Source organism: Juglans regia, chromosome 12 (assembly GCF_001411555.2).
Source record: "Juglans regia cultivar Chandler chromosome 12, Walnut 2.0, whole genome shotgun sequence".
Classification (NCBI taxonomy): domain Eukaryota; kingdom Viridiplantae; phylum Streptophyta; class Magnoliopsida; order Fagales; family Juglandaceae; genus Juglans; species Juglans regia.
Window position 1 is genome coordinate 21,416,663 of NC_049912.1, and position 71,537 is coordinate 21,488,199.

At 35.3% G+C, this 71,537-nt stretch overlaps 5 protein-coding genes and 1 non-coding gene across 8 annotated transcripts in view; 5 read left to right on the top strand and 1 right to left on the bottom strand.

Annotated features, from left to right (window-relative positions):
* Positions 1-10,231: 10,231 nt before the first annotated feature.
* On the top strand, positions 10,232-27,678 carry LOC109005933 (squamosa promoter-binding-like protein 7). The gene is made up of 10 exons (XM_018985031.2): positions 10,232-10,973; positions 11,442-11,614; positions 11,752-11,978; positions 12,080-12,154; positions 12,261-12,368; positions 14,159-14,276; positions 14,439-14,574; positions 24,829-24,991; positions 25,821-26,393; positions 27,000-27,678. Exons 1-10 carry the CDS (start codon positions 10,462-10,464, stop codon positions 27,294-27,296), a joined length of 2,382 nt encoding a protein of 793 aa, XP_018840576.1. The 5' UTR covers positions 10,232-10,461; the 3' UTR covers positions 27,297-27,678.
* An 8,915-nt stretch (positions 27,679-36,593) lies between these two features.
* LOC118344109 lies at positions 36,594-36,700 on the bottom strand. The gene has a single exon (XR_004797874.1). It is a non-coding gene; the product is annotated as a small nucleolar RNA R71 (small nucleolar RNA).
* A 6,050-nt stretch (positions 36,701-42,750) lies between these two features.
* Positions 42,751-50,387, top strand: LOC109005932 (LEC14B homolog). Its single transcript, XM_018985030.2, has 9 exons — positions 42,751-42,983; positions 43,182-43,301; positions 44,414-44,498; positions 44,652-44,824; positions 45,690-45,767; positions 46,291-46,466; positions 47,927-48,082; positions 49,319-49,379; positions 49,798-50,387. Exons 6-9 carry the CDS (start codon positions 46,342-46,344, stop codon positions 49,990-49,992), a joined length of 537 nt encoding a protein of 178 aa, XP_018840575.1. The 5' UTR covers positions 42,751-42,983; positions 43,182-43,301; positions 44,414-44,498; positions 44,652-44,824; positions 45,690-45,767; positions 46,291-46,341; the 3' UTR covers positions 49,993-50,387.
* Positions 42,752-46,326, top strand: LOC118344040 (LEC14B homolog). The gene is made up of 9 exons (XM_035683783.1): positions 42,752-42,822; positions 42,908-42,983; positions 43,182-43,301; positions 44,120-44,250; positions 44,414-44,498; positions 44,560-44,566; positions 44,652-44,824; positions 45,690-45,767; positions 46,291-46,326. The coding sequence occupies exons 1-9, from the start codon at positions 42,752-42,754 to the stop codon at positions 46,324-46,326; spliced, it is 777 nt and encodes a 258-aa protein (XP_035539676.1).
* Positions 50,388-52,455: 2,068 nt separating the features above from the next.
* LOC109005931 lies at positions 52,456-53,256 on the top strand. Its single transcript, XM_018985029.2, has 2 exons — positions 52,456-52,739; positions 52,857-53,256. The coding sequence occupies exons 1-2, from the start codon at positions 52,592-52,594 to the stop codon at positions 52,997-52,999; spliced, it is 291 nt and encodes a 96-aa protein (XP_018840574.1). The 5' UTR covers positions 52,456-52,591; the 3' UTR covers positions 53,000-53,256.
* A 13,295-nt stretch (positions 53,257-66,551) lies between these two features.
* LOC109005929 (uncharacterized protein C1683.06c-like) overlaps positions 66,552-71,537 on the top strand; it is a 7,147-nt gene continuing 2,161 nt past the window's right edge. The window contains exons 1-11 of one of the 3 annotated variants that reach the window (XM_018985024.2): positions 66,559-66,811; positions 66,940-67,153; positions 67,583-67,762; positions 67,922-68,032; positions 68,374-68,709; positions 68,909-69,085; positions 69,366-69,650; positions 69,876-69,998; positions 70,210-70,407; positions 70,514-70,767; positions 70,872-71,076. In XM_018985024.2, the coding sequence (XP_018840569.1) occupies positions 66,968-67,153; positions 67,583-67,762; positions 67,922-68,032; positions 68,374-68,709; positions 68,909-69,085; positions 69,366-69,650; positions 69,876-69,998; positions 70,210-70,407; positions 70,514-70,767; positions 70,872-71,076 (2,055 nt within the window). In that variant the 5' untranslated portion in view covers positions 66,559-66,811; positions 66,940-66,967. Of the gene's footprint in view, positions 66,812-66,939; positions 67,154-67,582; positions 67,763-67,921; positions 68,033-68,373; positions 68,710-68,908; positions 69,086-69,325; positions 69,651-69,875; positions 69,999-70,209; positions 70,408-70,513; positions 70,768-70,871; positions 71,077-71,537 lie in introns of those variants that run through there. The other 2 variants (XM_018985026.2, XM_018985025.2) reach the window with 2 other exon arrangements.

The following is a 71,537-nucleotide window of genomic DNA, read 5'->3' on the forward strand; positions in this document are numbered from 1 at the left end:
AAGATGAATTTAATACTTTTTATAAGAAATTAAAAAAAGTTATGAGTCCTACGTATAAATATATTTTAAGATGAAAAATATTGTAGGTCCCATGCATAAGAAGGTTTTGAGTTGAGATGAGTTTAGTAATTTAAGATTTAGGTATTTAGATGTTAGACTCACCTTAAAATTAGACTGAACTCAGCTAAACTGAGCTGAGAACTAGACGCAGCCTTAACTTGTGCTTGTTGATGAAATTATCTTCGACTCTTCGATTAAGGTCTAATGTAAAGTGTAAATTAGGCCACGTTTATTTTCGCAGATAAGATGAAATAAAATGAGATGAATTGAGATAAAAGTTAAATAAAATATTGTTATAATATATTTTGTAATATTATTTTTGTTTTGAGATTGGAAAATTTTGAATTGTTTATTTTATTTTGTATGAAATTTTAAAAAAGTTGTAATGATTAAATGAGATAAGTTGAAAAGTTTCATGAAAGTGAACGAGGCATTAAGTTCTTTATATCATTACTCATCGTTTAATAATCAATATTGCTATATACAATCTTAAAATGTGTAGTCTCTACTTATTTTCTTTGACAAAAAGTGAATACCACTATTAAAAAAATAATTTTTTCAATTGGGTCTCATATTTACTATTTTTTCAAATAGAATACGTGAGTATTACACATCTTAGGACTGTAAATATCATTTTTTTTAATAAAAAAAATGGTTTATACAGTTTTTAAATATATAAGCACTCGGCACTCCTTTTGAAAAAAAATTAGTAAGTGTCATACCCAGTACCCACATGAGAAAATTCACTTTTTTATAATGGAACTTACTTTTTTTAATTAAATGATTGTATGCAAAATTTACACACTCCAATACTATATTTAACATTACTATTTAATAAAAAGATATAATTTATTTATTTTATGAGTAACGCTACATACAGTCGTATAGTAGGCAAGCGACGTACAATCGTTTTGAAAATGAATAGGGTTCATTACTAAAAAATTAGTTTTTTTTTTTTTTATGGAGTAATGTTACATACAATCGTAAAGTGCACATGCATAGCACAAACGCTTTGAAAAAGAACGGGGTTCACTATTAAAAATTAATTTTTTTCATGTAAATTTCGTATTTACTCACTTTTTCTAAAGAGGTTGTGCGGCGCTTGTGCACTCCATGACTGCAAATATATTTCTCTTTTTCATGTGGATTTCGTATTTACTCACTTTTTTTCAAAAAGATTACGCGACGTTTACGCACTCCACGACTGTAAGTATTTTTTTTCTTATTTTATTTACAATATTACTTCTTATCCTAGGGTGAGGTTTTGATAATGAGTTTTTTTTTTTTTAAGGAAAAATGTCATTGTTCATTTATAAGATAAATATATATCCATAACCGAATACATTTTAAGATATCCTCATATCAAATATGACGTCATAAACTAAAATAATACATTTGGAGCTCCATCAGTACACTATTTTCTTTTGTGATTGGTCTGATTTTTACTATTATTGATACTTTATACAGATAAAAGTCTAAGAGACAACACTCTCAGCCTTAACAGAGACTCAACCTCTACAAACAAATGTCCGATAAACGAACTATTTTTTTTATTTTAATTAATAGAAAGGAAACCAAAAATGAATGAGTAAAATAGATGCGAAAGATGACAAACTGTAGTTTGGACCAATTTCGGTAAAATTTAGATAGTGAGTTGAGATGAGATGAAAATTGAATAAAATTTGTTATAATATTATTTTTTAATATATTGTTGTTTTGAGATTTAAAAAAATTTAATTGTTTATTATATTTTATGTAAAAATTTTAAAAAAATTTTAATAATTAAAGGTCCGTTTGGATGCAGATTCATCTCATCTCACCTTACATCGTCTCATATAATTCAATTAATAATTTTATTATTATTCATAAATCATCTCAATTTATCTCATTTCTTCTCTTCTCATCTTCTCTCCTCTTATCTCACCATTTAAACAATCTTTAAATAAAATGATATAAAATAAGATAAATCTCGTATCGGGCCTACATCTTATTGTCTCCAACCATATTTGTTGGCATGACACATCCTAAATGGTTTAAAGCGTGTCCTACCACGAATGTGACTTAATAGGACAAAATCTAGATAGGACAAAATCTAGATAGGACAAAATCTAGGATTGACAAAACTTTATTTACAAGACATATTTTGGCTCGTAGCTATTAACAAATCGATGATATTTGCAATGTTCCTCTAGATAGATATTAACGTGAGTGCAATGTCTCCCTCCACACTCAAGATGGCAACAATAATTCTGATAACAAATTAAAATACAAGTCAAAAATGAAAAAGTCTTTCAGCTTATTTTTTTATCCTTATAAACAATTTAGATCTTTTGAACTTGTTACCATACTCTATGTCTTATAAAGTTTTCATCAGGAGTGTATTTTTTTTCATATTAAAAAAAAAATAATACGAGAAACATAAAAAATAGAAAAGCATTAATTATTACAAGTGTTCTTAAAAAGTCTAAAAAATGTTGTGTTTACTCATGACATAATGTATGGTTAAATACAAATCAGTACATGAGTTTTCGTTTTTTAACATATTAGTATAAATTTTGAACTTCACAATATTGATACTTAAAAATAAAAAAATTTAACAATTAAATACTTTTGTAAATCTCTCGCAAGAAAACTAATAAGAGGATGCCACATGCAGTTCCTTCTTTAATTTTCTAATAAAAGACTGATGGAAATATTGAGTTTGTGTTTAGAAGATGAAATAATCTTAATCAATTTCAAATCAATCATTGATAGAACTCATTATTTTTTCAATTTAAAACTCATATCAACATATTTCATACATTTAAACACATATTTCAACCTATTTACATTTAAATACATCTCAATGGGATCTACAAAATAAGATTATTTATAAATCAACTTAGATCATTTGACATCATCTCAATATCTAAATGTAGCCTTAATTGTAAATTATTTGACAGCTGGCATGAGGGCGTTATCTTTTGTGGTGAGGCTATAATACAAGAATCATGGTGATGCTTGGTCATCATATTTTGTATATTCTGCAATTTGTGAGACTCCCCCTCAAGATGGACATATATGTTTAATGTGTCTATCTTGAACAGCATAAAGTGAGAGGTAGTAGTCGGTAAGGCTTTCATGAAGATATCTGCTAGTTGGAACTTCGTATTAACGTGCATTGGTGTGATGACTCCATTATAACATTTTTTCTGACTAAATAACAGTCCAACTCTATATGTATAGTTTTCTCATGAAAAATATGATTTTTGGTGAGATGAAGAGCTGCTTGACTGTCACAATATAGGAGGGCAGGTTGAGGATGATTAGTATTGAAGTCCTTTAGTAGATATATTAACAGGTAATCTCACAACTAGTTTAAGCTAAAGCTCAGTATTCTGCTTCAACAGATAAACAAGAAACAGTAGCTTGTTTCTTCAATTTCCAGCTAACTAAGGAGTTTTCAATGAATATACAGAACCCAGTAATTGATCTCTTGGTCTTTGGACAAGCTGTCCAATCCGAATCACTAAAAGCCTTGAGGTGTAAGGGAGATTTAAGAAGAATATGCCTTGCCCAATGGAGCCCTTTAGGTACTTTAGAATTCTATGAGCTACATATAGATGAGTCTGTGTTGGTTTGTCCATAAATTGGCTTAGGATATTCACAGCATATGTAATATATGGCCTAGTGATTGATAGGTAGATAAGATGTCCAATTAATCTTTCATAGCTTGTGACATCGGTTAAGAGATATAAATGTGAGTGTGCAAGCTTGTGATTAATTTTTATTAGAGTTGTGACTGATTTACAGCCAAGGCGTCCAGCATACTCAAGAATTTCAAGGGTGTATTTATTTTGACATAAGTGAATACCAGCAGCTGATTTAGCTATTTGCAGTCCCAAGAAATACATCAAAGGCCCCAATTGTGATTGAAGTACTTCTTGACAATATCAATGGCTATTAAGCTGGAGTTTCCTATGAAAATATCGTCTACATAGACCAATAAGGCTATAAAACCATGCTCATCTTTCCTTGTGAATAAGGAGTAATCATATTTTGATTGATTGAAGCCAATAACAATGAGGGCAGAATAAAATTTTGAGTGTCATTGTCAAGAGGCTTGCTTAAGGCCATATAGACACTTGTGTAATCAACATACCAACTTGTTGTCTCCATGAGATGACTCCCCCTTAACCTGGAATCCCGGAGGTAACTATATATATGTATATATATGTATATATCTTATTATCTAGATCATCATGGAGGAAGGCATTATGCACATCTAGTCGACATAAATGCCAACCATAGATTGCTACCAAGGCTAGGAACACTCGAACGGTAGTGAGCTTAGCCACGGGACTGAAAGTTTCTTGATAATCAAAACTTTCCCTTTGTGTGTAGCCTTTTGCTATCAATCTAGCTTTATTTCTCTCTATTATTCCATCCGACTTAAGTTTCACCTTATAAATATACTTATATCCAACAACCTTTTTTCCTAGAGGTAGAGTAGTGATGGTCCATGTCCCATTAGCCTCTAAAGCATCTAATTCAGCTTGCATTTCATCTCTCAAATGCTGAGAAGTCATAGCTTCATTGTAGGTTGTGGGTTCATTGATAAGGGAAAGGGGAAAGTCCATAGGCTTTATGGGAAGAAGATAATTATGCATAAGACAAGTGCTCATGTACAGAAACGTCAGTAAAGTGATGAGAAGAGGGGTGAGTGGAAATGGTAGTGGTTAATTGACAGTGATAATCTTGTAAGTAAGTTGGTAATTTTCTAACATGAGTGGACCTTCTAAGAGGATTGAGAGAGGCGTCAAGATGCTGAGGAGAATTAGGAATAATTTGCTGAGTGGGGTCCTTATGTGGAGAGGAAGGACGAGGTGAAGAATCAAGGGAGTGATCATGACGTGAATAAGGAGTGAAAGATTAAGTTTCAATAGTGTGAGATGAACTGATGTTAGATTGAAATGTAGATTGAATCTGATAGAGCTGGAGGCAGAACCAAATTAGGGAAGGAAGTGGGAGCGGGAGGAGTATTTCTGCTGGAAGTTTGAAAATGAAAGAAAGATTCATGGAAGGTGACATTCCTGGAGGAGAAACTAGTCTGTGTAGCCAGATCATAAACTTTATAGCCTTTGACACCATCTGGATACCCAAGAAAAATGCATTTCTTAGCTCTAGAATCGAGTTTTGTTCTGATATGCTTGAGGGTAGAGACAAAACATAAATATCCAAAGGCCCTTAAATGATGGTAGGGAGGTTTGGAGGCAAATAAAACCTCATAAGGAGACTTATTTTGGAGAATAGAGTAAGAATTCTATTAATCAAGTAAGAGACAGTTAAGACGGCATCTCTCCAAAACTTAATTGGAAGAAATGCTTGGAAAGGAGGGCTCGTGCAACATAAAGGAGATAGTGATGCTTTCTCTCCTCAACTCCATTTTATTGTAGAGTGTAAACACAAGGCTTTTTATGTAAAATGCCATGAGAGCTGTAAATTTCGGACATGTTAAATTATGGTCCATTATCCAATCGACCTTGTTTTATTTTGGCATTAAACTGTGTTTCAATCATGTGGATGAAAGATTGCAAAAAACCTCTAACTTCATATTTAAATTTCATAAGGTAAACCTAGGTTACCTAACTATGGTCATCAATAAGAGTCAGAAAATAGTGATGGTCTTAAATGGATGCTTGAGAGTAAGGGCTCCAAATGTCACAATGAATTAAGTTAAAAAGGGAAGAAGTAGAGGTAACACTCAAATGAAACGGTTTCCTTTTTTGCTTAGCCAAGTGGTAGATGGTATATTACATAAGTTCTTTGCATTTTACATCATAAACTTGAGATTGAATTACATTCATCCTCTAATAAGAATGATGTCCTAATCTAAAATGTCAAATATCAAAATGTTGTTCTGCATTGCCGTTGAAGACTTGACTGTTGGAAGAGGAAGTTGAGAGGTTGACATTCTTGTAGCAAAGAGAGCTTGAAAGGAGGAAATAGAGACCATTGTAAACTTTAGCAAGTCCAATCGTCATCCATGAAGAGAGGGCCTATATGAAACAGAGGTTGTTTAAAAAGATGAGGCATAGAGAATAGCTATGAGTAAGCTTGCTGGCATAAATGAGATTGAAAGTGAAAGTGGGTATACAAAGAACATCAGTGAGGATTAAGAGCTCAGAAATCTTCACAGTGCCTACACTAGTGACCTTGACTTGAGTCTTATTGGATAACTAAACATATGCTTGAGTAGTGCGAGTTATAGAGGTGAAAAAGGAAATGGAGCATACCATATGGTTAGTGGCTCCAATATCAATTATCCACGGTGTGGAATGTATATCAGGTAGTGAGTGATGTAAGAGAGATGCAAGATGTTGCTTGTGATTAGCAAAAAAAATATAGGAATCCAAAAAACTAGAGAGACATGAGCTTATACCTACCATGTTGCAAGAATGAAAGTTGCTAGTCACTATATCTGTGGGTGTAGGTAGTAAGGAGTTGTATGGTTGAGGATGAAATGTTTCATTGATGTTGAGTTGTGATGTATGAGCATTGCCTAGAGCAATGAGTTGCTGAACTTGAGTTTGAGTGAAAGGTAGCTGGTTTACTGAAGATTGGTGGGAATCCTATTTGCCTATAACACTTTTATTTGGTGTGTCCAACCTTCCCACAACGATGGCAGGTAATATCATATTTTTCTTTTTTATTGGTTAGACCATGAATGGCAGCCAATGCTAAAAATTCAGGGGCTGGCAATATCAGTGTGTGTGCCTGCCTCTGTCTCTCCTCTTGCAAGACCAATGCGAAAGTCTTGTCCAATGAGGGCATGAGATTCATAAGAATAATTTGTCATCTAATGCTATCAAACGTGTCATTCAACCCTATCAAAAACTTAAAAACATAGTCTATTTGTTGAGTTTCACAAATATTATTTTGAGCACTACAGGAGCAAAGTCCACGAGAGCAATGAGGTAGAGGTTTGTAATTGTTTAATTCTTCCCAAACAACATTGAGTTTAGTGAAATAATCACTTACAAATTGTGTCCCTTGCATAATCGAACCAAGTTGTTGCTGGGGTTGATATATCTTGACATTGTCTGGCTGAGCAAAACGAGCCTTGAGCTTCTCCATAGTTCCCTTGCAGAGGTGACATACAAAACATTTGAGGCAATCTCCTTTAATATGGAGTTAAGTATCCAAGAAAGGATGAGGTTGTTGCATCTTAACCATGGTATGTAAAGATTACTGGACAAATCTGGTATAGGAATCGTTCCATCAAGAAACCCCAATTTGTTCTTGATAGATATAGCAGGAGCAAATGACTTGTTCCATGAGAGGTAATTTGGACCTGTGAGGGGCGGTGTGACTACCATAGTGTTAGCATTGTCATTGTGGTGTAAAAAGAAATGGCTATTAGGATCTTCAGAAGGAGAGGATACATGGGGAGATGGGTTAGATGTAGGAACTTGGGTTGAAAACTTGAAGTTTCAATCTCAATCTCATCAGCCATGAGGAAGGATGTAACAGGGAAAGAAAACGATTATGAAAGAAAAGATAAAGGTTGCAGGTCACAGGACCTGATCTGATAGCATGTTAGGAATTGAGAAAGGATGACAGTGAAAAAGGAAAAATTGAGAGAATATGAGTGATTGAAAATGATTTCTTTCAGATTGAATCCGTTGTACAAAGAAGAGGTCCCGAAAATGTATACATCCCTAAAGTCAATCAGTAGGGCCCTAAAGCAATGTTTTGAATACCGTACCGAATGTCATATCGATTAAGACACTGTAACGAAATATTTCTATACTGGTACCGTTTTATGTATTGTTTCGAGATAGTCGATATATGAATAAATTATATTCCAAAATAATAACTTATATATGAATAAATTATATATATATAAATTATAAATAGCCTAATCTGAATTGTGAGTCAAAAATAAACTCGTAGTTTTAAAAAATAAAAATAAAAATAAATTATAGGCCGAAATATCAGCCAATATAAGCCGAAATATAGGCCGGTACGACAAATACCGGCCGGTACGATACGATATTAAAAACAATGCCCTAAAGAATAACCAATTCATATATTCTAAATACAAGAGACCGTGTGCTATGTGCATTGAGAAAACGAAAAAAACAAAATCCTAACTAATTCTATTGTTGTGCTATGTTGTGGTGGCTGCTGTGCTCTGCTATGAGGAACATTCTAAATGATCTCAGACAGTTGGCATGAAGGTGTTATATTCTGTGGTGAGGCTACAATATAAGAGTCATGATGACGCTTGGTCATCATATTTGATATATTATGTAATTCTCGAGATCTATTATTTTTTTAATTTTTTATAAAAAAATTAAATTTATCTCAATATTTTTTATGTATTTTAACTTAAAAAGTTAAACCTATCTCAATTAACAAATTTAAATACTCTTAATAAAATTTATAAAATATTAATATTCACAATTTAATTCTACTCATTTCAACGTTTAAATGACTAAGCTAACATTTGGTCAAGCAGTGTGCGGAGCCGTGCACGCTACAGCAATACCGAGCAAAAGGCCAAAATGATGTTATCCTTCTCAAACCAAAACGAGCATTCGGAAAATAAATATAGCTTTGGCACCTTTGGAAATAAAACGACAGCTTGGAGGGACAAAAAGGCTCTAAATTCTGGCCTCTGATTCCTTGTCATGTTAGTTTTAAAAACTAAAAACAAAAAATAATAGAGAGAGTGCTCTCTCCTTCGCCAAAAAACGAATACATCTTTTTATATGAATTGGTATAAAAAATATTGATATTTTAATTTTTTTTTAATATCTTGATATCATAATAGAGAATGTATTTACATATCAGTCTATAAATATATATGATTTGATTTTTTAGAGTTTCCGTCCGAGATTTTAAAATCTACAGTATAAGAGAGACAGATATATAAAATGAGTCATATGCTATTTATAACCTAAGCAATTGTGTGAAGCCTAATTTATATGTCTACCCTAAATTCTAAAATTTGGACAAGAAGCCTAAAAAATCTAAATCTTTTGATAATATCTTCCTTCCACCTACGTTCCTAATACCAATATCATGCCCTCTCATATATCATTGTTTAGGGTTTATTTGAATATTAAGAATATATCATAATATTTGTGAATAATAATTAAATAATTTATAAATAATAATAAAATAATATATAAAAATATATGAAAACAATTGTGTTGAAACGAAGTATAAAGCTTTGTTTGATTATTATATTTATTATTATTTATAAATTATTTATAATTTTTTTTTATTATCATTCACAAATTTATCCCAAACATATCAACCTCTAAAAGATAGCCAATCATCTTTGATAGTTTCTTTCACAAGGAAGATGTAACAAGCCAGACCTTGTTGATTCAAAAAAAAAAAAAAGGGGGAGCCAGACCTTGTGGCTGGTAGATTTTAATATGCAAATTCACCTCGAATGGAATACCACATTTGAGAGAGAAGGAATAATCCAAACTCCCCTGCAAATAGGAATTCGAGAATAGACAACCAAAAAACAGCTGATGCGTGCGTTCGACACGTGTAACCTCAAATTTACTAGTAATAATACATATATATATTATTATTATTTTTATTTACCAACAAGGCCTCGTTGAAAAGTAAGATATGAAAAAAATTTTAAGAATAATAATAAAATAATTTATAAATAGTAGTGAGATAATTTAATTTAAATATTTTTTAAATTTTGAAAAAAAGAAAAAAATTAAATAAAAAAATTATAAAATTAAAATATAAAATTATAATGATTAATTTAAAAAAATTATAATAATTAATTTAAAAATTTTATATTTAAATTATAATTGAGAAGAGATGATTATGAGACACTGGGAAGATCTTGACTTGCTTTCAATAATAATAATTGAGTTAAGAGCAGGACTTGGGAGCGGTGAAAATCCTGTATTATTGGAGACATCAGACATGGATGCCAACACCATCTGTACCGTTGACAAGGATATACCACTACCTCCACACGATTCTCGCACGCGACCGCCTCGCAAATCGCAATGGCCAGACGGTACCAAACGAGTCGAGACGAGGTGGCCCTGGCATTAGCCTTTGTCGCGCGTGGCCCTACTCTTGACTCTGTACTACAGTAGTAGTACTACACCTTGTCTGTCCGGTTATATAATTCCAAAAAAAAAAAAATCATGTATTTCATGTCGCCATAATCCTCTCTCTCGTTCCCGTTGGCAAGTTATCACCGTCTGGACTGGGACTAAAGCACTTCCCCAACACTCCCCCACCATGTTCAACCAAGCTGGCTGACTCTCGGAGCTGTCGTCTCTTCGCAGCCAAGTCACCCACTCTCGCTTCCAACTCCATCCGCCGCTAGCTCTTGGAATTTGACTGTTAGTGTCGTTCACTGGATTTATGGAAAGCCCTTCGCGACCTCAGCAATCTCCAAACCCTAGGGTTTCCGAGGAAATGGAGGACCCGTCCTCCGATCTCTGGGACTTCAGTGAACTCCTGGATTTCACTGTAGACGAGCACTTCTCCGTCTCCCTTGACCCCGATGATATTCATCCACACCCCATCCCGCAGGAGGATCCCGCTGCTCCCACTTCTAACCGCCGAAAGCGTGATCCCAGGCTCATCTGTTCCAATTTCTTGGCGGGTCGGATCCCCTGCGCCTGCCCCGAGTTGGATGAAAAGATGGAGATGGAGATGGAGGTTGACGTCCATGGGAAGAAGCGGGCCCGGAGTGTTCGGACGTCTACCCGCAGGCCTCGGGCCGCCGCGCGTTGCCAGGTTCCCGGGTGCGAGACTGATATCAGCGAGCTTAAAGGGTATCACCGCAGGCATAGGGTTTGTCTGCGGTGCGCGCATGCGACCACGGTTGTGCTTGATGGAGTGGCTAAGAGATATTGCCAGCAGTGTGGCAAGTAAGCTCCATCCACATGGTTTCTGAGGTTTCAGATTGTATTTCATACTTTATTGTTCTTCTTCTTTTTAAGATTTTAGTTTTACTTTCGGTCACCGCCGAGTTAGATGCTAGAGTTTTGCTTAAGACGATTTCAACGATGTTTTGAAAGGGTACACTAATAAAGTTGTCATTTATCTTAGATACATAATTATAGTCTGGGTTTATGTATGGAAGAGGCTATATAGACAATTTGTGCGGTTGTGTTATTGTGCATGAGATCAGAGCAGCTTGAATCCTAAGTCAATTGTTCAGTTGCTTACGTTCTTTTTTTAAAAAAAATAAGTATTTAGTTGCTTACATTCAAGTTGCCGCTGCTAAAATAGTGTTTAGTTGACAAAAATCATATATGATTCAGGGTGAAAGTTGCCGATTGATCAGCATTATTTTACTAATTATACCTTATGCTCATGTGCAAAATGGTTGGCAGGTTTCACATCTTATCAGATTTTGACGAAGGTAAACGTAGTTGTCGAAGAAAATTAGAACGCCACAATGTTAGACGGCGAAGGAAGCCAAGTGATTCTAGAGTTGCAGCGTATAGTGAGCCTAAAGGGGCCATGCAGACTGAGAATGTCCCTTGTGATGGTGAAGCAGAAAAAGGTACCAATTTGAATCAATTCGACTAGTTTCCATCTATGTGATGGACAGAGCACATATATTTAAGTGACTCTGGAGAAAAGTTGCACATTCTACCAGGATAAAACATTTACTAGTATCATATATTGTCTTTGGTCTAGATGGTTTATGCTCGAGCAGCCCAATGGCTGAAATGGAAGCAGTCTTGGAGTCTGAAGATGTACGAGTTACCACTCTCTGCTCAGATCTTAATTCCCAGAACATGTATTGTGATACTGTTGCATCTTTTGTGGCTTCTGGTGAAACCCAGATGCATGGAGAAAATGATAATACCAAATGTTCTCTATCTCCATTGTACTGTGACAATAAGACTGATTACTCATCTGTGGTGGGTCTCCACTGACTGCTATGTTAGCCACATTGCCTTTTTTCCCCTTAGTTCACAGGAGGAGCTATCCTGGAGATGTACTGATCCATATATGATTGTAGTGTCCGACAGGTCGGATCTCGTTTAAGCTTTATGATTGGAACCCAGCAGAATTCCCTAGAAGACTGCGGCACCAAGTATTTAAAGCATTATTATTGCAGTTTGATATTTTGAAAGGGATCAGATCACTTTTCAGTCATAGATACAAATAATTGGTTAATATGTATGTACATTTATCTGCAGATATTCCAGTGGTTATCCAGTATGCCGGTTGAGTTGGAGGGGTATATTCGCCCTGGATGTACAATATTAACTGTGTTCATTGCGATGCCAATGTTTATGTGGACGAAGGTAAAGGTTTAACTGGATGCTTTCTTTATGAATACTTAGACTGTTATGGTGAGCTAGTGCCATTAATTTGGCATAGTTCTCTTGCTTGGGCAATCAACTATGGCGATAAGGGAGATAGTTCAAGTCGAGGGAGGACCAAAGGGAAGACAGAACCAATTGTAAATTGTTAGTAGGACCAGTGTGTTGGGGAATTTACAGTGACTTGGTATATGGGCAAAATCTGGTTTGGTGGGATAGGCATTGGTGCACTGGTGGTGGTTTGGGGCAGGCGCATTTTTGGGCTTGGGCTAGGGCTTTGTTACGTTAATTTTCCTAGATGGGTTTGTTGTTGGGCTAGGGCTGGGTTTATTGTTCCTTGTATCTTTTTTGCACCCCAACTAGGTGTTTTCTCTTGTATACATCTAGTGTACTTGGCTGCGCCTATTGGTATTAATAAATTTTTACTTGTCAAAAAAAAAATTTGGCACAGTTCTGTCATAGATCTGCATATATATTATACTCACCATTTCATGTTCATGTTGTCCCTGGAGAATACAAGTATACTTGGTCTCATGCATTTGTCGTAGATCATCTTGTTAGGTACTCCTAAGAATCAAGAAGACACATCTATGATATCCTTATATTTAGTTGGATTTTCTTCATATGTTTTAACACAACTAGAGAAGAATATTTACATATATATGTCATTGTGGCTCATAAAATTCTTTCTGTCCTCTCAATATCTTGCCTTTAACACGCCAATCTTTTGGCTGCTCAACTGGTGCGAAATTTTTTAGAATTTATTCACATTTTAATGTCCACTTCAAAACAAGGAAAATATTTAACTTATAAAACAAAGTCTTTTGGCTGGTCAAATTTTGATATGCTTATCAGCCAATCTAAGTAAATCATTAACTTATGTACTATTGGATTCGGGCTCCTCATTACCATCCCGATTCAAAATAAAAGCCAAGGTCTATTTTAAATTACCTTTAGTTTAAAAAGAAAACCGGGGTTCAAACTTTGGGCTGTTCCTCCCATGTTAAATAATAAATTTTACTAAAAGTTTAAGTTGATGGGAAGAGATGAATGTACCCGTCTTTTTTTATTAGTAAATAAGAATTTTATTAAAATAGCCATAGACAAGTACACGGGACATATACAAGAGCAACACCCATGCATAAGAATGTACCCATGTAACTAATACTTCAACACTAGATTCTTATTAAAAAAGAAAATCAACGCTGGATATATTTCTTGTTATCATTTCACTTGTGAGTTTTCTTTTGATAAGCATTTCACATGTGAAAATTGAGTATGCTTGTATAGGATTTTGTTTAGTTCAGTTTTTGAGGTAATTTTTTAAGATGGTTTTTTAATGTTTGTGAAAACGGTGGAACCTGTTGAAAATATAATTGAAAAGAAATCAATTTGGATTTTGTGAAAGTGATTTGGGTTTTGGTTTTGATTTTGATTTTTTATCAACTGATGCTTATGATTAGGGGATTACTTTTTGGAGATGAAAATTTATTTTGGGTTTTAAAATGTGTTTGGATTGAAAGTTGAACTATCCAAACATAGCTAAAGTATCATGCTAAATGGATGAAGAAATTATAGAATCCCATAAGTGTATGGTATAGGATTTTGTGTGATCAAACAAAGGTGCTGTTCCTATCTATAAAGTATAATAAGTTGTCAAGCTGTCACAAATTGTTTCTACTTGTCTGTTCAATTTGTTCTATTTACATTAATTTATAAAATTAGTGAAGTCTGCAAGACTAGACTAAATGTTTCTTGAATGCATCAAACAGTTATCTGAAGATCCTCTATCATATCTCCATGACTTTGTCATCTCCCCTGGAAGGATGTTATCTGGAAGAGGCACCATACTTGTTTTTATCAATGACATGATTTTCCGGGTTATGAAAGGTAAGTTTGTGACCATACGTGTTGCTACATAATACTTATGAAATTTGAAAACTGATTTCTTTTTCAGCATAAATAGTTCATCAAGTGAAGTTCATAATCAGCCCAATTAATGCATTCAACCCAAGCCCTTTTGACATGAGTTGAACAATTGAATGGGCATAGGGGGAACTTCTGTGATGAAAGTCAAGGTGGAAGTGCGAGCCCCGAGACTTCACTATGTTCATCCTATATGTTTTGAGGCTGGAAAACCCCTGGAGTTTGTTGCTTGTGGAAGTAATTTGCTACAATCTAAACTTCGGTATGCCATTGACAACATTGAGCTTTATATATGATCATAAATATAGCTTTCCCCTCGGGTTTCATTGTTGTGTTTATTTTATTTGCTCTGTTGTTTTTAATGAACAAAAAGGTAGGAGGGAGCAACCAGAGGTGGCTTCCTACTTGGGTGTGACCATGCGTCCATGATAGAAACCTTACCTGCTGGGAACTGGACAAGAGGGGCCTAGACTGCAGAAAGTCGTAGACGCTCCCTCAAGTGGGGGTTGGGTTTGAGCCATAGCTTAGATTTTAGCCCTGCTAGGGAATTCAATGAATCATTTGGTGGCTAATACCAATAGTTTAAGATGAATCCATATTTGGATTCGAACCCTAGACCTAGTATATACCAAACCACTTAGGAGTAACCTGAGGACCATTGAGCCACCACTCTTAGTGGTTATTGCTATGTTAATACGTAATTAAAATGGAAAAATCTTTCTTTTGGGTGCTGGGGTGTAGGATGTTTTGATCCACCCTCTCTATACCATAATGAGTGGCTCAGCTACCAAATGCACAAACTTAAAGGAAAAGAAAACATCTTAGTCTTCTTAAAGTAATCAACACACAAATTGGAAGCACATGCTTTCTTCTATAATAAAGGGTATTGTGTGAAGATATTGCTTTGGTTTTTGGAACAAACATATGGTATGGGACATGAATCATTTTTTTATTGGTAAAATAAAATTTTATTGAACCGAATGGATAGGCTTAGCCCAAGTACACAGAAAAGTGTGCAAGAGGAAACACCTAATTAAGCATTAGGTGCTAGAAATAGAAATAAGAAAATCATGAAAACTAGCTCCATTGAAATCTATAACAAATGCCCATAAAAATAAAGTGTTGTAAAAGAACCTTCTAAGTTCTTCCAAAGAGCATTCCCTATTTTAAAAACTCCGACCATTTCGCTCCCACCAAATGCACCACATCAGACATAAGGGAACCATCTTCCATTCAACTGCGAATTGGGAATTACCCTGAAGACCGCTCCTGCTGGAAAGGAGATCCACCACTCTCCTAGGCATTACCCATGCAAGTCCAATCCTGATGAAGTGTCATCCCACATGGCCCTAGCTACCTCACAATGAAGCAATAAATGGTCCATAGATTCATCACTTCTCATACACATACAACACCAATCAACAACAATAATCATTCCTTCAGTTATCTATGGGGAGGCTTTTCCCAAGAGAAGCAGTCCAACCAAAGAAAGCAACCTTTAGGGGCACCTTACTACTCCATATACCTTTCCAAGGGAAAGGGATATGATGCAAGTGAACCACTCACTGTGGGACAACGGGAGCATCATTCTCATTATAATATATTTATGGAAGTGGCGTGGAGGGTATAATTCATTGATTCTAAGCAATCATGTGTGATCACCTAGATTAAGCAGGTCATCTTCAATCTTTAAACGGTTATCCCGTGGTTTCTTTAACAGCTCGAGGGGGTTGCGCCAAGGAGATCCACTATGACCCATCTTTTTTGTTATTGTCATGGAGGCATAAAGCAGAATGATGTCGGCTTCAGTGGAGGGTGGCTTTTTCTTAGGTTATTCAATGGGGGATACTAACCACGGTGCTACCATTATATCGCATTTTTTTTTTTTTGCAAATGATATGTTGTTATTTTGTGAGGCAAATCCAAGTCATCTTCAATCTTTAAAGGCTATTATGCTGTGTTTTGAAACGGTATCCGGGTTAAAAATAAATCTCTCAAAAACGGAGATGGTTGCTGTGGGTAATGTGCGTAATGTCAGGGGGCTGACTAATATATTGGGATGTGCGGTCTCTTCGTTGCCTATGAAGTACCTTGGCTTACCGTTGGGAGCATCATTCAAAGCTAAGACTATTTGGAATGGGGTGTTAGAGAAAATAGAGCGTAGGTTGACTGGATGGAAACAGGTGTATTTGTCTAAAGGAGGTTGGATTGCATTGATAAAGAGTACCCCTTCCAACCTTCCCACCTATTTCTTGTCTTTATTTCCTCTTCCTGCTAGTGTTGCCTTGTGGATTGAGAAGCTTCAATGAGATTTTTTTGTGGGGTGGACTTGGAGATGAGTTTAAGTTCCATTTAGTTGGGTGGGACGAGGTGTGCTCTCCCTTCAGGGGTGGTGGATTGGGGGTTCGTAATGTGAGGGCCTTCAATAAGGCTCTTCTCGGGAAGTGGCTTTGGAGATATAATTATGAGAGGGAAGCCTTATGGAAGATGGTGATTGATAGTAAGTACGGGAGTACCTGGGGTTGGTGCTCTAATGAAGTTAGGGGGGCGTACAAGGTGGGGTTATGGAAGCATATTCAGAAAGGTTGGTGGTCTTTCTCTTGCAACACGAGGCTGTGTATGGGGGATGACCATAGAATTAGTTTTTGGCATGACGTTTGGGTTGGAGATATGGCTCTTAAGGATGTCTACTCTGCTATTTTTAGAATTGCAAGGGAACAAGATGCTGTGGTGGCTGAATTGAGGGATATTAATAATGAGGCGCAGCAATGGAATGTTAGTTTTATTCGGGAGGCCCATGATTGGAAAGTAGGATTCGTGATGGAGTTCTTTAACTTGCTGTACAACATTAGTCTTGCTGTTACAGCGGAGGATAAACTGGAGTGGCGGCCTTCTAGGAAAGGCAATTTTTCTGTACGCTCATTTTATGAGACTCTTACTGCCCAAGGTAGGAATCACTTTCCTTGGACGAACATTTGGCGGAGTAAAGCACCTACAAAGGCTGTTTTTTTTGCTTGGACAGCAACTTTAGGGAATGTACTGACTGTTGATAATATAAGAAAACGTGGGCTTATCATCATCGACTGGTGCTATATGTGTAGAAATAGTGGTGAAACAGTGGATCATCTACTTCTACAATGTGAGGTTGTAACCATATGGAATTATTTTTTCAGCAAAGTGGAATTAGCATGGGTTATGCCGAGAAGGGTGGTTGAACTTCTAGCTAGCTGGAAAGCGATCATGGGGACACCACATATTGTAGCTGTGTGGAGGATGGCTCCCATTTGTATTTTTTGGTGTATCTGGAGAGAAAGAAATGATAGAAATTTTGAGGATCGTGAGCGCTCCTTGGAAGAGATTAAGAGTTTCTTCTGGAATACTTTATTTATGTAGGCCATCGCTTTAGATTTAAATGGTCTCAATTTTCATGGTTTTCTTGTGCATTAATCATGATTTAACAGAAATACTTTATTTAAATGTATCATTAATCTCAGTTGCAGTGTATGAACTCCTAAAATTTTCTCTCCGTACACTTTTTTCTTTTCTTGGTTTTCTTGTGTCTTGCTTCTGGTGTTGGGTCGTCTATGGTGGTAGTTCCTTGTGGTGTTTAGCATGTAGTTCAGTGGAGTTAAGTTATAGATTGGAGATTCTCGATATAGTGCATTGTAGGGTGAAGATGGGTATGAGCACAGAGGTCTTCATTGAACAGAAGATATTTGTGTTCAGTAGGGAGAATGATAGGTGGTGGAGAATCACCGAGAGTAGTTGGCGTGTGGTGAAATACATTTCATTAGAGCATGAGGCTTTGGGGTGGTTGGGTTTGATGGTGAGGGAGTGTGCTGCATCTTTGGGCTTTTCAGAGTTTATTAGAACTCGTAGAACTGGAAATGCAGTTTTAATGATACAGAGTGGGTGTAACCGCAATGGAAGATATTTCTCCATTTCGGATTTTGGGCATGAAAAGAGGAGATGAATGTTAGTGGTTCCAGAGGGCAGGAAGGGTGAGGGGTGGAGGAAATTTGGAGATAAGTTGAGGGAGTTCATGGCTCATCCCTCTGTTTCGGGGGTGAGTAACAGAGTGAGGGCACTCCCATGGCATTCGCAGGCAGCCAAGGTTGATGCTCCTTCATTGATGGTGGATGCCTCAAGGTCGTACAGTGAGGTCCTTCAAGTGCAGAAAGTACGGCAGCAAGAGGTGAGTGGAGCGGTGCCTATAGTGCCAGAGGTTGTGCAGAGATCGTGCAGAGGCAGTGAAACAGAAGAAGAATTTCTGTTAAGGGGTCTGTGTAATATGGAGATTAAAGTGGGGCTGTTGTTGGAAGAGTTGCTCGAGCTTAAACGGTGTGTAAAGGGAAAGGGAGTGAAGGATGCGGGTAATGGGTCGGGAAGGGAAGATGGGCTAGGTGTAAAGGAAGGAAAGCTGGGTTGGGATGGGAAGCTTGATGGGCTGGCGAAGGGGGAAAGGGCCAAGGGGCCGGGTCAGGTTGCGGGTCCAAAGCTGGTTTGGAAGGCGACTCGGGTACCACCCGATATTTCGGGTCAGTGCCTTGCGCAGCTTCCCGGGACGCCGATACGTGCCGGAATGGCTACGGTACCGGCACAGAAACTCCCGACCGCCCTCGAGGAGCATCAGGGTGAGCCGGTTCAGGCACCTCGCTGGGAGGTTATCGAGGAAGGCATGGTTTCGACTAAGCCAGGGCCGATACCCACTATTCCTACGTCGTCGTGTTGTAGGTTGTCAGTGGAGGAGCCACATAAGCTATCGTGTGAGGTGGACGAAGGGACAGTAGCGGTTTTTGTGCAGTCTCACTTGCCGGAGCATGGGCTCTCCCTTATGAGGGCTCCGAGAGTTCAAGAGGAGCCTACGAGTGGGTTTTGTCTGTCGATGGTTCACGGGTTGGGGTTGGAGGAGGCTCAGAAACAGTTGTGTGTAGGGGAGGGAGGTTCTGCAGTTTCGTTGGAACAGGGGTTGGTTGTTTCTGAGGGGTACACAGTGAAACCAAGTGTTGATGTTTCTGTGGGGTATGCAGGGGAACCTAGGGTTGAATCAGAAGTTGTAGGTGGCTCGGAATTGGCTTTATTCGCTTCAGTCAGTAATGCTGAAGAGGGGGTCACTCTAACACCCTTGTGCACACGCCCACTCAGTAATTATGGGAGTTCTTCGTCAAAGTGGGTTTTCAAAAAAGTAGAGGAAATTCAGGAGGTCATTGGGATTTCGTTTGGAGGGTACGAAGAACAATTTAAGGCCCTCCTTGTAGCACTTGAGGCTAGTCATTCAAAGTCAGCCTCCAAGCGGGAAAGGGAGCTTAAAAAGTTAACTTGCTCTATTAATTATGATGTGAAAGAAGAGAGTGGTGGAAGGGATCGGTCGAGGGGGAAGGGTAACATAGTGGTTTATGAAGCCTAAGATTTTATCATGGAATGTCCGGGGGCTTAATGATCGTAATAAGCGCCTCCGAATCAAAGCTTTATTGCGGTTGTGGAAGGGTGATGTGGTGTGTTTGCAAGAAACAAAGAGACGTTTTATTGATAGGAAATTCGTGCGCGGTTTATGGGGGTGTTCATATGTAGGTTGGACTTATCTGGCCTCTTCGGGAGCCTCTGGAGGAGTATTGCTTATGTGGGATAAAATAGTGGTTGAGATGATTGAGGAATGTGTTGGAGAGTTTACAGTTGCGACTTTATTTAAAAATGTGGATGATGGATGGGAATGAGCATTTGCAGGTTCCTACGGTCCTAACGTGGATCGGGACAGGAGAAGATTGTGGGAGGAGTTGGCGGGAGTATACTCCTTATGGGAGGTGCCGTGGTGCATGGGGGATGATTTTAATACTATTCAGTTTCCTAGTGAGCGGTCAGGACACTGTCGTCATTCTTTGGCCATGGAGGAAGTCAACGAGTTCATATTTGATCTAGATTTTATGGATCTCCCTTTGGTAGAGGGTGAATTCACTTGGTCAAATGGGCGGGTTTGGTCGAGACTGGATAGATTCTTAGTATCTCTTTCATGGGAAGCTAAATATCCGGAAGCAAGCCAGAGAAGACTAGCTCGAGTCAGTTCTGATCATTATCCTATCCTTTTGGATTGTGGGGGTATTCATAGGGGACGACGGTATTTCAAGTTTGAAAATATGTGGTTAACAGCAGATGGGTTTGTAGAGAGGGTTAGTGGTTGGTGGTCTTCATATCAGTTTGTCGGTACTCCAAGTTACATTTTGGCAAGTAAGTTGAAGGCATTGAAACAAGACTTGAAGAAGTGGAATTTGGAGGTGTTTGGTCATATTGACAACCAAAAGATTTCACTGTTGGAGGAACTGCAGGAACTTGAGAATAAAGAGCTTTTGGGAGATAATACGGAGGAGGTGTTATTGAGGAAGGGAGCGGTTATGGCCAATTTGGAAAGGGTCTTGCTATCGGAGGAGATCTCATGGCGTCAAAAATCTAGGGCACTTTGGTTGAAAGAAGGTGATAGATGTACGAAGTTTTTTCACAAAGTGGCCACATCGACAGAACAATGTCATAGAGTCACTTCAATCAGGATCTCAGGTGATATCTTCTCCTTTTGAGCTTGAAAATCACATAGTACAGTATTATGAGTCTCTTCTCTCGGAATCAGTTAGTTGGAGGCCGAAGCTTGATGCTTTGCATTTTGAGGAAATTGATTCGCAGAGTGTGAGTAATATGGAGAGACCTTTTGTTGAAGAAGAGATCCACAAGGTCATAGCTGGCATGGCAAAGGATAAAGCACCGGGGCCGGATGGTTTTTCAATGGGGTTCTTCCAAACTTGTTGGGATATTGTAAAAGATGATGTTATGCAGGTTTTCTACGAATTTCATGCCTTTCAGAAGTTTGAAAAATCCATCAATACATCCTTTATTGCTCTTATTCCTAAGAAAAATGGGGCTTCGTCTATTGAAGATTTTCGGCCAATAAGCCTGGTTAGTAGTGTGTATAAGATAATCTCGAAGGTCCTTGCTAACTGGCTTAGCCCGGCGTTAGAACATATTATCTCCAAGTCCCAGAACGCTTTTATTCGTGGGAGACAAATTATTGACTCAGTACTTATTGCAAATGAATGCTTGGATTACAAGATAAGGGAGGGAGGTTCAGGTGTTTTGTGCAAGCTTGACATGGAAAAGGCTTATGACCATGTGAATTGGGAATTCCTCTTATATGTGCTTGAGAGATGTGGCTTTGGGATTAGGTGGATTGCATGGATGCGTCAGTGTATTTCTACCGCCCGTTTCTCAGTTTTGGTTAATGGTACACCTGTTGGTTTTTTTGCTAGTTCAAGAGGCCTTCGACAGGGAGATCCTTTATCTCCTCTTTTATTTGTCATAGTTATGGAGGTTTTGAGTAGGATGGTGCAGGCTGCGGTTGGGGGAGGTTTCTTATCCGGTTTTTAGGTGGGTAATGGTGAGGTTGGCACTATCACCATATCACATCTTCTCTTTGCAGATGATACATTAGTTTTCTGTGAAGCAAAGAGTAGCCAGATCCAAACGTTAAGAGCATTGTTACTTTGTTTTGAGGCAGTGTCGGGGCTAAAGGTGAATCTGGGCAAGTCTGAGATGGTTCCTGTGGGGGCAGTTCCTAATATTCTCAGGTTAGCTAGTCTCTTGGATTGTAAGGTGGCCTCTTTTCCAATGAAATACTTGGGTCTTCCATTGGGAGCATCTTTCAAGAATAAAGCTATATGAGATGGGATAGTGGAGAAGATAGAGAAAAGACTGGCTGGTTGGAAACGAGTGTACTTATCGAAGGGGGGCTGTCTCACGCTTATCAAGAGTACTCTTAGTAATCTCCCAACGTATTTTTTATCTTTGTTTCCTATGCCAGTAGGGGTGGTGAATAGGGTGGAGAAACTCTTTAGGGCGTTCCTATGGGGTGGAATGAGAGAGGAGAAGAAATTCCATTTGGTTAGATGGGAGACTGTATGCGCCCCAGTTGTGAGTGGGGGGTTGGGTGTCTGTAATTTGAGAATTTTCAATAAAGCTTTATTGGGAAAATGGTTATGGAGATATCATCTGGAGGAGGAGTCATTGTGGAGGGATACTATTGATGCTAGATATGGGGTAGATTGGGGTGGGTGGTGCTCTAAGGAAGTAAGTGGGGGCTATGGGGTGGGTTTATGGAAGTATATAAGGAAGGGGTGGCCAGGTTTTGTAAATCAAGTTCGCTTCGTAGTTGGCGAGGGCAGTCACATCAGATTTTGGAGGGATGTGTGGTGTGGAGTCCAGGCTTTGGAAAGAGTTTTTCCGACCTTATATTCCATTGCAGCTGATAGGGAAGTTTCAGTGGCTGATGTGCGTATATTCTCTAATGGAATGCATCTGTGGAATATCCTTTTTAATAGGGACCTACAAGATTGGGAATTATCTATTATTTCAGAATTTTTCAGCTTATTATATTCCACGGAGATTCCAGCGACATAGCGAGATAGTTTGAAATGGAGGTCTAATAACCATAAGTTATGTACAGTCAAGGCGTATTATAGCATCTTGACAACACGACTTGAGATTACTCCGTTCCCTTGGAAGAATATTTGGAGGGCTCGTGTGCCCCCTAGAGTAGCTTTCTTCGTTTGGAGTGCAGCTCTTGGGAAGATACTGACCACAGATAACTTGAGGAAGAGAGGATGCATAGTATTGGACTGGTGCTATTTGTGTAAGAAGAATGGAGAATCTGTGGACCATCTATTACTACATTGTGAGGTAACAAGGGTGTTGTGGGTTGAGATCTTTCTGAGGGTTGATATTGCATGGGTTATGCCTAAGCGGGTGGTGGACTTGCTGGGATGTTGGTCAAAGCTGCAAGGTTGCAATCAAGTGGCAGCAGTGTGGAAGATGATCCCGCTGTGTATTATGTGGTGTATTTGGATGGAAAGGAATGCCCGTGTTTTTGAAGATAAGGAACGCACAAGTACTGAGTTGAAGAATTTTTTTCTCCACACTCTAATGTGTTGGTTTTCCAATATTGTATTAAATGGGGACAATGTTCAGGAATTCTTGTCTTTAATTAGCCTTTAGAATGTTTTTAGGAGTTCCTTTGTATACGTCCTGTGTACAAGGATTACGTTTATTCATTCATATATATAATCTCTCTCTTTTTTACTGATCAAAAAAAAAATTTTCATGATTTCCTTGTAACCATTTCTAGTTCCTAAATAGGTGTAATCACATGTATACTGCTTGTGTACTTGGGCTATGCCTATCTTTATATCAATGAAATATCTTCTTACTTATCAAAAAAATCACCTATGATTAACATATGCTTTACCTATTAAAGCAGATACTAGGCCAGATATCTTATGGTGGGGTGGAGTGGTTTTAGATGATTGATTATCTTTTCTTCCTGCATCTTAGAATGCAATAGTGGATGCTCTGTAAAGCAATCAAACTCTATAATCCCTAGCAACTGGATCCCAATTACTTCTTGTTTATAACTATTGAAGCAATTGGTTTCAGGTTGCATTAATAGCAATTAGCAAGGGACAGACAGTAACTGAAGAGTTCTGTCGCCCACTTCTTATAATTTTTATCTTGTATGTCAACCCTTTCTGTATCTTGTAGTGATGGCCTTGGTGATGGACTCCAATCATCAGATATATCAGTTTCAGACACAGTTCTCTTGAACAATGCTCCCAATATTAGTGTAGGAAAACCCATGATAGGTGGAAGATTTCCAATAAACCAGTAATGAAGATGCACCACCTTAAAACCGATCACATGCAAGAAAATTTTCAACCACTTGTTTGGCCACTTTCAAGTGCCCACATAGACCTTGTACACAAGTTATATCAGTGACCAGTCGCTCCATATCTCTTGAATAATATATAGAAAATTCTCTATGCCCTAAAATGTTGTAGCATTGACTGAGCAAAGCTGCTTTCCAGTAGTGAAGGAAAAGCCTTTCAATTGCATGTGCACGCAGCATGTCAGGCCTTGTATCTTCAACCGAATTTATATTCTAAAAAAACTTCTGCTTGTTGAACGTGTTCCTATGAGTAAGAAAACAATTATCAACCTTTCTCCTTTTAATAATTAAAGGGATTATTTCTTGTATACATCATTTGTACTAGGGTTGTGCCCCTCTGTGCTTTTAATGAAATGAAATTATTAAAAAAAATTATCAAAATCCTAAACATGGTCTTATTCATCACAGCTACAGTTCCCTTTAAACCTGAATTGGGCTAGTCAAAATTATTATTTTACTATATTCATGAGCCTGATGAGCTTCCTACCAAGCCAACCTGAGCTGAAACATCTGCAGCTTTTGTCAAAATTGGAAGAACATAATAAGCGATGCTTTTGGGAATCTTTTTGTTGTCTCCCCCTATCCTTATTAGGTGCCATTCAGTTTTAACATGCCATAATCATGTATATATCTTGTCAGTGTTTGTTTTAGATATTCTCGGTTAACATTTCAACTCACTTTTCATGTATTGTAAAAGGTATTTATGTAATTGAACAGTGAAATTTGATAACATAAGGCTTAAGAAGGTTTTGGTGCCAGGTTTCTTGTATCTTTTGCAGGAAAGTATCTTGCACTTGATTATTGTGTTTCATCTCTACATGGTCAGACCGAGGGTGATACTGCTTCTAGCTGCAACCATCAGTTGTACAAGATATTTATTCCACAGACTGAAAAATATCTCTTTGGTCCTGCCTTTGTGGAGGTAGGTGTTTTGGATATTTTTATTTTATCCTGGGTTTTTTTCTTCATCTCATTTTACCATGGTTATGTCTTATACATACTGACATCCACAAAGGCATGTTTCATGTTTCATTAAGATTTCGTTAGAGAAAGGTTGGTTTTTCTGAAGTGTTTGTAACAAAAGTTACTGCTACAAAACTTCTTATCAATGAACCTATCGTTATGGAACATAACAATTGTATCTAGGATCCTGTCTGTATACTTCTTTTGTATGTATTATATCTTGGATGTATTAAGGAGATATTTGCTTTTGGGCTATGCCTATTTACTTGGCAATAAAATTCTCTTATTACTTGTAAAAAAAAGGAGATATTTGTTTTCTTGTTTTTCAAATGTTCATGAGATATTTCAAACAAGTATTGGTTTTCCTGGGACATATGTGGGCGATTTTTGTTGTATATTGTGTAAACTAAAAATGGCCTGGTGAACTGTCGTAAATTCGTAATGTATGCATTGAATTTACCTCATTTCTTTTTGCATGGCTCTACTTTCCATGTATGCCATGTGGGATTGCTTCTGTATCTATAGTTAATTAGGCAGTGATGCTCAAGAAGTCTTGTGACTTGATGTGAGCTTTAAGTATTCAGTGCTGTCACTTCCAGGATGTTTGGTAGCATAGTCCATGATTGTTACACCAGATTCTGCGATGGATGCAGTAATCAGTTACAGAAAATGGTGGATTTATTTTGTTACAGAGAAATTGTTTAGCTACATGAATATTACCGTGATGGAAATGTTGTTTGACTGGTAACTCTGTATTTTTTTAACCTAACGATAAATCTATTTTATAGGTCGAGAATGAATCTGGCTTATCAAACTTCATTCCAATACTCATTGGAGACAAAGAAATTTGCAATGAAGTGGAGATGTTACAGCAGAAGGTTGATGCTTCTCTTTTCCTGAAAGGATCAGACTTTGCGGCTATTGTTCCTCCATCTGACGCGTGTGAAGTTTTTGCATTGAGACAGTCAACATTTGATGAGTTTCTTTTAGATATAGCGTGGTTACTTAAGCAACCTGCATTGGAAAATTTTCAACATTCTATCACTGCTACTTGGATTCAAAGACTTAATAATCTATTGAGCTTTCTGATATCTAACGATTCCACTACAATTTTAGAGAAACTGTTGGAGAAACTGAAGATTGTTCTGAGTAACATGAAATCTGACAGCATGGTTAATGGCAACTGTGCTGCTGATTTGGGTTTACTAGAAAAATACATAGACAATGCGAGAGATAATCTTCACAGAAAATATAAGAAAAGTGGAAGTTTAGTGCTGCAATCAGAATATGTGCCAGAAGGGGAATATGTTTCTCAAAGCCCCTCCAAAGATAATGAGCTCTTTGTCTCAGTCAACAGCCAGGTGAGGACTTCTTTCTTGTGCTTGAGCTTTTGCTGTTTGTGACCCTGGCTTGCACATTCAAGATTAAGGAACTAATCTTATTGCCTAATATATATGTGAATATGTATGTAAATATTTATCTTTTGTTCATATTTTTACTTTTTTTTTTTTTTTTTTACCATTTTTCATATTTTTACTTGTTTATAATACACATCACAAAAAACAATATTTTTCTAGTGGGTGAATTTATAGCTTAAATATATATGAAATGGGCAAAATGCATCAACACCTTTTGCTGGTGTTTTATCTAGACCCCGTTGATTTTCGTTATGCTGTCGTCATATATCATTTCAATGAATATGTTCTAGCTACTTAACTTTCTGCTTGGAAAATATTTTAGAAGTCTCTTATTTTTTTTTTAAGAGATTTACAAACTGTGTTTTCCATCTAGTATGCTACGGTGATATGTATTGAGAGCTTTCCAGGTTTTTTCTTTTAGAAGTACTTTCTAGTTATCAAATTATGATGTCTGAAAACTTGAGAGATCATCCGTCATATTTGTATTTTCTTCTCCAACTGCCATTTATTTCTTTGCTCCAAGTGATTAATTAGGATCTTCTTTTTCAGGATACAGAGTTGGTAGCAAATGCAAGGTTGGGAGTACAGACATGCTCAACTTCTAGTAGAAGTAGAAATGTTCCCCTGTTGAATAGAGAGGTAGTCATGAAAGTTAACCATATCAAGGGATGGCCTAGAAAGTCGTGTGGTCGCATCGGTTCTGGGGCAATCTTCAGCTCTCGCCCTGGTATTTTTGTAATTTCCTTTGGCGCTGTTTGTTTAGGGATATGTGCCATTCTCCTTCATCCTCACAAGGCTGGAGAATTTGCAGTATCTATCCGCAGGTGTTTGTTCAACAGAATCTAGACAAGTAATGAAAGTTGGAGGTCTCTGAGCTGAAAAAATGCTGTTGTTCATCTGTAAGTATCCATTGTATACTAACACCAGATTCAGAAAAGCTATTTAAACCTTTGGCTTCTGACTCTGCTTTTTGCATGGGAAGCTTGATATCAGAGTGCTAATTGCCTCTGCAGCTTCGGTTAAATGCTTTCATGTGCAAGGGTTGATTAAGGGTGGGGACAGTAGGGTCGACTATCCCCATTGAAAGTCAAATAAGTTTGGGAATAATGTAACATGTATTTACTAGTTCTGAAAACTTTTTAGATTTTTTTTTGCTGCAATTTTGAATAGTTCTGGGTATCAGTTCAATATTCTGATGTATTTCTAATGTTCAAAGTTGTTCCCAATAGTGGCTGAGTTGTACAGATCTTCAGACAGGCAAATACCATTGATGTAGTCCAAGGTCGCCGTAGATGATAACAATTGGAGACCTAAAGATTTCTCATACAATTTAACTCAACTATGGACATTTTGATAATTTTATCTAGTTGGATTCAATTTAGATAAAATATTAGGGCTATACAGGAACCGTCCAAACTGGCCAAAAATTAATCAGACTGGCTGTCGGAGCACGGAACCGGCCGAAACCGGTGGAGAACCAGTCGGTGTGTGGTAGCAAATAGAGAAGATCGATATCGGTCGGTTCGAACCTAGTTCAAACTACTGAATCAGCCGATTAAAAAAATTATTATTTTTTTTAATATATTTTGTACTCAAAACGACACTGTTCTACTTAAGTATAAGTGAAATGACGTCGTTTTAAGCCCATAGTTATGTTTTAAACACAATTAAAATGACACCGTTTGGTAAATCAAACCAAATGATGTTGTTTTACTCGTAACGTATTAAAAAAAAAAAAAAATTTCTTAGGATCGGTCGGGCTGGTTTTAGTCAAATAACAGCCTGCTAATCACATACCAACACCTAAGAGTTCCACCACACTTATCTTGGACCAGCACTACACCAGAATTGTGCATATATTTTCGCGACTTCCCTAAGCTGCAGAAATCAGAACCCCTCAAAACCTCTGCAAATCTCTTCTTTGCGATTTCTCCAAGCTGATTTGAGCCCTGCGATTTCTTGAAACGTCCACGTCGCACCCAAGCCCTTTTCGTCGCGTCTCAACCCTATTGCGACCCCTCAAAGCTCAACCTACGTCGCGTCTCAACCCCCTTGCACCCCCTCGAAGCTCAACTCGAAGTGGTTTACGTCACCTCTTAGCCCTCTCGCCCTTTATGAAATGCTTTGAATTCCCTCTCTTGTATGCCCTTTCACCATTGTTATAGAAAATCCTAAATTCGAATATGGGTATCAGATTACGATGTAAAAGGAGACCTTTCTATTGGTATGTTTCATTAGAGACCTTTCTGTTTTTGCTTAGAATGTAAATATATTTGCTTGAAATGTAAACTGGTGAATAAGAAAGAAATCACACGATGGAAGCCACAAAAATACAGTTTTTTTTGCATTTTATGTGTTTGATAAAAGTTCTAAGAAGAAGAAAGGGGCAGAGAGGGACTGAGATTAGGGTGGGTGGTGCAAATAGAGGCAGTGAGGAAGGGAGGGGCAGAGAGGGGCGGTGCAAATGAGAATGAGGAGAAGGGCAGTGAGGAAGAGAAGGGTGCGATTTGAGGGGGAGTTTCTGAGCTACGTTTTTGTCATAGTCAAACTGAGATGGTTGAGTCGGCGTTAGTGTCGGACTAAGGGCAGAGAGAGCAACGAGGAGGAGAAGGCAGGGGACGGTGCAAATGAGGAAGATAAGGCTAGCACATACGAATTGATTGTCTGTGGTAGGGTGTATTTCTTTTAGAGTGTTTTTTCCTACGTGGCTTGAGATGAATGGAGGGCTGTTTTGTGGGAAAACCAGCTCAACTGGTGTGAAGCAGTTCTGTAAAAAAAAATTAAGTAGCACGACGCCGCTTGGTTTCACCGTCGTTTCAAAATAAGGTTGTCTTCTTCCTCCCTTCTTCCCCTATTCACTTCTCAGCTCTCATCCTCTCTCTCTCTCTCTCTCTCTCTCTCTCTCTCTCTCTCTCTCTCTCTCTCTCTCTCTCTCTCAAACGAAGCTACTGCTGAACCGACTGTGAACCGCCGGTGTTTCTCCTCCCCATCAACCAGTTTCGGCCTGTTTGCTCCCCCAAAAATTAAGTATCGGTCGGCGTTAGTTTTGCCCAAAAATCAAGCTGAAGGGGTCAGTTTTCACCCTTATAAAATATCCAAAAAATAAGCTCATTTCAAATTCACTAGTACGGATTTCACGTGCAAGGTGCGTATGTCCAGTTGAAAGTTCTGTTTTTGTTACATGGAGGGCGATTAAAGGATTAAAGTAAATAAAATGTATCATATAGCTAAAATCATCGATCCTTACATGTAATATTTCTTGTAATATTGGGCGACTGATGTGTGTTTTTCAAGCTGAAGCCTGAGATCCTAAGGTGGGGAGAATATGAATGTGGTATTAGATGCTTCATTATTTTACGCGGCTCTCTCTTCCCAAGCCCTCTCCTCGGGGCTTGTTTGAAAGGTTTGGGTTGTTGTCCCTTTCCTTAGCAACAAGTGAATTAGTAGAAACATTGGAAGTTGGTGGGGGTAAAGCACATTTCCCGCTCGCTCCAAACCGGTGTTAGTAAGGAGCATACAATTAGGGTTAGCTTTTGCTAAGCAATAGTTGAACGCATCTCTCGCTCGCTCCAAATAGGGTGTTACTAATGTGCATGCAATTGGGGCAAACACTCACACTGGGAGGCTAAAGGCTAACAATGTGCATGCAATCAGGGTTAGTTTTCGCCAAGCAACGGTCGAGCACATCTCCCGTCCTCTTGTGTTTCTATAGTGGCAGCCTCTTCGAATGAGCTTATGCGAGGAAAAGCTCATGAGTGTTGAGTGAGCAAAACCATGCAAAGTGCTCGTGAATTGTGGTGTTGAGGCACCTGTTGTGTGCATGGTTCGTCACGTTATGTGCATGGTCATGCTCAGTTGAAATTGAGTGGTGTTTCACAGTTCTCCATGGTGGCAGGGAGAGCGAGCCCTAAGCTAGCGCTCCTTGTTCTAGCCACGATAAGCTACAGTGGGCAAGCATAAAGTTCACCCCCGTGGTTCTTTTGGGTGGCGAGCTACTGTGGGCAAGCCAAGTGCTTGCCCATTATCTCCCTTGGGCTATGGGCTCCTCGCTTCCCCCAAGGAGTTCATCTCGATTGGCGAGATCATTGCCTACCACGAGGTGGCGAAGTGGGCAACATACTTAGGGCCGTTGCCCGCCACTGGAAGTGGCAAGCTCGTGCTTCTGGCTATTGCCTGCCATGGGAAGTGGCGAACTAGGCAACGTGGCATGCCACTGGGAATGGTGAGTTGGGCAACTTGCCCTTGGTCGTTGCCTACCACTAGGGGTGGCAAGCTGGGCAACGTGCCTCTGGTCATTGCCCGTCAATGGGAGGGCAATCTAGGCAACATGCCTCTGGCTGTTGCCCACCACAAGAAGCAACTAGTTGGGCTTGCCAAGAGAAGTGGCAAGTTGTTGCCCTCCACAGGAAGCTACAAGTTGTGGTGGGCATGCCTAGCGCTTGCCCGTAGTCTTCCATCGAGGCTAGCAGTTTGGCTTGCCTGCCAGAGTCTATCCCACATATGTTGGCTACCCGCCAACGTTCAACCTACATGTACACCAACCTCGAACACGCTGTGGGGCTAGGAGCACCACTCCAACAGGTTTGGCAGTGGCTATTGGTGGTTTCACAAGCTCGCGAGTGGCTAGCAGAATTCCTTTCACCAACTTCTAGTATGTTTGGCGGCAAGAACTAGTGGGAAAACTCTCGCCTTCTCTGTCTGGCCGTTCAATGGGGTGGCAAGACTCAAACCACGGCACATAGGGGTGGCAAGTAGGAAGCCATCATTTGTTAGTTGATGTGACAAACTTTTATATCATTAAAAACATCAATATTTGCAAGTTGATGTGACTGACTTTTATATCACTTATGTGGTTGGTGTGTGGAGAGGGAGACATGAAAATAAATTTATTTAAATTATATTTGTGATGTTTATTTAGATTTAATTTTAATTGGAGGGTTGTCGGGTCACTACGATGACAAGATCTAGAGTTCGTGGCCAAATTGGGTGGCAAGGAATTCTCTCTATCTTATACTAGTAAGCCAACTCTCATTGTCAATTGCAGTTTTCGAGTTTTGAGCATTGTTTTGATCTTATATTTTCATAGTTAATTTAGAAATCATTTTGATTGGACAATTAATGGAAGTTGTAAACTTCTTCCCAACTCTTGGCAAGTTGGAAGCTAGAAATGTAAATTTTCAAACCGACCAAATTTGTATACAACTTTTTTTTTTCTAAGCAATCATATTATAGATATATAAAACAGTTACATGATACAAGAGATAACAGGGTGGGAGACCCCTACATTCATTCCAAACCAACTAATACAACACTAGAAAAAGAAAAAAAAAAAAAAAAAGGGATCTGGGGCCAATGACTTGACCCCCAACCATTTCCCACAATGGGAGGTCGTCTGGAGTGGTTTTGATACGGTTCAATAAACGGACTATAATACTATGATCGGAATCCGCAGTGAATGGATCTGTGCTGCAAGTCGTCGGTCTAAATTGATTGAATGAGACTTTCACTACATTTATTTTCCACGATCCTTGGTTAGGATGAGCGATAACATAGGAAGTAGAGGAAGCGTCAAATCGCTGGCATAGGAAGTAGAGGAAGTGTCAAATCGCTGGTAAAAGACCGCCAGAAAATGTGGTGGCACGTGAGGACCAAGCGCCACACTAGGAGAGTGAAGGTTGGTCAGATCTAAGAGATTCGAGGCCGCTGACCCCAAAAATGCCGCGTGTGTTGGTGCCAGACTCACCTTGATGTGACGGCGGGTGAGATTCATGCGCGGTTTGTGCCACGCGTGAGACTTATGTGTCATGCTTTTCGACGATTTTCTTTTACCAACCGAAAGATCTACGGTTGGCGAATCTTGCGGCGCATGGTGGTCTTGGGTGGCCGGAGTGCAGTAGATCGACACTTCTCTATACTATGGTCGAAAAACTAAAGAAAAACTAGAAAAAATACAGTAGGATAGTGTCTAGACTATACATATAGGAGGAGGGTGGGTGGAGCTGTGAATGGAGAAATGTGAGATTTTTGAACCTTTTTTCTAGAGAGCTTTCCACTTGGAGAGAGAAAACAAAAGTCTTAGTTTTCCTTGTATACAACTTGAGCATCGATGACGGTTTTGACTAGTGTTGTAACTTCTAAACATGTTAGGATGCAAGATTGGTGCTCATCACCCTTGTGAATTTCTATGATTATAGTTTTAGAGATATGCTACACTTAATTTTAAATCTTGTCATACATAGTTACACTCATTAATATAATGCATTTTAAATGATTTCATTTATCAACCACTTAAATAACAGTCATATAAGATATATAGTATCAACAAGTGTGACTAAAGATGACAAAATATAAGATTTTATCTTTCTTCCTTTTTCACAAGATGATCGTGCTATGATTTGATTCATCAGAACCTATAGGGCTTCTCGGAAAAAGATTCCTGAATTTCAGGGCTTTAAATAAGAGAGTTATATACATAAAATAGACCCTGCAATATATATTTATCATTTAATGTTGCCCAAAATATTTATATGGACAATAATAAATGTAGTAAAGCCTATTTCACATGCATATCTCTTTCTTACTTAGTTCTCTAAGCTCAAATTTAGATAAAAATTTAAAGAAACTTTGGTCCGAACTTGTCGAGAGATAACAAATAAATATCATTAATATGATCAAAATAAGATTTCAACCATTGATTTCGTCCTTGCCCGTTATTTTTTCAAAAGCCTAAAGTGGGCCACCTGGCTTGAAACAGAAGCCCAAGTCCGCCTGAAGAGACGTTGATTCTGCCAGACCCGATGGGCCGCAATGCCACGATCACCCCACTCTCGAAAAGCACGGGTCGAACATGGCATGGGACCCGCTTTTACTGTCCAGAGGTTCTCTGGTCTCAAGCCCAAGACGGAATGACGCGCGCGTGACTACCTCTCGCTCCATTTTCCTGCACGTCCGCGGTCTCTGCTATCAGCTACGATACAAAGAATCTGAGCAAGTTTAGGATCACTTCTGTGTTTTCGGAATCTCCAGGGCTGTGTTCGTAGAGAGGTGGAAAGTTACGAATTTTACTATTCTTTTAAAGGAAGTTTGAGATTAAAAATTTTGTCATTCGTTTCCTTTTCCTCCATTTTCTGGGCTACCAAACGGCGGTTTAATTAGTCAGTCTTACGATTATCAAATATTGTTTTATTGTTTTTTGTGAAAAAATTAGTGACATCCATGGAGGGTTTACAGGCCTAATTTTTCCTTCCTGCTTCCTCTCTTGTTTCTTGCACCAATTAAAACAATACATAAATTATATGAATTAAGGTTCTTCATTTGCTTCATAGTTTGCAAGCATGCTCATCTGCAAAAAAAATCTTTTTTAAATCCCTAGTTCGTTGCTTCCACTGCTGAAAACCATGTGTGGTTTGATGTAGAGTTTCTTTCTTTCGGGTTTGTTACATATGTGCGTGTGTATGCGCATGTATATTGAGCACGCGGAGAATCGTTCGATCAAATATAAATGCTAGCTAAGCTCTAAATCGTGGTGTGTAGGATCGACCGTATGATTAAGTTATGGTGAATTGAAGGGTTGCATTTGGCTGGTAACCTTTGTCGTCTGTGAACTTCAAAATAAGTTATGAGTAGGATTGGAAAGGATAACAGTAGTTGTGATGTTGAAAGTGCCACCGATGGATCTTCCGCAAATGAAGGACCCAGTGAACTTTCAAATAACCTTGATCATGATATTGCCCAACTCACGAAGCTTTGGTCTGGACCCCATGAACTTTTGAGCCGGACTGTACCTGGCAGGTTGATAAAATGTTAAAAACTACGTGATTAAACTGTTAAAGTGAATGATTTGTTTAACCAAAATGTGAATGAAGCATTTAATTATGTAGTAATTTCTAATTCTTGACTCAATATGAAATTTTGATATTTTACACTTGAAAATAGTTGTAATGCAACTAGACCACATCATAAATTAATATCCCACAATTTTACTCTCATATCACATTTATGTTGCAGGACATTATGAGAAAAATATTAATTTATATGGGTATTTTTGGAAATATCCAACTGGCACAACAACATGAAATGGCACTCACGCACACGGAAACGCACAGTATAAAAAGAAATTATTTTTGCTGTGCGCCGCTCTCTGTTCTTTTTTTTCGGATTTTATTTTCGCACAGCGTCGTCTTCTTCTTCATTTTTTTATTTTCCAGTTCTTTTCATTGCTTCATTATTTTTTATTCTGTCTGTTTTTGTTCTTCATAGTTTCGGATTTCAGTAGATTTGAGGGATATAGTATATTTTCATTCAGTCATTTTCCTTAGAAACAGTAATTAGTGATGTTGGATTTTAATCTTTTTGAACATTTTGTTAATCTAGAGATGATAGGCTAGATTTTTAGCTTGGGATTCAATGAGTAACCTATGACTATTTGGGATTGGATTTTCTTCCATATTTAGTGCTTTTGATGATTAACTTGATGGATTATATTTCAATCTGCATCTAGAAAAGATTAGAGTTCTTTGTTCTTGGTTTAGATCAATTGTAGACGTAAGGCACAATTGATACTTGAACAAGTAACATGACTTTGATGTTTTTCTTACATTTTTCTTTGATTGTCATATAATTTGTCCAGTAGTTTTATTAAAATAAAAATTGTGGTTCATTGCTAAATTATCCTACCATGATCTCTAGGAATGAGAGAATGGTTGAGAGAAAATGAAAAGAGAAGTAAATCCATCACCAAATTAGTGGGCGAAAATTGCATCCCAAGTGTTTGTTTAATTGCTTCTTACAAGTTTAAGTCAACTTCCGCACATTTTCTTTAAATCTCGATTCTTAGCAATTTTAGAAAAAGAAAAATAGATTCACTTTTATTTTCAGCTTTACTTATGTTTGATCATCCCGACAATTTCACTCATAATCCATTCCACACTCTCTTAGTAAATAGCCCCATTTAGATGTTAATATTGTTAGCGGTTAAGTTTTGAAATTTATTTCTCGTTTTATATTTTTGTTCATTGCTAGCTCATTTAGTTTAATCTTTTCTTATCATTTTAAACTTTCGTGTCACTCCAAACGGTAATATGTTGTCTTGTGAAAATGAAATGTTTGCTAAATTCTCATTGTCCCTGTGAATTCGATCTTGGGATTTACCCTTGTATTACTTTGACAGCTTCTACGCTTGGAAGTCAAAATTAAAAGCTGATCAAGTTTTTGGCGCCGTTGCCGGGGACAACTGGTGTTTAGCAAAGCATTCTCATATTGTTGAGAAGACGTTTGTAGCGTTGTGAACCTCTTCACAACTTGGGTGACATTTTTTTTAACTTTATTTTTCTTTAATTTTTTTTTTTTGTTTTTGTTGTTGTTTGTCTTGCATATTCTTTTATTTTCTGTTCTTGTTTGTATGACTGGTTGGACTAGGGACCAAACTTCTCGATTAGTTAGGACAGAATCACAAGCATCTTTTACCTTAGCATCACTTTCTCTTGAGTCATCTTCTGACACTAATAGTACCATGGCTGAAAATGAAAATCATGATCGGGAAGTAGTGAATCAGAATAGGACACTTAGGAGAGGTTTGGATTCAAAACTCACCTCAACCCACCTCAACTCATCTCAATTCATCTCATCTCATCATTACAACTTTTTCAAATTTCCACACAAAATATAATAAACAATTCAACTTTTTTAAATCCTAAAACAACTTTCCCAAATTCCCACACAAAATATAATAAATAATTCAATTTTTATTTTACTATTCACAAACCATCTCAACTCATCTCTGAATCCAAACATATCCTTAGAGATTATTTACAACCTGTCAGAACTAGCACACTCTCATGCATAATCCTACCTTTGAATGCAAATGTTTTTAATTTCAAACCTGGAATGATTCCATTAATTCCACATTTTCATGGTATGGATTCCGAGAATCCGTACCTTCATATCAAAGAATTTGAAGAGGTTTGTTCTACATTCATGGACCGAACATGCACTGAGGAGGTTATTAGACTAAAGTTGTTTCCATTTTCCTTGAAAGATAAGGCTAAAACGTGGCTAAATGCATTGAGACCTAGATCTATAGGCACATGGCAGGAAATGCAAACTGAATTTTTGAAGAAATTTTTTCCAATACATAGGACAAATGCACTTAAAAGACAAATCATGAACTTTACCCAAAAAGATTCTGAAACTTTTTATCAAAGTTGGAAAAGGTTCAAGGATCTTTTAAATGCTTGTCCTCATCATGGTTATGAAAATTGGCGTTTGATAAGTTTTTTTTATGAAAGTTTGACACCTAAAATGCGCCAATTTGTACAAACCATGTGTAATGGAGAATTTTTTGACAAAGAGCATGTGGAAGCATTTGAATATTTTGATTACCTTGCTGAAAATGCTCAATCTTGGGACACAACTGATGTGCATGATAGGTCTAGGCAAGTTGAATCTGGTCATGGAAAATACACTTTAAAAGAAGATGATGATTTGCGTGCTAAGTTAACCTTGTTGTCTAGAAAAATAGAAGCTATGGAATTGAAAAAGGTAAATGAAGTGCATGCTGTCCATAAAAATTCAGAGAAGTGTAGCATATGTGAGGATCATGGGCATTCAACTAATGAGTGTCCCACGATCCCCGCATTCAAAGAGGTATTGTTGGACCAATCTAATACTGTAAATATGATACAAAAATCATATTCTGGTCCTTATTCTAATTCTTATAATCCAGGATGGAGAAACCACCCAAATTTTGGGTGGAGGAATGACCAGCAATTAGCTCCAACAGCCTTGGCTCCAGGACCCTCTCAACTCGCAATTCAAGCACCTCCAATGCAAAAGAAGGGACTTGAAGAGACGATGCATCAATTGTCAAACACCTTGCAGCAGTTTATGCAAGGTCAAGCAACAATCAACAATCAAAACTCTCAAGCGATAAATGACATTCGGAGCACACTTACAAAGATGACTACGGCATGGAGCTCTCAAGAGAAAGGAAAACTTCCTGCACAACCTCAACCCAATCCACAAAGTCAGCCACCACAAGGAGCGGTTGAGAGTTCAAATGTGAGGCAAGTGAATGCGGTTACTACTTTGAGAAATGGTAGGGTGGTGAACATTCCAGCTCAAGGTTCAGACAAGGCTAGTAAGGTCTCTAAACTTGTACCAAATGAGGCTGAAAATGGTGAGTTTGAACAAAATGAAACTGAAACTGAAAAGATTTCATGTCCTGTACCTGCTCCTTTTCCTCAAAGATTGGTTCCTCTGCACAAAGACAAACACCAATCTGAAATTTCAGAAATATTCAAGTATGTTAGGATTAATATCCCTTTGTTGGATGCTATTCAACAAATTCCTGCATATGCTAAGATTCTAAAAGATTTGTGTACGGTTAAAAGAAAATTAAATGTGCAAAAGAAAGCTTTTCTTATTGAGCAGGTCAGTGCCATAATTCAGAGTAATACCCCACCAAAATATAAAGACCCCGGTTCACCAACAATTGCTTGTGTTATAGGAAGTTCAAAAATTGGTCAAGTATTGTTAGATCTAGGTTCAAGTGTGAATTTATTGCCTTATAATGTTTATGAGCAACTTGGTTTGGGGGAATTAAAACCAACTCCTATCATTTTACAACTAGCAGATAGGTCTATTAAAATGCCAAGAGGAGTTGTTGAGGATGTCTTGGTTCAAGTGGACAAATTCTTTTATCCCGTTGATTTTGTTGTGTTGGATGTTCACTTGACACCAAAATCTTCTTTTCAAGCACCTGTGATTCTTGGGAGACATTTTCTTGCTACTTCAAATGCATTAATAAATTGTAGGAGTGGTGTTTTAAAGCTGAGTTTTGGGAACATGACCCTTGAACTAAACATTTTCAATATTTGTAAGCAACCTCAAGACTTGGAAGATGTACAAGAAGTGAATTTGTTGGAAAGCATCCTTGAGGAGGAGACTTTTTTGGCATACCAGCCCACTAACCTGTTGTTTGAGTTAGAAAATTTTTGTGAACTCCTCACTGATGACACCCTATTGATGTTTCTCATGTTTTTAATGCAGAAAATAAATTGGAGACTAAATGGAGGCCAAAGATTGAGCAACTCCCACCGTTGACAGCAAGTTTGAAGCCTTCAGCAAATGAAATCCCAACCTTAGAGCTGAAGCCATTGCCAAATGACTTGAAATATGCATTTCTGGGACCGGACAGCACCTTCCCAGTGGTGATTTCAGCCCAACTCTCTCATGATCAAGAAGGGAAATTGATGGAAGTCTTAAAGCAACACAAAGGTGGCTTTGGGTGGACAATCGCAGATATAAAAGTCAGGTGTGAAGAGAAGCATTTGCTTCTCAATTGGGAAAAGTGTCATTTCATGGTTCAACAAAGCATAGTGCTTGGTCACATAGTCTCATCACGAGGACAAACTCCACCCCATTGGAGTGCTCAAGACATACGGAAATTCAAGCATGAGGTAAAGTCATTCTTCTATGATGATCCTTACTTGTTTAAATATTGTTCTGATCAAATCATAAGAAAATGTGTGCCTGATCATGAGATACAAGCTGTTCTTTCTTTTTGTCATAATAAGGCTTGTGGGGGGCATTTTTCTGCAAATAAAACCATTGCAAAAATTTTACAAAGTGGGTTTTATTGGCCACATATGTTTAAAGATGCGTATAATTTTTGCAAAACTTGTGAGCCATGTCAAAAACTAGGCACAGTCACTAAGAGAAATATGATGCCTTTACAACCCATTTTGGTCATTGAGATTTTTTATTGTTGGAGGATTGATTTTATGGGGCCATTTCCATCTTCTTTTGGTTATTTGTATATCCTCGTGGCTGTTGATTATGTTTCTAAATGGGTTGAAGCCATTCCATGTAAAACAAATGACCATAAGATTGTGCTTAAGTTTTTGAAAAAAAATATTTTTGCTAGATTTGGCATGCCTAGAGCTATTATTAGTGATAATGGAACTTATTTTTGCAACAAACCATTTGCTGCCCTCATGAAAAAATATGGTATACACCATAAAGTTTCCACTCCATATCACCCGCAAACGAATGGGCAAGCTGAATTAGCTAATAGGGAACTTAAGCACATTTTAGAAAAAACAGTCAACCCCAACAGAAAAGATTGGTCTTTAAGGCTTACTGATGCGCTTTGGGCTTATAGGACAACCTTTAAAACCTCTCTTAACATGTCTCCTTATCGCTTGGTATATGGAAAGGCATATCACCTTCCCGTTGAGCTTGAACATAAGGCATATTGGGCTGTTAAACAATTTAATTTTTCTATTGACCATGCTGGTTCTGTGAGAAAATTTTAGATTTCAGAATTGGATGAGTTTAGGCGAGATGCATATGACAATTCTAAATTGTCAAAGGAACGCATGAAGGTATTACATGACAAGCACATCCAAAGAAAGAATTTTGAGCCCAATGAGCAAGTCTTACTTTACAATTCCCGCCTCCATCTATTTCCAGGCAAATTAAGATCGAGGTGGAGTGGGCCTTATGTAGTTAAGACTGTGTTTCCATATGGAGCTGTTGAGATTACTAATCCTCAAAATGGAAACACTTTCAAAGTTAATGGCCAACGACTTAAACATTTTTTGCCAAAACTTTCACATGAGGATACTTCTATTCCTTTGGAAGATCCCATTTATTCTCATGGTTCTTAGCTCATTGTTGTTTTGTTTTAATTTTTTTTTTCTTCTCTTTCTTTTCCTTTTATTTTTCTGCTTTTATTTGTTTCAGTTCTATGTTTTGTTCTTTCTTTCTTTTTCTTTTTCTTTAGTATATCTTTTCAGGTTCAGCACTGTTTATTCCTTTATGGTTTCATTTTTACGTTCACAATCCTTTCAGCCATCTCAGGTATTTTCCTTCGGCCCTATTTTCTTTCATGCTTTGTTGTATTCATGATTTGCATTGAGGACACTGCCCATTTTTAGTTGGGGGGTAAGGAGAGCCTTCTACCATTAGTCTCTCAGGATTAATTATTGTGGGGTCTGAATTTTTTTGTTGCTACCAAGCTACTATTTTCACACTTCTCTACTTAAGATCAGATAGTTGCAGTTTTGGGCTACACTAATTCCCATTGGTTAGTTTTAAGTTTGACACTTGACTTTATGATATGTCTTAGCTACTCAAACTTGGGAAAGTTACTTCAAAGCTATTGATTGATGACCTTAATTGACACAAACAGATACTTTTTGTGGTTTGTTTGATGACAATCAGTAGTTTCTTCTAAGCAACTAGCAAGAACTACAATGAACCATATCTTAATGGCTTAGGAAAAGTGTGATGATAAATAAAAAATAAAAAAAAATAAAAAAAAAGAAGAGAAAGTTTGTAAAAGTACATGAGAAAAGGGACAAGCTAGAGATCATGCACAAAAAAAAAAAGGTGCAAGTACATTGGAAAAGGCTGCCCATCACCGGGATCTGTTAAAAAAAAAAAAAGGGTCTTTCAAAGTGTGATAGCGTGAAAGCCGCCAACGTAATGGTTTTGAATTGGAGTGAAGACCTTTTGGTTTTTCTTGAAAAAGTTGCTAAGCTGAAACTATTGTGAGAAATCTTGAAACTAACAAATGGAAATCTGTTCACACACTTGGTGCACTCAAAGATCTTCAGCTTAAGTACATTTCCCTTGTTTGAGCTCTTGAGAATTTTATAAGCTTTTAGTGTTGAGCTAAAACCTGACTTGACTACATTCTTATGTCCAAGATTTCATTATGATTGATCTTTTGTAAAGATTTTTGAGTTTAGTAGCTCATTCTTGGATCCTGCAATATTTTTATCGCATTATTTGCTAGAGACTAGCAAAAAGCTAGTTGGGGGTTGTGATAAAATGTCAAAAACTACATGATTAAATTGTTAAAATGAATGATTTGTTTAACCAAAATGTGAATGAAGCATTTAATTATGTAGTAATTTCTAATTCTTGACTCAATATGAAATTTTGATATTTTACACTTGAAAAGAGTTGTAATGCAACTAGACCACATCATAAATTAATATTCCACAATTTTACTCTCATATCACATTTATGTTGCAGGACATTATGGGAAAAATATTAATTTATATGGGTATTTTTGGAAATACCCAACTGGCACAACAACATGAAATGGCACTCACGCACACGGAAACGCACAGTATAAAAAGAAATTATTTTTGCTGTGCGCCGCTCTCTGTTCTTTTTTTTCGGATTTTATTTTCGCACAGCGTCGTCTTCTTCTTCATTTTTTTATTTTCCAGTTCTTTTCATTGCTTCATTATTTTTTATTCCGTCTGTTTTTGTTCTTCATAGTTTCGGATTTCAGTAGATTTGAGAGATATAGTATATTTTCATTCAGTCATTTTCCTTAGAAACAGTAATTAGTGATGTTGGATTTTAATCTTTTTGAACATTTTGTTAATCTAGAGATGATAGGCTAGATTTTTAGCTTGGGATTCAATGAGTAACCTATGACTATTTGGGATTGGATTTTCTTCCATATTTAGTGCTTTTGATGATTAACTTGATGGATTATATTTCAATCTGCATCTAGAAAAGATTAGAGTTCTTTGTTCTTGGTTTAGATCAATTGTAGACGTAAGGCACAATTGATACTTGAACAAGTAACATGACTTTGATGTTTTTCTTTCATTTTTCTATGATTGTCATATAATTTGTCAAGTAGTTTTATTAAAATAAAATTTGTGGTTCATTGCTAAATTATCCGACCATGATCTCTAGGAATGAGAGAATGGTTGAGAGAAAATGAAAAGAGAAGTAAATCCATCACCAAATTAGTGGGCGAAAATTGCATCCCAAGTGTTTGTTTAATTGCTTCTTACAAGTTTAAGTCAACTTCCATACATTTTCTTTAAATCTCGATTCTTAGCAATTTTAGAAAAAGAAAAATAGATTTACTTTTATTTTCAGCTTTACTTATGTTTGATCATCCCGACAATTTCACTCATAATCCATTCCACACTCTCTTAGTAAATAGCCCCATTTAGATGTTAATATTGTTAGCGGTTAAGTTTTGAAATTTATTTCTCGTTTCATATTTTTGTTCATTGCTAGCTCATTTAGTTTAATCTTTTCTTATCATTTTAAACTTTCGTGTCACTCCAAAAGGTAATATGTTGTCTTGCGAAAATGAAATGTTTGCTAAATTCTCATTGTCCTTGTGAATTCGATCTTGGGATTTACCCTTGTATTACTTTGACAGCTTTTACGCTTGGAAGTCAAAATTAAAAGCCTTTGATAAGGCTAAAACGTGGCTAAATGCATTGAGACCTAGATCTATAGGCACATGGCAGGAAATGCAAACTGAATTTTTGAAGAATGTTGAGGTTACCCGTTTCAACGGTCAAAATGTTGTTCAGTCGAGAAGGTAACTATTCGGGTAGGGGGAGATTTTCATCAACAGATGGTTGCCATGTATTAAGCCGATATTTGCCTGTCAATGGACCCTATAGAGTGGAACGAATGAAAAGCCAGGCTTATGTTTCTCAATTTTCAGCTGATGGTTCTCTTTTTGTTGCTGGATTTCAGGTATTTTGTAGGTTTTGTCAAGCTAGAAATGAATTGTTGATAATTGAAGAATACTTTTAATTTAGGCAATTTTTTTATTATTTTATACTTAATATTCTAGACTGAACTTTACTGATAAAATATATATATATCTATATTCCAGGCAGAACTGTATGCAATTCTATCTGTATGATTATTTTCTGTTGTATTTATTTACAGGAAAGCCACATTAGGATATATAATGTGAACAGGGGATGGAAAGTTCAGAAGGACATTCTAACAAAAAGCTTGAGATGGACCATTACAGATACATCTTTGTCACCTGATCAGCATTACCTTGTAAGTTTGCAGAATTGTTGAAATAGGCAGCACTTGGCCATAATCTTTTTTTTTTTTTATAAGTTAAAACTTTATTAAGCACAATGTAATAGGCAAAGCCCGAGTACATAGAAAGTATACACAAGAAACACCTAGTTACATTCTAAAACTTAGAAAAACGAAGACAATAACTCGTTTATAGCCCCACCCTTGAGTACAATAGCAGAGAACCAGCTAAGTAGAGTGCTTATAAAAAACTTCCAAAATGCATCTCTAGTGCGTTCCCGATCATTAAAGCACCTCTCATTTCTCTCCAACCAAATACACCACATAATACACAAATGCATCATTTTCCATGCTGCTGCCACTTGGGAACAAGTATGCATTTGAAAGTTGGTCCAGCATGTTAGGAAATCGACCACTGCTTCTAGCATAACCCAGCACAGTCCAACCCTTCCAAACACACCATCCCATAGCACTTTAGCCATTTCACAATGAAGTAGTAGATGGTTCACTGATTCCGCTTGTTTCTTGCACATAAAGCACCAATCAACAACAATCATTCCGCGCTTCCTCAAGTTATCTATAGTCTGAATATTCCCTATTGCTGCTGTCCATACAAAAAAAGCCACCCTTGACGGAACATGAGCCTTCCAAATCCTCTTCCAAGGAAAGCCAATATGGTGCTGATCTAGTTGGGCAAGTTTAAAAAATGCTAGATTGGGCTGTTTTGCGGGTGCCCGGGGGGGAGGGGGGGGGGCGGGGGTTATGGATGGTGGTTTGCCCTTCTGGTTAAGTAGAATGCAAATGGCAAATGGACTTGGATCATATGTGTTCAGATTCGTGTTAATTTCAACTGGTACTTTTCTGCATTTCATACCATGCCCAAGTTTGTGCAAATCTTGTACTTCTTGCCTTTCTTCAGAGTAGCTTCAGATATTTTTTCTGGGATGGTTATATCATTGCTTTGGTTTGGCCTTTTTATCAATACTCGTGTTTTGTATGTTTTATTTATTTTTTCAGCCTCCTGGATATAATGCATTCTAAGACGTTCCCCATTTGGATTATGTTTATTTGCAAAATTGTTTGGTTGTAATTTCTGCTTACTATATATTCTTTATGAAAATTTGTAGGTCTATGCTTGTATGTCACCCGTCACCTGTCGTACATATTGTTAATGTTGGATCTCCTGAAACAGAATCACTTGCAAACATTATGGTATGTGCCACAATCTAGTTCTTTTAGGTATCCCTCTTAATTGCTCGTTTATCATTCTGAGGTAACTGGTGTTATTGAAATGCCTTATAAAGTAGTGTTTACTTCATGTTTGAAGTGTTGCTTCACATCTAAAAGCACCCTTTCAATTTGCAGGAAATTCACGATGGTTTGGATTTTCTGGTGATAAAGATGGTGATAAGTTTGGGATTTTCTCTGTAAAATTTTCAAATGATGGGAGAGAGCTTGTAGCTGCAAGTAGCAACAATTCCATATATGTTTATGATCTTGAGGCGAAGAAACTGTCCCTCCAAATTAAAGCACACATGGTATGACATTTTACGGTTAGGATAAGACATTGGTTTTGGAACATTCGGAAATGGTTTGATGTTTATTTATCGAATTTTTTTTATTAGTATGCCAGTCGATTTTGAAAACTAGAGTGAAGTTCCACCCAATGAGTTCGTATATTTAGCCCTTCCTCATGAGGTTGAAAAAGGGTTTCTGGGATTCAAATTGTATTTGGGATATTTGAAACCGCTATTAAGCTATAGCCATGGGTATGTCTTGGAAAATTTTGGAAAAATTGTGTATGTTCACTTACCAAATAGCATTTATAGACTTATGTGCCAGCACAGATTACATCTCACCCCATTTTTTTCCTATCTGTACTTTCAACAGCAAGACAACACAGGTTTAATTGTTTATAAACTATGTGGTTGCTTCTTCTGACATAGAATGAATGTAAGATTAAGCTGTTTATTTGACCTTAATGATGAAATATCGCATCTTGTTAGGGCAAATACTAATTACAATTTACAGCTTGCAAAACACTAAAGTTATCAGAGGATCTAGGCATGACGGAGATGTAAAATTTGTGCCAAACTTCTTGATTCCCCAATAAAGGAAGTTCTAATGAATTTTTCTAAAGAAATATGTCAAAGTGAGATTGTTTGGTGTCTTGTGGATTAGAGCTCCATACAGATAGAGCCATTTTCCCCTTTTAAATTTCATATTCAAAGAAACTGATGCCATCCTCAAGAATCATGTGCAAGTGGGAAACTTTTTATGATTATCGTTCTTTATGTATCTCTTGTCCAATTTTGTAGTTTTTTTTTTTTTTTTTTTTTTTTTATCAGTTGTCCAATTTTGTAGTTAGAGGCATTAAAATCTGACTTATATTTTCTCTTGCAGTCTGATGTCAACACAGTATGCTTTGCGGATGAATCTGGCCTTCTCATATATTCTGGAAGTGATGATAATCTTTGTAAGGTAAATGCTACAATTTTTTCTTGTAGATAATGAGGAAACAACCTTGACTTTGTGTGTGGTTTGTGTTCTTTCACTTAAAAAATAATTTAAAGGACTGGTAGCCTTTTTGAGAAGCTTAATTCCATCCATGCTGCTGTTTTAGTGATGAATTTGAGGGCACTAATTCTGAGGGAGAATTTCTTTGTATTGGCGTTTTGCTTTCCTATCCTCTTATGATAAGTGTGAAAGAGCCGATTATTTATCAGTTTTTACGCACCTTCTCTTTGGAGGACACGCCAATAAGTTTTTCAAACTATCGCCATGTTCTCTGAATTATATGACTATTCAAGAAATCAATTGCATGGATTTTCTGGGTTGATTTTTCAAGGTTTGGTCATTCTTTGAGTTTTATTATTAGAATTATTCATGTAATGCTTTATTATTTTGGTTTTTCTGGTTGCTAGCTGAAATTGATGAGACATTAGTTCTCCACTAATGAGCTTAATCAATCAATAATTTTTGTTTACTATATTATCTTGCACAGGTGTGGGACAGGCGCTGCTTTATCACAAAAGGATAGGCAGCAGGAGTCTTGATGGGACATCTTGAAGGCATAACATTCCTCGACAGTCGTGGAGATGAGCGTTATCTTATCTCTAACGGAAAAGACCAGACCATTAAACTCTGGGATATAAGAAAAATGTCCTCTAATGCCATGTAGTAAGTCTGAATTAATGATTCTTTGCTGCCCAAGTATACTTTCTTTTTTGCTGGGGGGTTTACAGTATAGATGCTACATATTTAGGAAATCTGTAGTTCTCAGCACTAAAATTGGTCTAATTCTTTTGTAGCACATCCCTCTCATTGCTTATGAAGAACAAGCTAGGTCATATTGTCAATGTAATCAATTAGCAAGAACATTTTCCTGAGAGTGAGGCTCTCTGAGGCAACCTTGAGGCTACAACTATAGCCTTGCCATTTTCATCCTGTGCGTTGTCTCCTGATCTCAGTATGATGAAAAGCCCATAGAAACTTTTTGGCCACTGCACCAGAGTGTTACAATAATTTGTTGATTTTTTGGCTTCAATTCTATGCCCTTCTCCTATTTAAGATTTGGTGTCTCGTAAACTTTCAGATACCATCATCTTGTTCACCCTTGTTGAAATGTAGCTCTCCTTCTTTTTGGCTCAAATAGCACATTCTATCATAACCAGTTTTAGTTTCTATTATTTTCCAGCACATTCTTTTTGGCTCAAGTTGTTGAAAACATAGGTAAACACATCTGTTTAAACATCAGATAATCTAGAAGACATATTGTATAGCCATGTACTTAAGTTCACATGCTGTGTTTGTGTTGAAATATGACACTTGGTGTTTGTCACTGCCTTTTCCCCTTTGCCATTGACACTGTTTACTTCAGATCTGTTCTGTTGTGACTTCTTGTGAAAGAATGAATATGTACCTTCAACCCATATGGGGAAAGTACAAGAATGGTAATGCTGTGATGAGACTTCAAGATGCACCATTAGCTGTTTGTTTGATTGTTTTTATATTTTATTTTTATGCTGCTCAAATGATATAGTGCAGGATAGAAATTCTTGCTCGTAGTACAACATTACTCTGTCCATCAAAAACTGTTCTGATGGGGAAGTCGTGATTCATCATATTATTTAGTGCATTGACACACATCATTTTGGTTTTTTATATTGTCCTCCTGTTGTTTGAAGACATAATGCGGGAGAAGGAATTTTAAAAAATGGAATTGGGGCAAGGAATGATAGGATTTGGGGAGAAAATTTCATGCTGTGGCTTCTATGTTGAACAAAGGGAATATTGTTCCTCTTATATTGTTCCAATAATTTGTACATGGAACTGCATATATTCTTCTTTTGCTCATTTATACTGAACCTTCTCAACATTTTATCATGTTTATGACCATTTAAGAGTACACGGTTCATTACTACAGTTTTTTCAATCTTTTGTGCATGTGCCCAACTTCCTCTATAATTTTTTTAGTCATAATTATCATGTTATGTGAAATGACTTAATTATAAGTTCAATTCACTGGGTTTGACCAATAAGTTCATTCTGCTTGATCTAACGGTGGCTTCTACTCTTTGCAAGTCTAAATTATTGTTGTTTTAGGTATCAATGTTAATTTTGTATCCTTCAATTGGCAGTCCAGTGCTTAGAGATGATGAATGGGATTACAGATGGATGGACTACCCACCTCATGCAAGAACTTTGAAACATCCTCATGATCAGTCATTGGCTACTTATAGAGGCCATTCAGTCTTGCGTACTCTAATTCGTTGTTACTTCTCTCCCTCGTATAGGTAACTAATATTTTTTTATGAGTAAAAAATGTTAGACAACTAATATTTTTACCTTCTTGTAATGTTGTTTTGCTCAACTTATCAAGAGAGAAATATTGTTTTGCTCCAGTAAAATTTAATTATAGTTAACCCCAATGATGTGTGTATTGACTGAAATTTTAGAGTGAGTTTACTGGACAAGGAGAGAGGGTGGATGGCGGGGTTAACACTACTAAATCTATTAGCTGTTATTTTGATGACATAGTGAATTTCTAGTGTGATGGTGTGTATGTTTGTATCACTTCTATAAATGTGTTTCTCGTGCCTCCTAGTGTTTCTTTATGTTTTAATGCAAAGCTTGGCCTCAGTCAAATGTTTTGATCCATGGAACTGCCATCTCTGTGGTGGTTGTTTTCCTTTTTTTGATAAGTAATAAAAGATTTTATTCCCAAGAAATAGGCATAAGCCCAAGTACACAGGACGTATACAAAGGAAATACCTACTACTTTTAAAAAACTAAAGGAAAACTAAAACAGATTCTGAAAATTATCTTCCATTACAAAAGTTTTAGCCATAAACTCAAAGTACTAAAGAAAAAATCCCTAAAGTTCTCCCAGTGAACGTTATTTGTCTTCGAAGCATCTCCCATTCCTTTCAAGCCATAGGCACCACACGAGACAAGAAGGAATCATCTTCCAAACTTGAACAACATTCTTGCTACCTTTCAATTCAATCCACCCTACCAATAAATCCACCACTTCCTTGGGCATTACCCAAAGTAAACCAGTCCGATTCAAAACCCCGTTCCACAAGAATCTGGCCACTTCACACTGAAGAAAGAGGTGATTAACAGATTCCACAATGGTGGTTGTTTTCCTGGTCTACCACAAGTTTAGTGGGGCTGGATACCTGAATGGCTTTTCCTGCTGAAGTTGGGGTGGTTGATCCAACCTCTTTATTAACTGCAATGGTTCAAATTTCTGTGAAGTTTTTTTTTTTTTTTTTTTTTCAATTATGCTTGCTTTTAGTCAACAGTAAAGTGAGCTCTTCTTACTTATCCAAAAGGTGAAGTCAGCCCATCCCACTTCAACAATTGGTCAGGCTTTAGGGCGTCATTGTCACCCTGATAACGATATATATTTCTATGGCATTTTTTTTATAGTTCAGATATTTTTATGGCATTCTATGTCCAATCTTAGCATTGAGAGAAAGTAGGAATGCTGAATAATATTTCTCACCGCACATGACTTGTTGCAGCACTGGTCAGAAGTACATCTACACTGGATCCAGCGATTCTTCTGTTTATATTTATGATCTGGTATGCACACATATTTCTTCAACGCTCTTTCTTTTGCAGCTTAATTTTTCTTGGTCAAGCTTTTTTTTTTAATGTGAGAGAGAAGAGTAAAGATATGGCAATTGATTTTGTTATCAATGATTACTTCAGTATCATGTTGTTCTAGCCCAAGCCATACAAGTCAAACCGTACGGATAAATACCAATATCCCCAGACTCACTGTGCATGTTCCAGGAGTAGACCCCAAGAACTCGAGAGAGAATGCAAAACTAGTTCAGGTTTTAACAGACTTTAGATTGTCCACTTGTTATATACAAAGCCCAGAACATGCCCAGTAACATTCTATCAGACTCAGTTCTATATTAAGCCACACCTTTTTCCTTCAGTGGTTATGAACAACGTGCTACCTAAAATTATTGCGAGTTTATTGTTCTTATAGGTTAGTGGAGCTCAAGTCGCAAGACTGGACAACTATCACGACGCACCTGTAAGAGAGTGTAGTTGGCACCCGTTCTACCCTCTGATCGTCAGTTCTTCTTGGGATGGTGACATTGCCAGATGGGAGTTTCCTGGAAGTGGTGGTAGACCCATTCCGCCGAAGCAGAGGAGAAGTAGATGGAGAAATTTCTACTGAAAATGGCTCTTGGTTCTACACAGTTGCTTTTGATATTTGGGTTAACATATAAGTTCCCAATCTTTTTGGTCAAACGGCTGTAGAAAAATTGTAGTCACCATAAATAAATGTATAGTTTGTAATTGTATATGGTTAATTGTGGCTACACACAAGTCTTGGTAAATGTGTGTGGTTTTCAGCATGGGGAGAAACAGGATGTAATTGTAGGAGAGTCATGCTATACTCTGCACTCTACTTAAAAAATGTGTGATTTTATATTTTTTTTCCTCGTGAGGGTAAAATGATAAAATCATATGTTTTTAAATGGTGTGCAGGAGTGTGAGGTTTATGTCTAGAATTTTTCATTGTAGGAATTGGACAGATTATGAACTATCAGGTTATTCCAACTTCAAAGCTAGTCCTCCCATGAGCATTTAAGTTTGATGATGATTGCTGATCAACTTATTGTGGTGTAATAAGCAGGGTTGGATGGATTGGCAATTGGGTGCCTTGAGATTGGGCTGGGCTTCTTATGCTTGACCCGAAGCATCCTGGGCCTCGTAGTTGTATAAACCCTTCATCGTCAAGACTCGGTACAAAAAAAAAAAAAAAAAACCCCAATCGCTTAGGTTTTATTCACTTTTTGTGCGCAGCTCAAAATACTGATGAGAAATGCCTATACAGAGATTTCAAATAACTAAATTTACAATCTTGTAAGTTCATGTTACGCCAGTTTGTAAGTTCAGTTTTGCAATATCTTTACGGAGACGAAACATTTCTCAATATAAATGGGTTTGTAATTCATCAATTCATTCACTATGTTGATTTAAGACTCGTTTGGTTATACAGTTGAGATAAAAAATTTATGAATATTAGTGAGATAATTTGAAAAGTAATGAAATTATTTGAGTTAAAATGTTTTATGGGATTTTGTTTTAAGATTTGAAAATATTGATTTTTTTTTTTGAAGTTTGGAAAGTTGTAATGATTCGGTAATGATTAGATGAACAAGTTGAAAATTTGAAATTAAAAAATATTTGTGCTCGAATGATTTTTTGATGTTGAGATGAGATGAGATAAAATAAAATAGTTTGAAAGGTTTTGTAAAACAAAACCAAGCCTCGGGTCTGTTTGGGAATACAAATATTATCAAATATTCTCAGGTATTTTTAGATATTTCTTTTCTAAATATCACTCAAATATAAAACACTTTTCAATTTCAAACTTTTAACTTTTTTATTTAATCATTACAAATTTCTTAAACTCCTAAACAAAATACAAAAAATACTATTTTTTCAAATTTCGAACAAAAATAATTTTAATCATTTCTCTGATTATTAAGATCGATTAAAGTAAATCGATTTTATTACAATCTATTTTAATAGTCCAGAATAATAATGTGTATTACAATCTATTTTTCAATCAGTGGAAGATGTGACTACTTAGATTTTCAATTATATATTATAATCATCTTATTTGAAATGAAAACTAATTATATCCGTTTAATTACTAAACAAAGAGCAAGTTTACCGAAAGTAATAATTTGGAGTGCAGTAGTTAAAATAGAAAATATTATCTATACTTATTATTTTATTTACATAATCAAACCGTGCTAATTACGAAAAATGGTATACATTTTAAAATTTGAAAACTTAAATTTAAATAAAAAATGCTAATAAAATAAAACTATCACGTAAAATATATAATATTATACGTAAAATTGTGCATATATATAAATTATCAGTACTCAATTAAAAAACCAACGGCCCAACAATAGTTTAGAAATGCAAAATTTAAAATATAGCTTCTAGAGCATTGGCATTGACTTCATTAAAATTATCTTTAAAATTTGATAAAAAGTACATAATTTTTATAAATCTAAAACATTTCTACCCATAACTCCACATTGAATTAACCATTCAATTCATCAAAATAATAATATAATATTATTTTTTTAATAAAAATATTTTTATTTTTTTCATATTTTATAATTACATTAATCATATATTAATTAATAATTTAATTTGATTCTTACATTATTATTATAAGATGGTTGAAAATTAAACGTAAATAAAAAATATCTTTAAAGATTAAAAATGAATAAAAAATAGATTTGATAAGTGAATAGTAACCTTTTAAATTTGAAGAAACTCATCCATGTACTGTAGCGGTTTCGTTTGGAACCTAAAATCATCTTAACTCATCTTAATTTATTATTATAACTTTTTCAAATATTAAAATAAAATATAATAAATAATTCAATTTTTTAAATTTTAAAATAATAATAATAAATAATAATATTTTATTATATCAATTCAGTTCAATATCTAAATCTAAATGCATCTTTTACACTTATTTTTTTTGACTAATTTAATGCAGTTATATTTCGATGAAATGAATGCAAATTATATAAAGATAATGTTCAATGCCAGAAATAACAACGGCGTTTTGAATTGACCCGTGCGGTTTCTACTGCTTCAGTGCTTTGTCCTTTTAAAGCAATTCTCTCTCTCTCTCTCTCTCTCTGAGCTCATATCACACGCACCGACTCACACACCGACACACATGACACAACTCTGCTCTCCCTCTCCCACGAAGTAGCAAGAGTGAGGAAGTAAGAATGGCGTCGTCAATAGCTAGGGTTTCCTTCCGCATACTCATGGCGGTCCTTTTGCTTCTCCTTCTCTTCTACGTCGGTCGCCCTCTCTACTGGAAGATCTCCGCCACCATCCACGATATCCGCCAGAACAAACAGACCGTCAAACAAGGTATAATTCGCTCAATCAGCTCTTTCTTGTTTTCTTTCTGCATTTCTGTTCGTAGAAAAATCATCCATGGTTTTTATTGCTTACGACGTTTCCTTCTTTTGTGGTTCTTTGTCTCAGGTCTTTCCCAGATCGTCCTCGAGGCCCAGAAATCCGTCGGGTGGTACCACGACGAGTCGGACTCGGGTGTCCACGAGGATCGGACCGGGAGCAAGGTCGGCGCCGCGACGAGTCATCGTATTCTCCTGCCTAAGCTTTTGTGAGAAAAATCAAATCTAATGGGTTATTTTAGTTGGTTATAATGGTAGATCCGGTTGTTTTGATGGTAATAATGGGAGGGTCTTGATGTGGGTTAGCTAATGAATTTGTGAAATCCCGTTGGTTTTGGCTTAGTATGTGAAACATTAATTGTAATGTTCGGATATGGAGGAGCAATGGTAGAATTCTTAATTCTGAATATGAATTAATAGCATTATCTCAACAATATATAGAATCGAAGGATCTATTATTAAGGATGCGATCTGAAATTTTGATGACCTTTAGAAATTGAGTGTTTGGTCTCGAATTTGGCCAAGCTTTCGCTGGTATCTGATTCTATGTTCAATTTAATTTTATTGCATTTCTACTAAATCATGTTTAGTTTCTTATTTAACAAAGCGTAGAGAAGTGCTGGAATTAATTGTTTGTCTGGGTTGTGTAATTGTTGTTTAATAATGAAAATTAGCAAATCCTCTTGGTCTCATAAGCTCGTGTAATAGGATGCAAAGCATGCGACCCTTAAACTGAAGCAATGGCCCTTGTAAATTTTGATGCTGATGAAGCTATGTTTCACAAATGAACCAATAGCTTCAAAAGATTTTATGGAGAAGATGCCTGCATTTTATTGGGGTGGGTGAGGGAGAGGAATCCTGTAATAACCAGGTTAAAGTTCTGTATACGTTCTTTTATATGGCGAAGAACCTTGGAAGCCATTGACTGCCCTTGTATGTGTTATGTCCTAAGTTTGTTTGCATGTGATTGGGTTGAATCTTACCCTGGAAGAGAAATTTTAAAGATGTAGATTGAGGGAGTACTAGCTGGATGTGTAATCCAGTTTTAGAAGCTGTATCAGAAGCCAACCCAGAAGTGAATGTTGCATGGATCAAGGGTTTGGCCATCTTAGGTAAGTGATCTGCTCTAAAATGCAAATGAACTGTGCAAAGATTGCAAAGAATGTATGTAGTATTAGATCCTTATAGATGCAGCAATGGTTACAATGCTAATATGCCATTCATTCGTGATGCTGTCGGGTATCGTTGTAGTGTTCATCTGCATCTCAAAATAATTAGGTGCTTCTGAGCTTTTGCTCACAGTCATCAGTCTCCTACTTCTAGGTGTAGATAGATTATAGCCATGAAAAAGAAGGTGTAGATTTTCACAAGATGTTAGCCTGGATTGGTTTTGACTCCCATACTGTCTTTTGTTCATCTTTCACAGTTAATTCAGATTTTCATATTTTGGATTAAAGGCGGCTGTCATTATGCCCTGATCAATCAAACATGTTCCCCTTGTTTTAACATTAAAGAAGGCATGCATAATGTAAAGAACAATGCACAAATAGTAGATGAACACACGCCTCAATGACATACACTTAAATTACATTTTAATTATTGCAAAAAAAAAAAAAATGTATTTTCGCATCAAGCCAATCACTGAACACTAAAAATACAAGAAGAAAAGTGAATGAAAATAAATAATAAACAATGAATTGTTTCGTTTCATTTCAGCTGAGATGATGACTATTACAGATTCAGCTCATAATAGGCAATACTTGGATTGAAAGAGTGTAATTGCTGTCCTCATTTACTTCCATAAAAGTTTATAAAACTTGGCATTCATATCTGTAATCGATTCAAGAGAACTATCTGAGCATTGAATGTATTAATCCAATACGGATAATGTCCTGGGATCTCCTACGAGCAGCCATGTATATCATCATACAAAGAAATAAGAATAATTCTGCTCATAATCTCTTACACCATGCTTACACACGATTTTTTATCTTTTTATTCCCCCCCAGGAAGTATGTGGTATAGAGATGATAAGTAGAAAAATCTAATTAGTTTAGTAGGAATAAAATAAAAAGAAAAATTCTATTTATAAGCCTCACACACCATTCTTTTTGTCATTTTTTTAATTTTTTTCTATTACCAAATGTGTGGTTCAATTATTTTAAGAAGAGTAAAACAAAAAAAAAGTTAGAAAAAATAAATAAATAAATAAAAGAAAGTGTGGTGTGTGGTGTGTGGGGCATATGAATAGCAAAGCACAAATAAAAAAATAAAAATGTGTAGTGTGTAATGTAAGATGATATGTAGCAAAATCCGTAAAATAAACATCTGAGCAATCAGTGAAAAAGACAGAGATGGGAAAGGGTACCTTTTGGGCTGGGCCTAGTCATGTGGCCACTTAATCAATTCATGTTTATAGGCCTAAAATTATCCTCCACATATTCCAGTTTACCACCAATGGGCTAACCCCAAATGGAACATAGATCCATTACAGCTAAATTCTCCATGTGTTTGCCTAATGGACAACTCCTATGGCATATTACAATAGCAGGTTAGGTAGGACTCTCTCCTAGTCCTAGAAGTCCTCCTCCTCGATGAACTATTATTTTATTTTTTTGAACCATCATGTAATAAAAATATTTCTTCATTTCACAATTGATATTAACATATTCCCACTTGACCCAAACATTAATGATACTAAATATAAGGGTGGTTGTCACTGGGATTAAGATAATAAATGTGACAGCAACTTAGACATTAGAGAAATTAAATTATTTTTGGTTTAGTCAAAGAAGAAAGGTGGTTTTGAAAAATATAAAACTGCAACAGACTACTCCCAACAACCCTCATCTATCAAACAATCGTTTTCAGAGATCTTTCCTAGAGACTTACATCCCTCATAAAATCTTCATGCCTACGATAAGAGTCAGTTTCATCAAAGAGGAGTGCCCTAGTGCTACAATTATAAAGATATTTTACTAAAGTAAATACATAAATTGACGAGATTTTATGGATATACTTTACAATAAAAGCAGTTTTATAATCCGACGTATCTCATTAAACCACGTCAGTTAGAGAGTTTAATTTTATAAAATTATTTTATAGCTTAAACATTTCTCTTCATCAAATATTATATATTCTAACTCTTGATCATATGTTGCACAGTCAATCTTTGAAAAACGATTAAAACTTATATATTAAGGTTGGGTTAGGATAGTGAGATGAGATGAGATGATTTTAAATGAAAGTTGAAAGTTGAATAAAATATTATTATTATTTTGGTATTTGAAAAAATTGAATTGTTTATTATATTTTGTGTGAAAATTTAAAAAAATTATAATAATGAGACAAGATAAAATGTTATCTTGAGATTTTGACAAAAATCTTCAAAAAGAAAATCTTGATGGTGTAAAAATCTTTATGGGAAGTTGTAAAATAAATAGGTCCCACCATTAAATTAATTCACTATTCACCTGACATGGTCTGAGTAATTGTCGGCGCCAAAATCTAAAAAAAAAAAAAATCCTGACAAGCTGCACTTGCAGCAGACCAGCCAAGTAGAAAAAGTGATAAACAATTGAGTTGGGCCCTACGAGAGATGGAAAAGTTGAACACAATGGAGAGAAAAGTAAACTGACAGAGATGAAAAAGTAAAACTGAAAATTAATATTTGTCATTCGTGGGGCCTACAGATGAGCTCAATTTTAGACTTTATTCAATCTGTTTAAAAACTTGAGTTTGAATGTTCAACTTAGTCTAAAAATAAAGTGCACTAGATTAAGTTGTGCATCCAAACGGGACCTTAGTCTAATTTGGGTTGCTTAATACACAACAGGACACAGGTTTGTAATGCAATTAAAAATACTTAATTGCTAAAACTATTGAGGTTGCATTCTTTAAAGTGGATTATTTGGTTGAACTTTATTAAAATTCAACATATATCGCATTCACATATAAAAGATCATCCCCGTTAAGAAAAAAAATCATCATTGCCGATATATTAAAAATATATATAGCCAGCATGTTGTTCAGTGACCAAGATTTTCTACGTTGGAATGAGGACACGTGTTCTGTCACTTCTGAGCAGCAATCAGAGAGATGAAACCAATGAGATCTACTTCTCCTTAAAATAGCTTCAATACTATATGTTTTGAAATGGTATTAAAGTTCATGTAAATATTTTGATGATTAAGTTAATATATATTTTGAGAAAATTTTAATTTTTTTTACATGAGTTTCATATTTATTTATTTATTTTAAATAAATAATGCGCATCATTTACATATTTTATGACTATAGATTTCATTTTTCTATAAAAATATAAATGAAATACACACCATTAACGGATAATAATTATCATTAAAAGAGTAAATTTTTATGAAATGATTGATTAATTAAGTTATATATATATAAAAAAGAAAATATTAAATGTACTTAAGAAAAATTTATAAAAAAATTTATTTCTTAATATATCAGTTATTGATATGCTGAAAATTATAAAATTTAAATTTTAAAATTTAAATTAAAAAAAAAGAGTATTGTAAATAAAATTATAAATAAATATAGTATTACTCATATAAAAAAGGAAGGGAGTTTTATGGGTGGGATCAGTAGGCAAGTTGTAGCCCTAATAAATGTAAATGGTGGGAGGGGAGGGATTAAGCAAAGAGCATGGTATCTATGCATCCTAACCACTCAAGTGCATATTAAACAAAAGTAACAAACTTTTTTGAATGGTGAGTGAAGAATAATCCCTAAAAAGAATAATATCTTCAATTTTAAAAATAAAATTTCAATCTTATTAATAAAAGTTAATAATTTTCCTTTTTTGAGACATTTTAATAGTTCTCACAGTTTGTCGATAGAAAAAATCTATACAATTTTTTATTATTTATATAATCTTTATATATTATATTTTTTTTTAATTATTATTATTTTTTATAAAATATTTAATATATAAATAATAAATTTAAAAATAAAAAATTTAAAAATTTAAAAAAATATGATAGGTTGAAGTTGACAGATTGGGTAGCATTTCTTTTGTCAATAACCCAACAATAAATGCCGATGGGACTAACGATATTATGCAGACAGCTCTTGCGAATGGGTCATAGCCCATTTGTCCTCACAAGTGTCGACAGGACTCTGAACTTGGCCAAGCATCCATCCAATGAAATTCAGCCACATCAGCTAAATTCAGAAATACTTATCTTTATTTTTTATCAAATTTTAATCTTTGAAATACTAGATACATAAAATAAATTTTGATCATAATAATAAAATAAAATAAGTGTCAAACTTATCTCAAATTAATCATTTATATAATTTACTATTTTTTTAATTTATCATAAAAAGATAAACATCTATCATCTTACTATATATATTTAAATGCATATATCAATTTATTTTATATATTTCAATATATTTCAATACAATTTTTAAAATATTATTATTTATAAATAAATTTAAATTATTTGAGATTATCTTAACATCCGAAATTCCGAATGCAGTCTAAATATTATCCTTCTGATATAAGCTAGCCCCAGTACAGGAAGCTCATTCCATGATCAAAGCTTCGAACCCCACACTGCTTTGAAAGTACAGTTTTTTTTAAAAAGGCATGTAGATGGAGAGGAGAGGCATGCAATGCATGCTGTTTTTATTTAACTACTTATTATTGTCCTTCATGAATTTCTCTCTTTATAGATAGATAACTACCCTCTCATCCATGCCTCTATATATATATATATATATATATATTGTTTTATTTGTTTGCTATTTTTATATATTATTTTTTCTTTTAGAATTTATTAAATATTTTATCAATATTTTATAGGACCAACAACCAACTTGAAAATTTTCCATATCTCTTTACAGACATAAAGAGATTATATAAAAATAAATTTATAAATTGACGTAATTTTACTTGATTTGTTTGATTTTTTTTATAATAAAAATAATTTTATAATCTGACGCATTACATCAAAATTATATTAATTTATAGATTTATTTTTGTACAAACTCTTTATAACTAAAATATTTCTATATATATACATATATATATATATATATATATATGTATGTTTCTCTACCTTTCTTCATGGAGTTGGAGTCATTTATCCTTATACGTCTACATTCAATAATTTTGAACCTCTTCCTTCCCCATTGATTTGGTCAAGTTGAATAGTCTCATTCAGATGGAGATCGTCAGCAGTTGTTGTAGCACAGGAATTAACAAAGCAAGTGCGTGTTACCTAACATCAAATAAATACAAAACAGGGCCCAGTAAGCAAGCAAGCACCATAATCTACTGTACATGCTAATTCATCCCCATTCCAAAAACATCCACAAACATCCAAAAATTGAGGCAAATTTGCATCGACTGAATAAAGAATCTAAGGATTAGAAAGTCATTAGGCTTGTAATTCAATATTTTTTATTTTTCTAAATTTTATCGTATTTAATTATATATATTAATGCAATATATTTTCATTAAATATATATTTAAGTGATGAATATATAGTATTGGCCTTCATTTTGAGTGTACGAGAGATTAATGATATTTATAGTTATAGAATATGCAAGTGTCATACACTCATCTTGATAAAAATAAATAAATATAAAATTTACATAAAAAAAATTAAATTTTTAAAAATAAACTTCACTTTGCATTATTCTTTTCCCATTATTTATTTTTTATTTGTGACGTGTAAAATAGAAGAATAAGAGCATTAGCATCAGCCTCGCTAAAACTCCAAAAAAGTCAAATTATGGACTTGGTCTTCTTTAAGCCCGCTGCATTGGACTCGGTAAGATAGAAAAGTTCAAGTTTTCATCTACAGGAAGTCCATCCTTTTCTCCAAACATAGCGAGCTCCTATTCATCGCCAAATAATTATTTTATTCTAAAATAACATCTCCTCAATCGAACCGACTGTTTCTTCGTATTGCAAATTATATATTGCATTTGAGGCTGCAAGTAAATCTGTTGCAAGCTCTTTCCAAGATTTATAAACCATGATCGAGTTTATATATATATAATCATTGCTACTCTATTAATTAAGATATATATTTAAGGTGTACTTAAAAATTAAAAATATATTATTAATTAATTGCTACTCTATTGAATTATTAATTAATATATTAAGTGTATTTGTAAAATTTAAAAAAAAAATTAAAAAATATTATTAAAATATATAATATTATATTATTATTTTAACTTTAAAATAACTAGTCCAATATAGATTCATCTAGCTAAAATTTAATCTTATAGCCAAAATTTAAAATTCTAACTAAATTTTAGATTGCCAATGCTCTAACGTGTCAATTGAAGAGAATAATTTAAGGGAAAATTAAAGTAGGATTGGTCAATGAATGAAATGATGGCTCAACCGACTAATCTGCACAAGAATCGGTGAGCTTTGACTGCCAGAAAAAGGAAAGATCCTTTTGCTGCTCAACACCAATCTCGAAAACCAAAACTATTAATTATATATATATATATAAATATATATTTTCTAATTCTCTTAGTATTATTATATTATTTGAGAAAGTTTTCGAATTCGGAATTCCTTTTGCTTCGGTGCCTTGACATTAAATAATATAATTCCCTCGCTTTTTGAAGGTTTTTCTTATTCAATACGTTCAATCATTAACTTTATTTATTTATTTATTTTATTTATTGTTCTTATGTTATCCCCCACCATTAAAAAGGGGAAAGCAAATGTGGTATGAGGTCTCAATCTACAAAAGCCAATGCTCATTCAATGGTTGGGAAGCAGGATCTTAACTTGGTGGGACACCCCATTTAAATTTTAATTAGGCCTCTAGACCTAATTTTATTGATTAACCTAGCATATAAATCATAACATAAATGCCTAATAAGAATGTAAAAATAATATGTGTGATGTGAAGATGATAAATAACATTTCTCATCTCCAATTATGTTAGTTAGCGTATAACTGAAATTTTCAAGTAGAAAATCTGTGTTGGGATTTTGAAAAGAGTTTTCTAGCATATCCATTCTCATTAGCTCTCACAAGTCCTGCGTACTTTTTTTTTAAAAAAAATTTAAAAAAGGATAAATTTAAGACTTGTTAGGGTTGGAGACTGGTTTTAGAGTTGAAAATTTGAGAAACAGTAAGTTCGCTCGACTGTCGTTCGACCATTGCTCAACCTAGCGCTCGAGCAAAGCTCAACCCGTGAATTCGCTCGATGTGCGCTCGACAGTATGCTTGAGCAAAGCTCAACCCGTGAGTTCACTCTGGTCTCACGCGACAGTGGGCTCGAACGAGACACAAACCCTAATGTTTGCTCAAGCCACGCTCGATATTCCGCTCGAGCCAATATTGATTGGTTGTTCGCTCGATGTACGCTCGACACGCCGCTCGAGCGAATGACGTATTTTTTTCCAAAATTATGATTTCCAACGCCGTTTACTATAAATATGTAATATTTAACTTATGATGCATGATTTCCAGCATATTTTTCAGTGAGAACAATAATCTAGTAAGTGAATATTGTGTGAAAGAGCAAAAACTCTAGAGAGAGTAAGTTGAGATTGAGAGATTGTAATTTCTTCTGGTTAATAAGATTTTTACAACTCTGTAGACATAGATAAGTTGTCAAACCACGTAAATTATGTGTCGTGCATTTGCTTAATTGTGTATTTGTTTACTTTGGTTGCCAATGTTGGTGTGTGTGTTTTTGTACAACAAGACATATATTAAAAAATTATTTATAAAATTGTAGATCCTACTTTTTTTTTAATAAAAAAAGGAGATGCAAGACTTGCATACTTGAGAATCGTATCTAACAATAGTTATCTCTTAATATACAAGAGAAAAATTCTTACATCTACGAGATCTAGATCATGTTTCTCTGTCAAGGGATTTTTATGCCTCAATAATGCACTTTTAACTTTTTCATGAATCACAAAACCATATAAAATATACAGATCATGTACCTACAAAATGACTTTTAGTTTTAGTACTTAGGTAGGTCTCTTAATATCATTTATATAGATTCTTCAATTTTTTTTAATTTTTTAGTAATCAAAGACTCATCTTAACTTTTTAAGCCTGACCCCCAATAAAAAAATCCAATTATTTAGTTGATCAAGGCAAATTAGTGGTGTCACATACACGTGGTTTTTCTTTTTCTTTTTCCCAAAAAATAGTTTAAATATTCCTATTGTTTCAACTTGAGAATACATGCATGATTCATAAACAAGTCATGATCGATCCAATATATATAAATTGTTCACTATTCGACAAGATCATAATCTCTTAAGTTTATTAACCTGTAAAGATCTTCAAGTTCTAAATTACAGTCATTTTGCCAATTGTTTGCGAGTTTTTTATTTTTTATTTTTAAGTAATATTAGGTACAAACTTTAAATGTATAAACTTTTTGTAAAAATGTGAGTCCCGTAAAAAGATGAGTTTTCGCACTTTTTCATGGTGAGGTTTACTTTTTTATAAAAACATGTGCGAGATTTGTGTATTTTAGATTTGTATATATTATTTCTCTGCTGATCGCATCTTAGAGAGAATGAATATGTATTGACTTCACAAGATATCAATCTTTTGCAATATGCTAAGAATTTGAGATAGCTTAATCCTTGTTAAACATATAAAACAATAGAATCTATATATATTCTCATCAATTTAAATATTTGATGCAAGTAGTAATAACTAATATCACATGGTATTATATATAACAAAGGTTCTGAATTTAAAATCTTGATCGATTTACACTTTAGTCAATTAATTAGATATTTCTTGTGTTGGACTCATTTAACGAGGTTTATTAAAGATATAAATAATAAAATCTACTTCTTTTTATCGGTTTAGATTTTGGCACAAAGCCACAAACAGTGATTTCACAATCTTCTAATTCCTAAATTATTTATTTTATCGGGGTTAGTTTGGGTAACCAAACATTCTCAGGTATTTTCAGATATTTATTTCCTAAACATAATTCAAACACAAAATATTTTTTAATTTTAAATTACATTCTTAATCATTACAAATTTTTCAAACTTCTAAATAAAACACAAAAAATAATATAAATATGTCATATTTCAATACAAAAATTATATTCAACCAATTTTTAATTCTATAATATTCAGTTCTTTTTTTAAACTCATTTCTCAAAATAAAATAAAACGTCTTAATCCAAACGATATAATAACTATTCACAAAACATTTTACCACAAATATTTGAAATGTTCAAAAGAGCTTTAAGATTTATAGCAGCAATATTATTGGATGTAAAACATGTTAAAAAATAGAAGAATTCTATATACAGTTTTAGTTGTATAAGTGTGTATTTCATTTAAAAAAAATAAAATTTATTATTAAAAAAATTATTTTTTCATGTAAATTATATATTTATCATTTAAAAAAAATATGGGTACAAAAGAATATTCAAATTTGAAAGATAACATTGGGTAGAGTGAGGGTCCACGCATCCGCAACGGCAACCGCCGAATCTGAAAAAGGACTGTGATTCGTTGGACAATCCACGTGTGAAAACCATAATTCGATGTCCAATACGTAGGAACGCACATTAAACCAAATAAAAAGGATAAAAAGTTCCAACAAAACATCATTGATTTGATTGTTTCCAGCCGTAACACGAGTTTATTTTTACGATCAGTTGAAATTAAAATTGAAAAATTAAATTAAATATTTTTATTTTAAAATTTTAAAAAGTTAAAATACTTATTTTATTTTATATAAAAATATAATAATTAGATAAAATAAAATAAGTTGAGATGAACATTAAAAATAAAGGAAACCTCTCTTTATTTATTTTTCTAAATTTGACATTTTAATTTAGAGGAAGAATACAATAGATTTACTTTTATTTTTCGTATCATTTTCTAATAAATGGGTATCCAAATTACAGGAAGACTGACACGTGGACATCTGGCATCCAATTGTATTGAACGTTTCGAGTTTCGGGGGGTAACCAATCACCATCCTCGAGATCGGATTATTCCCAGGGCCAGGAGGTAATTTTACTCCACTTCTTCTTTGACTGTCTCCCTCCCACTCTTCACATTTGTTTCCATTGAAAGGCTCCTTTCCTAACTGATCTGTTCATTCACTTTATTATAGAGTATGCACATGTTTTTCCTATTTTTTTGCTTTATTCTCAGCATTTTTAATCCATCTTTTCTGAAAAGATGCAATCAAATCAAACTAATTCTGTTTTACGAGTTTCGATATGATTCGATGTATAGAATACATAATCTATATTATATAAATAATAAAAAATAATTTATAAAATTTAAATTTTAAAATATTTTATTAGACATATTCTATATACTGATAGGAAAATATAATTTTTTTTTAATGCATGACTCGGGTTTAAATTTTAATTGAACTGAAATATATATAGTAATAAATAATCCATGTGTCTGAAATCAATCTGTGTCGGTACTATATGTGTATATACGATTTGATGTAATGATTCAAAAAATCATGTTCCCTATTAACGTGTCCATGATTACGATCATTTGGTTGGTGAAATTATTCATGCACATATATATCTATTTTATTCAGCAAATACGGACAAAAATATTTATATTTTATTATTTTAAATGATCGACATTTATTCTCTTTCATGAATTAGATCATATTGTAGAATATTAATTAAGCAATGACAGCTAGGTTTACAAATACAACTACACAAAGAACTATAAAAAAAAAAAAAAACTAAAAACTAATCCGCTCGTGTTAATTAAATATGATACATTAGATTTACATTAAGGAACGTCAGTTTATAAAAAATAGTTAGTACTTACAGTAACACGTTCCATCATCTGATGATCACCAGGCATGAATAATATTGGGCGGTTGGATTTTGTGTTGTATTTTATGGTGAATCCATGATATGTTCTTAGTGTGTGTGGTGAAGATATTTATGAAAGATGTAACAAATAATATTGAATTAGAAGAAAGAATGATATACATTCCCAGATGAGAAGGTGGCAAGATTATATATAATTATATTATTTGCCCAAATATGACCAAAAGCAAAATGCAGATCAAGAAATTGCCAAAACCTGAGGTTGATATGATAAATTATAACAGGGTGGCGCCCATAGTGTTATATATTATATAACAATATATATGCATGCACCAGTACCGTCAAATTGCATGCATATTTAAAGGGGTTGCATTTTCTACACTCCTTTGGTATGTGTGCTTGTGTTTTTTAACTCGATGTTGACCATATTTCATATATATATATATATATATAAAATTATATATATGTAATTAATTGGTCCCAAATAAATATAAAAATTATTTCATATTCTTTTTGCAAAAAAAAAAAAAAAAAATTAAGATAAGGAGAGTGTTATAACATGTAGAGTTCTAGATATATATAAATCCTAAGTTATTTAAATCCTGATAAATAATTATAAATTATATGGCTGAAAATTTAAGACTCTTGACAATATTTTAGATCTCTTCTAAGGGTTGAGAATTATATATATATATATATGTATGTATGTATATAGATTTTAATGGATAAGTTTTACAAAATCAGACTATCTCCAGATTTTACTTTCATATATAGGCCAGACTCATGATATATATTTATTTCATAACTTAAAATCGCTCATGAATCTGTTGCATTCTTGACTGAGAATGAAGATTGTGATAAGTTTTGGAAGAGTAATGTTAGATATAGTTTTATGGTGTGTAAGTATCGTGTATTCTTTTTTAAAAAATAAATTAATATGAGATCTATATAAAAAAAAAGTCTAATTTTTTATACTATATTGTTTTTAAGAGAGTGTACAAAATTTATATATTTTAAGATTGTATTTAACATTATTGGTTTTATAAAAAAAAACATTATTGTTTGCAATGATCAAAAGAAAAAAAAAAAAAGAGTAAGCTTTTCAGAGGGATAATGCATGATTAGCGAAGATCTAGCTACTACCTACCTTTAATGTCAGGTCTAACACGTTACAAATTCACATTGAGATCCTTCCATATGCTCTCTTTAATTTGAAAAAAAAAAAGAAATAACTTTACAAAAATTTTATATGCAATGATTTTTACGTATTTCTTGCATACTTTACTTATGTGATTGGCTACATCATTTTTTTAATATAAAATAAATGCTGAGTTTTACCATATTAGTAGAGTGCGTAAATAATTCACACAAATGATTGTATGTAGCAGAATTGGTAACTTTAAATGTCTTTTACACAATCAGAATATATACCACAACATTAAGGTGCGATTTGGATAATAAGATGAGATGATTTTATATGAAAATTAAAAGTTGTTATATTTTATATGAGAATTTGAAAAAATTATAATGATAAAATGAGATGAAATAAAATATTTTCACTGTCCAAACGAGACCTAAATGTTACAGTTGTGTTGTGTCTTTTTCATTCCGAATTAGTTCATCCTATTAATGGGAAAAAATACCATCCAATTCAGTCAGTGAATGGGAGAAAATTTCAATAAAAAAAAACAAAAAAAACTGTTAAAGGTAGATTCATGTAGTATTTTCTTGGCCTCATGTTTAATCGTTAACGAGCCACCATGATATTTTTCTTTTAAAATCCCAAAATAAATGCAATAATTTCGTGCATTTGTATCTAAAATCTGTAGAAATCATATCTGACCCGTATGCCGGTTGAAGAAATAACCTTTTTTTCTCGCCATTGCTGTCATTACCTTCAAATCAATAAAGGAGGAGGAGAAAGTTCAAGAAATAATAATAATAGTGATAGTAAAAAGGAGGAAAAAAGAAAGATAAACATAAACTGGAGTTGTACTCTTTCTCTCTGCTCTCTCAAAAGCCAAAAGTCCAAGAATCTTGCTGGTTCTGCCAATGAAGACGTAAACTTGGCATCCCTTTTGTCTTTTCTCATCCCTAACCGGCGGTTCTTGCGCCCCCCTCACGTGCTGCCGGTCTGGATATCCTCTTCATTTCAACTAGTACTTAATACTGTCCAACTCCTCGTCTCCCTCTCCGAACCACCTCTGTAAGTTTCTGCAACTTTTCTAATTCTTCATGCTCTTGTGCTTGATATTATGTTGTATGTTTTCCTTAACGATTTGCTCTGTGTTTTGTTCTGGTGAAATAAGAAGCAACGTTTGATATTTTTTGTAGAAGTGGATTCTGGGTTGTGATTGAAGCCATGAGAATGTTGCTGCAGAGGAATTTCTGGGTTATAGTGTTATTGATCATAGGAGCTGTTGGAGATAATCTGTATACTGTGAAGGGTCGTACACATCGAATTCTGTTGGATACAGATGTCGATACCGATGATTTCTTTGCTCTCTTGTACCTCTTGAAGCAAAACAGATCAGAGTTTGAGGTGGAGGTGAGTTCATGTTAAATCTTTTTTATGTGACATCAAGTGACTGAATTTCTGCCATTTTCTAATGGTGATCCAAAACTTATGAACGACTTTAATGTTAATTTCTAATTTTGAATTCTAATTGATTTTTTTCTAGCAATACGAGTCAGTGCTTTAGAATCTTGATTATATCTGTAGTTTTGAAGACGCGGAATTTTTTTGTTAGATTGCTTTGGTGGATGTTGCAGTTCATACTTTCTTTTTGATGTTGATGAACCAAGTCTTGGTAGACTGTTCCTTCCAGAAATTCAGTAGTCCAGCATTTTAGTTCCAAAATATTATATTTCCAAGGTGATTTATGACATGTTAGCGGTGTAAAATGTGTGTTAAACGCCCCGAGAAATGTTTATGACTAGTACAGCAGATAGTGATTATTGAATAAACATGCTGCAGGGAGTCACTATCAACACAAATGCATGGACTGATGCTGGGCATGCTGTGAATCAAATCTATGACATTCTTTACATGATGGGCCGTGATGACATTGCTGTTGGAGTAGGAGGTGAGGGTGGGATACTAGAAGATGGTACAATTCTCCCTGATGTTGGAGGGTATCTTCCTATTATTGAACAGGTGTGAAGAAGTTTCTGAGAATCATTTCGACTAAATGGCTTGCTATATAGTTCAATGTTCTAAATCCCAGTCTAAAATCCATACTGAGTCCACTTATTAATGATCTAATTGTACACTATTTGTTATGTGAATGGTTCTAATCTGTGTTTAACATATCAGGGAATCACAACTGGAGGGCATTGTAGATATAGACAAGCTATTCCTGTAGGCCAAGGAGGGCGACTAGATATTAATGCCAACTATGGAATCCGGAAAGCTTTCCTACCTCAGGTATGAACTTGCACAGTAATTGCAATCTGGAATGAAATCTTTGTTCCTTGTTCTTGTTGGTCCAATTCGCCATAAATTATAACATGTTGATTACTTCCCATAACGATTCCATGGACTTCTTGCCTCTATAAGTTGACAGTGGTCTTTAGAAATTAAGGTACACTATATTAGCTGAAGTACTCAATTCATTTTTCGGTTTTTATAGCAGCTAGAATTGATTGTCTTGGCCATGTTATACTATCAACTCACTTCAAGCTTACCAGATAATGCTTTTCCCATAATGATTGTCTTGTTTCTTGATTTTCATGTCGTTTGGCTAACATAATATTTGATGTATTCAGGGGAGAAGGAAGTATACTCCTCTTCGACAGCCAACTGCTCAGCAAGTGATGATAGATAAAATATCAGAGGGCCCCGTAACTGTGTTTGTCATAGGAGCACATACGAATATGGCTATTTTCCTTATGAACAACCCACATTTAAAGAAAAACATCGAGCACATTTATGTCATGGGTGGTGGTGTGAGGTCAAAGAACCCGACTGGTTGTTGCCCACAAAATGCCAGCTTATCTTGCGTGCCTCAGCAGTGTGGTAACCATGGCAATTTGTTCACTGATTATACTAGTAATCCTTATGCAGAGTTCAATGTGTTTGGAGATCCTTTTGCTGCATACCAGGTAATGCAGTTCCTTCCTAGGATGCTTGTCATGGCAGATGATTCTGTCTCAGAAAAGTATAAAATGGTTTTCTTGATAGATTAAGAATAGAGATTCTCTCCAATACCTTACCATTTCCCAATTCTGTAAAGAGATAGACACAACTCGTGTCTTGAAGCTAAAAGTCAGTTGCATTTGACAATGATTCCTTTTCATTCAGGTTTTTCATTCCGGTATTCCTATCACCCTCGTTCCGCTGGATGCAACGAACACTATCCCAATTAGTAAGAACTTCTTTGACACATTTGAGAAGAGTCTGAATACATATGAGGCGCAATACTGCTTCCAGTCATTGAAGATAACTCGTGATACATGGTTTGACGACCAATTCTATACTGTAAGTCGTTCTACTGCAAGAAAAGAATAAAAGTTTTTCCTCTTACTAATCAAATCCTCCCATATTAGCAATGCAAAGGGTGTGTCTTTCGCACAAGCTTGCAAATATAATTTTCTTGCTTGTCATTATGACCTTACTTTAATCTCCTATTATGTGATTACATACAAACTTAAGAAGTTACAAAGTCTTATTTGCATCTCTTATTAAAAAAAAAAACACTCACATTTGCATCTTTTTCAGGAGCAAGTAAGATAATCTGCCACAATTTGATTGTTTGCAGAGCTATTTTATGTGGGACTCCTTTACATCTGGTGTGGCAACTTCAATCACGCTTAACTCTCACAGAGATGATGGGCTAAATGAATTTGCTGAAATGGAGTATATGAATGTAACTGTAGTTACTTCCAACAAACCTTATGGGGCTTCTGATGGTTCCAATCCATTCTTCGACGGCCGCATAATTCCAAAATTTGGATTAAAGAAAGGTGGAATACATAGTGGTCATGTTCAGACTGGACTTCGAGATCCATTCTGCATTGTGAAGAATGGGAAGGGAAAATGCCAGGTATTAACTTGTTCAGTCTTGAAACACTACATAATAGACAACTTCTAGATTCTTTCCATTTCTGCTGACATGTCAAGATTTGATCTATAAGAAAATTTTAAAATTAATGATCTTTTCAAATCAAATCTTGCCATGTCAGCAGTGTACTGAATCAATAATGTTGCTCCGGCTTACATTTTGTGTTGTTCAAATGTGCATGTGCTATCTATTGCAACACTATATTAGGATGGTTATACAGCAGAAACAACTGGTCCGGATGCAGTGCGTGTGCTAGTTGCTACAAAAGCCAAACCCAACCAGAACAAGAACAGCTCCCTAGACAGAGAGTTTTTCATAAGTTTCTTGGATGTAGGTTCATCTTTTCTCTTCTTATATTCTTGAATATTTTTCATTAACATTATTGTTTTACACATGATTCAAACGTGCACAAAACACAAACATGCGCAACTTGCATGCACAGTTGATGCCTACTTGGAGTATTTTCATGTTCTGTTCAATGCTGTCTTACCTCCTTGCTACAATGTATATATGAACAGAATTATAACACACTTTCTTGCAGGCTCTAAATCGTCGTCAACATACCGGGAGATTTAATTTTACGACACAATTTCCTTATTACAAAGAAGTTCTTTACAAACCAGATTTTGGTTCTAAAACACTTGGGAAACCAGTTGTTTTTGACATGGATATGAGTGCAGGAGATTTTCTAGCTCTGTTTTACCTCCTGAAAGTACCTGTGGAAGTAATCTACCTCAAGGTAGATTGCTCTTTTTATTTATGATGATTAGCTTTTTGGTTGTCTCCCAATTCTAAAAAGCAACAGAAATTCTTATATGCATTGCCTTGGTTGTTTCATTCTGCAGGCAATAATAGTAAGCCCAACTGGTTGGGCAAATGCAGCTACAATAGATGTGGTTTATGATTTACTTCATATGATGGGGCGTGATGACATTCAAGTTGGTCTTGGAGATGTATTTGCAATGAACCAGTCCAATCCTACCTTTTCAGCTGTTGGAGACTGCAAATATGCCAAGGCCATCCCACATGGTAGTGGTGGATTTCTTGACTCCGACACTCTCTATGGTCTTGCTCGTAGTTTGCCAAGAAGTCCTAGAAGGTACTGAAAGTTTACTCTATTTTCTATAGAGTAACGCTATTCATCATCTTTTTAACCATTATCATTTCATTATTTTTCTGATGTTTTGACCGCTATATCTACAGATACACGGCTGAGAACTCCGTTAAGTATAACGCTCCTCGGGACACCGATCACCCTGAGCTCAGGCAACCACTGGCGTTGGAAGTTTGGAAGTCCGTGGTGGAAACACTTGACACAGGATCTAAGATTACTATACTCACCAATGGACCCCTGACTAATCTTGCCAAAATCATACTATCAGAGAAAAATACCACCTCTCTTATTCAGGTAAGTGGATTTATTTACTTGCTAATCTGTCTGATCACAAATTTAAGAGGGAATTAGAGGAATTCATGATTAAAGTAGTTACCTCTAAAAACTTATGAAAAATTCTATTTCTAAGCCTCGTACACCACACACCAACCTTTTTATGATTTATTTAATTTGATTCTCTTATCAAATGTGTGGTATATAGATTATGAGTAGAATAATTCAATTGTTTTAAGAATAATAAAATAAAAAAAAACTTTAAAAAAATTTTAAAAAAATAAAAAAATTTTGATGTGTGGTGTATGGGCTTATGAATAGCAATACTCAAAACTTATTACACTATAATTTTAGATCTCGGATTAAATAAAAAATCAATCCCTGAATCTTCGTCATTTGTTTGTAAAAGGTTTCCTTGGTTTTCAATTTCTTAGTATTAATCCTTGAATTTTTTGAAAATTTACAACTAAGTTATTTTATCT

What these genes read in the sequence shown, in the direction of transcription:
- LOC109005933 (XM_018985031.2), top strand. Translation starts at nt 10,462, where the DNA reads ATGGAAAGCCCTTCGCGACCTCAGCAATCTCCAAACCCTAGGGTTTCC. An exon ending in TTGCTACAATCTAAACTTCG is followed by an intron (nt 14,575 to 24,828) that starts GTATGCCATTGA and finishes TTTTGGTGCCAG; the next exon opens with GTTTCTTGTATCTTTTGCAG. An exon ending in TTGGTCCTGCCTTTGTGGAG is followed by an intron (nt 24,992 to 25,820) that starts GTAGGTGTTTTG and finishes TCTATTTTATAG; the next exon opens with GTCGAGAATGAATCTGGCTT.
- LOC118344040 (XM_035683783.1), top strand. Translation starts at nt 42,752, where the DNA reads ATGCAAACTGAATTTTTGAAGAATGTTGAGGTTACCCGTTTCAACGGT. An exon ending in AATGTTGTTCAGTCGAGAAG is followed by an intron (nt 42,823 to 42,907) that starts GTAACTATTCGG and finishes TGGACCCTATAG; the next exon opens with AGTGGAACGAATGAAAAGCC. An exon ending in ATGGTTATATCATTGCTTTG is followed by an intron (nt 44,251 to 44,413) that starts GTTTGGCCTTTT and finishes GAAAATTTGTAG; the next exon opens with GTCTATGCTTGTATGTCACC.
- LOC109005932 (XM_018985030.2), top strand. Translation starts at nt 46,342, where the DNA reads ATGGGACATCTTGAAGGCATAACATTCCTCGACAGTCGTGGAGATGAG. An exon ending in ATGTCCTCTAATGCCATGTA is followed by an intron (nt 46,467 to 47,926) that starts GTAAGTCTGAAT and finishes TTCAATTGGCAG; the next exon opens with TCCAGTGCTTAGAGATGATG. An exon ending in TACTTCTCTCCCTCGTATAG is followed by an intron (nt 48,083 to 49,318) that starts GTAACTAATATT and finishes GACTTGTTGCAG; the next exon opens with CACTGGTCAGAAGTACATCT.
- LOC109005931 (XM_018985029.2), top strand. Translation starts at nt 52,592, where the DNA reads ATGGCGTCGTCAATAGCTAGGGTTTCCTTCCGCATACTCATGGCGGTC. An exon ending in CAAACAGACCGTCAAACAAG is followed by an intron (nt 52,740 to 52,856) that starts GTATAATTCGCT and finishes TCTTTGTCTCAG; the next exon opens with GTCTTTCCCAGATCGTCCTC.